Source organism: Diachasma alloeum, unplaced genomic scaffold, assembly GCF_001412515.2.
Source record: "Diachasma alloeum isolate Michigan unplaced genomic scaffold, Dall2.0 Dall_scaffold_00572, whole genome shotgun sequence".
Lineage (NCBI taxonomy): Eukaryota > Metazoa > Arthropoda > Insecta > Hymenoptera > Braconidae > Diachasma > Diachasma alloeum.
Genome location: NW_021680704.1, coordinates 66,521 through 123,450, shown reverse-complemented (window position 1 = coordinate 123,450; position 56,930 = coordinate 66,521). Strand labels below are relative to the sequence as shown.

General features: G+C 38.8%; 2 protein-coding genes, 1 long non-coding RNA gene and 1 pseudogene across 5 annotated transcripts; 1 reads left to right on the top strand and 3 right to left on the bottom strand.

Annotated features, from left to right (window-relative positions):
• Window positions 1-14,740: 14,740 nt before the first annotated feature.
• On the bottom strand, window positions 14,741-21,707 carry LOC107043429 (hyphally regulated cell wall protein 3). The gene is made up of 2 exons (XM_015264943.1): window positions 18,336-21,707; window positions 14,741-15,628 (listed from the first exon to the last, which is right to left on the bottom strand). Exons 1-2 carry the CDS (start codon window positions 21,705-21,707, stop codon window positions 15,164-15,166), a joined length of 3,837 nt encoding a protein of 1,278 aa, XP_015120429.1. The 3' UTR covers window positions 14,741-15,163.
• Window positions 21,708-31,309: 9,602 nt separating this feature from the next.
• Window positions 31,310-40,790, bottom strand: LOC107043435 (mucin-22). 3 transcript variants are annotated; one of them, XM_015264949.1, is made up of 4 exons: window positions 40,710-40,790; window positions 35,241-40,514; window positions 32,757-33,314; window positions 31,310-31,679 (listed from the first exon to the last, which is right to left on the bottom strand). In XM_015264949.1, exons 1-4 carry the CDS (start codon window positions 40,770-40,772, stop codon window positions 31,380-31,382), a joined length of 6,195 nt encoding a protein of 2,064 aa, XP_015120435.1. In that variant the 5' UTR covers window positions 40,773-40,790; the 3' UTR covers window positions 31,310-31,379. The 3 variants fall into 3 exon arrangements, with proteins under 3 accessions (XP_015120435.1, XP_015120436.1, XP_015120437.1); XM_015264950.1 differs by lacking the exon at window positions 32,757-33,314; XM_015264951.1 differs by lacking the exon at window positions 31,310-31,679 and having other exon boundaries at window positions 32,991-33,190.
• Window positions 40,791-45,882: 5,092 nt separating this feature from the next.
• LOC107043432 lies at window positions 45,883-53,735 on the bottom strand. The gene is made up of 3 exons (XR_003783134.1): window positions 53,621-53,735; window positions 53,261-53,526; window positions 45,883-46,579 (listed from the first exon to the last, which is right to left on the bottom strand). It is a non-coding gene; the product is annotated as an uncharacterized LOC107043432 (long non-coding RNA).
• A 991-nt stretch (window positions 53,736-54,726) lies between these two features.
• On the top strand, window positions 54,727-56,079 carry LOC114841486 (annotated as a pseudogene).
• The last annotated feature ends 851 nt before the right edge of the window (window positions 56,080-56,930 follow it).

Below are 56,930 nucleotides of genomic sequence, written 5' to 3'. Positions count from 1 at the left end.
CCAAGGAGTCTCAGTGGGCTGCCCTTTCGGGATAAGCTTGCAGTTTGTCTCGAAGGAGTCCATGATGGCCTGGTTTAGGGCAATCGAAGCCTCCTCCAGCTGCTTTTTGTTGTTAAATCTGAGGATGATATCCCTGAGATTGTCAGATAGACTCTCTCGGTAATTTCCCCAGTTTGTTCGTCTTGGGTTTCTCACCCATTCCGTTTCTTTCACTGTGTGGATGGACATTCTTATGGTTTGATGATCGGACGCTGAGAGGTCCTTTGAGACCCTCCAGTCCCCAATCATGTCTGCCACTCTATCCGTCCCCAGAGTGATATCTATGACCTCCTGTCGTCTCCGATCTATGAAGGTAGGTGCTGACCCCCTATTAAGGATATTTAGACCGGCCCCCATTATGAATTCCTGGAGGCTTTCCCCCTGCCGTTAATGCCGGTGCTCCCCCATGCTACATGGTGCGAGTTGGCATCACAAACTAGCAGGAGTTCAAGTCCCCTTTCCTTCACATGGTTGCATAGGTCCTTTACTTTTTTCGAAGGAGGTGGTTCAGCCGAGTCATAGGGCATGTAAACTAACCCTACAACCAAGCTCATTTCCTCGCCTTGTCCCAGGCCCAGATCCACTTGTGCCACAGCCAGGTCTCCCTCACTAGCCTGTAAACAGAAGAAAGAGTCTAGTCCTTTAATAACTATGCAAGATCTAATTTTCTCCTAAGTGTTTGCGTGATAGATTCGCGTTTTCACCTGGTGCATTGCCGCGATTGCCCATGGCTTGGTTTGTCTCGGGTGGGTTACACCCAAGACTACTCTCAGAGGTCGCCCAGGTTTCTGAGAGGCACCGTTAGCGACACAGTTCCCTCTGTGCCACGCATCCTCAGGCACGGTATGGCCGAGGCCATGGCTTACGCCGCCCACACACATGGATTGGGTGGACTCCTCTTAGCGACCGCGGGCAACGGTAGTCCTTAAGACCTCCACTACCCGCGACCGAGCCCCCTCACTACGACAAAGTGGGAACCCAGTAGAGGGGGTTCTAGTTCTAACTTGATGTTGATTCCTATATCACTGACTGATCACTATTTGAAAGATGGCACTGTCGTTACATTTTCGAGCAATCCAGTGTCATTGTTCCTGTAACTACGAACATCGGTCTAGTTGTTCCTGTAACTACGAACATCGGTCTAGTTGTTCCTGTAACTACGAACATCGGTCTCTGCTTTCAATTATTAACGATCTGAGTATTTTACGGGTTAAAATCGTGCAAAGTTTGAACTTTCTATCTCGATTATTTTTCAAGTTATCGTGGTAAGAAGCGATTTTGTCGAAAAAATGAAAAAAATGACAATAAAACTCAACTTTCAACACAACAAATATTTTGGAAAAAAAAATGAAATTGGTCCAGTCACTCCATAGATATTTGCAAAAAAAAAACATTTTTGAGAAATCGCTATATCTCAGGAACTACTTAATCAATTGGGCTAAAATTTAGCACAGATTTGTGTTTCATTAGTTCCAGCTATGAGCCAAAATTTGAGCTTTTTTGTAATTACTTTTCCGGATTTATTGGGTTTGTGAATATGACTCCGCCCTTTTTTGTTCAAATAAAGCACATTTACTTGTTTAGAAAATTAAAGAAAAGTTTATTGAAAGTATGCTCCATCTGCAGCTACAACCTTCGCTTATCTTTCAGGTAATCTACGTATTCCTTGCCTGAAGAAATCCTGGTCTTTTGAGCTGATCCAATTATCAAGCCAAATTTTGATACTTTCGTATGAAGTGAATCGTTCTCCCGTAAGATCTGACTGCAGTGTTTGGCATAAGTGGTAATGCGAAGGACTTATGTCTAGCGAATATGGCGGGTGGAGTAGCCTTCCCAGTCCTGTCCAGCTAAATATCTTTTCACAACTTGGGCGATATGCGGTTTAGCATCGTCATGTTGAAGAATCAATTTACTGTGCCTATTCACCCATTCTGGTCGTTTTTCTTCTATGGCTCGCTTCAAACGCATTAGTTGTCGTCGGTCAAGTTCTCCATTAATAGTTTGAGAGGGTTCGAGCAACTCATAATATACAACACCTCTCTGTTCCCACCAAATGCAGAGCATAAACTTGGCACTGTGAATATTTCTTTTTGGCTGGGATGGGCCGGGTTCACCTGAATTCATATAAGCTTTTTGGCGTTTAGGATTCTCATAATATATCCATTTTCATCTCCTGTGACTATTCGATGCAAAAATGCTTTTCTTTGTTGTCTTTGAACTAGCATTTCACAAATTGTTTTTCGACGTTCCATGTCTCTTTCTTTCAATTCATATGGAACCCAGTACACCAACTTTTTGAACCATTCCCATTTCTTTTAAACGCTTTGCAACAGTTGATCGTTCAACATTTAATGCTGCAGCCAATTCTGATTGAGTTTGGCAAGAATCCTGTGCCAATAATGCCTCCAATTCAGCATCTTCAAATTTTTTTGGTGGTTTTCTATGTTCTCTGTCCTCAGTGCCAAAATCATCATTTTGAAATCATCGAAACCATTCCTTGCAAGTTGTATTAGATGGAGCATGCTCACCGTATATCTTCACAAGCCAAAGATGAGTTTCCGCTACACTTTTCTTTGCAATATAATAGTGTAATAACACTTCCCGCAAATGTTTACTTGGAACGAAAACCGACATTGTCACGGAGGTAAAAACACTTGTTGCTTACATTTCAACCAAATGTCACGTAGTGCGTTTGACAGCTGACATAAAGTACTATCGAATACAAATGTTGCCATTTAATTAGTGCACGTAAGCAATACTAAAAACGACATCTGTTGGGAAAGGGCAGAGTCATTATTACACACCTAATATTCTAAACTCTTCGGTTTCCTGAATCGCACCCGTATATGATTATCGACAGATGCTCCACTTTGACCCCAAATCATGATTTTTCGAGTGATTTCTTGTAATCAAGAAATCATCTGAATTCACTAGAAATCATGGAAATCACGAAAAATCAAAAGAAATCATTATTTGTGATTCTTATTTAGAAATAAAAGAAATTCAAGAAATCACAGGAAATCATCTCATCCTGGAAATCACTGAGCCATCCGATTGAGGAGTGACCAGCCCCTCCCTATATCCTGAAAATTTTTACAAGAGAAAATCATACATAGCGAGTGCTGATAGGTTAACATTCTCCCGTGTTCATACTTCTGACGTAATATTCTATTCTGTATTCTTTGGCGAAAAGTATAGTTCAAAACAACAGAAATGACGGAAATATTGAGCATTGTTTTTTGCCACGCCTGAATATTAATGCAACTAAATAGTCCTAATTACTCAATGCATTAATAACAAATCCTCACTCTTATCACTATGTTTTTTGATGGACACATGCAATGTGCTCTTGAATCGGAGGTTGTTGATATAGAATTTTCTGTAGTTGTAAATATGCTTTCAGGAGTAGTCGTCCTTCTACTCGAAGATTCGGTTATCTCAATATCGATTGTTTCGTAATAGTTGTTGATAGTTGGAATTTAGTAGCACAAAGGGAGCTATCACTGCACATTTTGCTCACTGAATCGTAAGAAAGTCTTCAGCGCATGATAAAACCATTTTGAATAATTTAAATCCTATAGAAGTGCAGGTGCAATAAATACTGCAGCCAGTGCACAACTCCAAGTTTCTCAATCGTTCGTAGGGTTGTTAATTATGGCAATTTGGAATTGGAATTTTTCCTTGTCTGGTGAATTTTTGACGATACATCTTCCTAATTTTTTTAAAAACACCTGATCTCCTGCACATTCTGCGTGAATTAGTCTCGATAACCTGCAGATGGTGTAGCTTCTCATGTTGAATGGATCGGCTCTCAAGATTTCTTGGGTGCATGTGTTTTATTAATCTTGATGTGTAACTCTACTACGTCCGGAGACCATCACACAACGGCCTTCGCGATCGTCATATAGTATTGATTATAAACACAGTAGTGGATCTGTACGGCTTCGAAGCGAAGATGGTTCTTATAAAAGTGAAAATCACTACGGAAAAATATCGTTCACGATTAGTGCCGTGGGGTTTTATTTACTCGCGTGGAGTTGGCATCCGAGCCGAAGGCGAGGACTGGCCAACTCCACCCGAATAAAAACCCCCATGGCAATGGCCCTGAAATGTACTATTTTGTCACCATTTTTGGAAATACCATTTTTGTCACAATCTCTGAAGAACTGATGGATTGATAAATAGATAATAACTGATTGCCCCGATGAAGAATAATTTGCGTGTTCAAAACGTTAGCAAATAGTTTGAAATGTTGTCAGCTGTAATTGAATGACATTCATAGGATTGACCCTCATTTTTGCGAGTAATAATTATGTCAATGCCTCTCAAAGTTACTTCTCCATCATCGTTCTAACTAAATTTAAATTTTGACGATATACACGATATATACAATATATCAATATATGGTATTTACGAAGGTGTTAAAGTGACCTAACGATAACAATCACAACAAAACACTGGCTGGACACGGGAGTATTTTCCTTGTGCTCTCTATTATTAGACTGACCATACTTTTACTCCATATGATGTTCGTATAGTGAATTACCACCATACGCCCACCGCGGTTTTATCCCGAAAATTAGATGTACAAAAAAACTCTGTTGATTAAGACTAATTCAAAGACGTAGAACACGAATATCCCGGTTATTGGTATTGTTATAGATAAGTTAATTGTTTATGCGATCGTATCACATAAACGATTATAGATAGGAAGGAAAATTTCAAACAAAAGATGTCTGACATGCAGTGTAATACACATATTTTACCTTGTAATTTTTTTCTCTAATTAAAATAGATAAAGAGTTATCGGAGGTGAGAGCGAAGCGGATGGCGCGTTAGCACTTGTGCGAGGTGTCGGTGCGCTCCGATGCGTTGATCAACAAAGTCGATGGTGACAGAAATAAATCAAATAAAAAATGTTCCTCATCAGATTTGTCTTATAATTAGTTTTTCAAATTTGTTCCCTACACCTAGCCGTTGATGAGATATTAACGCTCTTAGGGTTCATGATAGTGCAAATTAGTCACAACGTTTTTGTTTATTATAGTTTTGCGAGTAAGCGGTCCAAAATACGGAAAAAATTCACATCAAAGTTATCGCCCCATAAAAAATGCATAGATTTGGTCGTGTTTTTTTTATCATATCTCTATTATTTACAGAGATATAGCTCGTTAAGTGAGAGCGCGGGAGGTCCACGCACCGCCTGCTTCGCTCCCACCTCCAATAACTCTTTATTTAGGATAGTTAGGTTGAAAAGTTATAGAACAAAACAATTGTATATTTACATGTCAAACATATGTTGCTCCAAACTTTGTGTTTGTGTTCTATCGTTCCTTTCTGAATAATTTCCCTTTCTTTCTCATTCAGCAGATTACCAATAGCAGCATATTATTCGATCTAGATATATGGTGTTGACGAATTTTGAATAAACTTCTTGGAAACTTTTATCGCATCATAACTTCACTCAAATTTGGGAGAATTTCGTCATTGAAAATTCAGAACTAGATGTAAAAAATAAACATAAATTAAAAATTGGGAGGTTTTAAATTTCCGTAATTGTCCAGCTTGCAGCAAATACTAGCCACAATCACCTGCAAAGAGATGAAAAAAAGGAAACAACAAAGCAAAAACGACGGTTGTTCCACTTTGCTTTACCTTTTCACTTTGCAGCATTCTCTCCCATTTCACCCCTTTTGAACCCGACCAACGCCATTATACAATACTTACTTCAATAATTATGTTCGCCCAAGAGGAAATCCAATGGTCGGCTGGTAATGAATTGATTTAAATTCGAGGGTCGTTTACCACCTACAAGCCTTTTTCCGGAAAAAGCAAAAACCCGTATTTCCTACGTTTTCTCGCTCTTTCGATAGCCATTTATACTATTGAAATACGAGCGTAATTTTTTTTCCGCAAGAATTTTGTGGATTTCAACCCCTAGCATTTTTTTGGAATTTACCCTATCCGAATAGAACCAACGCCATTTTTCACTATTTTTCTCATAGATTATCATGCATTTGGTTTCGTTCCAAACTTTTCAATGCCAATATATGAAACAGTCAAATGGTCAGGCCTGCAAACCTGTTAACTTTGAGGGTTGATTTCACCCCCTAAAAGTCTTTATCCGCAGAAACAAAAAAATACGTATACCTTAGATTTTGATGGGGAATAACATATTTCAAGCTCATCGAAATCGGTGAGGGACACTCGGGACGGTTTCCTTGTCAGACATATATCCCACATATATCTAACATGCAGATTAAGCTAGATTAGGCGGTAAAACAGTGCGATCAAATGACGATGGTAGATTACAATTCTGAATGTTTTGCGGTCAACTGAGAAAATACGAAAATCACGGTTAACAGCAAATGTGGCCACTTGACTGGTAAAGTGCCACCATTTCATTTTAGTACCAAATCCATTGTAATGCGCATGTGGTAATATGATAAAGATTCATCATAATAATTAGTTTCAATCCTCTGTGAGAACAGTAAAACTCGGGCGGATCGATCAATGGTGACTCGATAGGAGGTCGACTTGTTAACTCGGTCGATCGTTGGTTGATATCACTGAATGCATGGTTAGTCGATCATTGGTTGATTGCTAGTCGATGGTTAATCGATGGTCAATTGTTAGTCGATTGCTAGTCGATCGTTGCTCGATCGATGATCGATTGTTGGTTTATCGATGATCAATCAGTCGAACCGTAATCGACTAGCACTCGACTGAGCGAACAATTCGACCCCTCAATCGAGTGATCTGTCAGGGAATTAATGAGTTCAGCATTACGATCGCAAAAGTTACGCTAAAAAAACTCTGCATTTTGGGTTAATACGTATGAATTTACGTCATTCATCATTATTTATCTAAAAAAATGGCCGAGTTAAGAGAAAAAACTAGTGAATTAGATTGTTGGTCGCTCGCTGCGCTCGCTCTCATGACAGGTGGGTTGGAGTGGGTGTGACCCATTACGAATCGAACCAATAACTTCCCGGCCAATTGCCTTTCCTTCATTCATTTCAAAAATCGTTCAATTTTTGTTTGTTTGATTTTTTCAATGAAAAAGGTCGAAAAATAGAATGAAAAGAAATAAAAACAACGGTGAGCTTTGGCAAAGCTTATTAGTATCATAACTGTCATTTTTTTTTCATTTTCACGTACGAAATACAGGTTAAGAAGTGGAAATGATATGTTTTTCTCCTCGCTTCAAATTGTCTCCTCGAAGCATGATGAACAAAATACAAATGTTGATTACTAATTGCACTAAGCATTCGTATATATAGCACAACTACAGACGCAATTTTTTTTCCTTTTCATTTCCATTTTTTTTTTCGATTGTTAGTAATTTTAGTACATGTTCTCCGGTAGATATTCAATTGTCACAGGACGTAAAAAAATATTGCTCAATTATACTAACCATGCTGACGATTATAGTACTCTTTTTGTACTAAAAAATGAGATAAAATAGAGTTTTAATTGTTTTTATTTATTTTTTGAAATAGCTCCTTATCAAGATTTTTCATGAATTGACTTGAATTTCCTTTACCAAATGCATAATATAGTGACGAAAAAAAATGTGTGAACTTTTTCGAAAATTTCAATTTTTCATTTTTTTAAAGATTTTTTCGCTACGAATTGGTAGAGACAATAATATTGTAGTATGAAACAAACTGAAGGTCATGACACATAAAAAATAAACTACAATTTTTCAATTTTTGATCATTGATTTGACAAAGCTGCCATGTGAATGATCGAAAAAATAATAAATGAGCCAATAAATAACCTGGATTATCGACAATTGCAGAAACTTTCTAGATAATTACAATCATCCTTATGCAGTGCAAATTGTATCGCTATGAAGATAAAATTTCATCCGTAAACCAGCTTTCATTTTTGGTTTTTTATTTAGGCAGCTATGCTCTCGTCAAAGGCAGACGGAGAAAATGTGAATCACCTGGGCATGATGATAAGAAGCCCAAAAAGCCGAAGAGGCCAGGGACAGCCCCACCAGCCAAGACGACCGACCATCAGGCGAAAAACCTGGGATGAGAGACAGTGGGGGATAGGAGGAAAGCAAAGCAGACTCCTAAGACGCCTTTAAACACTCCCCAAAGTGGAAAGAAAAAGGGCAGTTCAGCACCCAGGCCTGATGCACTGAGCATTCGCCCAGAAGATAAGGTGAAGTACGCCGAAATACTAACCAAGGTGAAGAAGGACGTCCCCTCTGACCAGACGTTTGCATGCGTGGACAAGATACGCAGAACAGCTACATGGGACATGCTCATCGTCTTAACCAAAGACAGTGCCGGTGAAGGCCAAGTATTGCAAACGACCATAGCAAATCTCCTTGCAGAAGAGGCTGAAATCCTTAGCAAGGGGCCCCAGGAGGATATCGAGATCAAAGATCTCGATGACATGACAACGAAGGAGGAAATCCTCGAAGCCCTGTGTAAAACAGCTGGCAACGAGGTTCAGATCACGCTGAGTTCACAAATAAGCGATAATGAGGGTACTCAAGCTCCACCTCAATCATTGTGAGGCCGCACACGATCTGCTTATGCAGACGGTGCGAGAGCTGAAGCTGGACGTTGTATTGATCTCGGAACCGTACAGACACCTTGACTCTCAACCCTGGGCGCCGGACGCCAGTACCAAGGCCGTCATCTGGTCCTGTGGCTGGTATCCGTTTCAGAGCCTTGTCAATACTAAGGAGGCGGGCTTTGTAGTAGCTAAGCTGGAAGGAATTTATTTCTACAGCTGCTACGCTCCACCGAGCCTCACCATAGACGAGTTCACGACTTTCCTTGACCGACTGAGCGAGGACGCGAAGCAGCACATCCCTGTTGCAATCGCAGGGGACTTCAATACCTGGGCAGTTGACTGGAGCAGCGCTGAGACAAAGCCAAAGGGGTAATCAGTATTGGAGGCTATGTCGTCTCTGGACTTTGTACTGCTAAACAGTGGTAATGAACTAACATTCTCGAGAGGAGAGGTGAGTTCAAGTGTGGACCCCACTTTCATGAGCAGTAGTCTCGCGAGGGGGAACTGCTCCTGGAAAGTGATGAATGCCTACACCGCTAGTGACCATCTAGCAATCTACAGGGAGGTATCTGTTGAGGCAAAAAAAAATCATTACAGATGAAATTGCCGCACTTTGCAACAAGTGCACTAAAGCGAGAATCATATCACAGCGTAGGCGAAAGAAACCAAACCATGATGAACTGGTCAGAAAGTACAAGGGTGCACGCCGAAAGCTCAACGAAGTGATCAAGAGCAGCACGAAGGAATGTTCAAATGGACTCCTTGATGAAGTTGAACGTGATACGTGGGGCAGGCCGTACAAGGTGGTCATGACGCGGCTGAAAAGCCAGTTTATGCTATCCACGACATGCCGTGAGCTACTCGCGAGGATTGTGACGACATTATTCCCTCAACAACCAGAACTGAGTCATTCCATAGAAGTACGGAATGTTGCATTGATCCCACCAGTGACGGAAGATCAACAGCCGGGAAAATTCTCGAGCATATCGTCCACCAAAGGATAGAGGCAGCAGTAGATCCACTGCTAGCTAGCAACCAATATGGTTTCAGAAGAGGTCGCTCTGCAGTCGATGCCATTGACCTCGTCATCAGCACCGCCAAAGAGGCGATCTCGGGGAGTCGTTGGAGGGGAGGTACAAAGAAGTACTGTCTAGTGGCAACACTGGACATTAAGAAAGCCTTCAACTCGGCCAAGTGGGACTACATCATGGGGGCACTTGGGAGGATGAACGTTTCAGGGTACCTGCGGAAGATGGTGGAAAGCTACTTCACAGATAGAATCTTCATGTGTGATACCGGGAGGGGCCCCAAAAAGTACATTTACCGGGGAGATACCTCAGGGCTCTGTACTAGGCCCTCTTCTGTGAAACATCATGTATGATGGACTACTGAAGCTGCAACTGCCGGGAGAGGCGAGACTCGTGGCGTTTGCAGACGATGTAGTTGTAGTCATCGTAGAAAAATACCTGGAGGAGATCAACTTTATCTTCGACATGACTTTCAAGAAGATATGTGGTTGGATGCAATTAGTTGGCTTGCAACTAGCAGAGCATAAGATAGAAGCTGTGCTTATTACAAGCAGAAAGCGGGTAGAAACGATGAAGCTGCAAGTCGGCGAGTACGAGCTCACTTCTCAGCCGTTCATTCGGTACTTGGGAGTGATGATCGATGCTCGCCTCAACTTCAAGCAGCAAGCAGAGCATGCGGGTACCAAGGCGTCTGGAGTTAGAACTGCCCTATCTCGTCTCATGCCTAATATAGGAGGCCCAAAACAGAGGAGAAGAGCCCTATTGTCATCGGTGATCACATCGGTGATTACTTATGGCATCGCCATATAGGCTGACGCCCTGCTGATGCAAGAGTCGAGGCGGAAAGTGGCACCAATTCATCGGCTGAGCGCCCTCAGAATTGCCAGCGCATATCGCACCGTGTCCGAGGATGCAGTGTGTGTCATTACCGGGATGCTGCCCATTGAAGTACTTTCTGAAGAATGACGATCCATTTACCAGCAGAAGCAATCAAACACACTGATCCCAGCAGAGCTGAGGCTATAAAAAAGGCGCAATAGCATATGCCGATGGCACTTGCAGTGGAAGGCCTCGACCAAGGGGAGATGGACTCATCGGCTGACCTCGAAGGTAGACGTCTGGCTGAACCGACAACACAGGGAAGTCTATTACTACCTAACTCAGATGTTGTCAGGACACGGGTGATTTCGGAAATATCTTCATAGATTCAAACATGAAGATTCCCCGTAGTGTCCGGCCTGCCCAGGAGTCAGCGAAGACGCTGAGCACGTATTTTTGTGTGCCCGCGCTTCAGCGAGATCCGGCGTATTTGAGAATCCACCCTTGGAAGGGAAGTCTTACCTGAAAACATGGTGAAAGCTATGCTGTCATCGCAGGCAGCCTGGGACGCAACGAATAACTTTGCCGCGGCAGCCATCGAGGAACTCAGACAAGAAGAACGGGAGCGCAAAGCTGCAGCATAGGTAAGAAATCTAATGGAACTCCTTATTCACAGCCAACACCTTAGCGGGATCACGGGACGTACACTAGATAGGAAATGTGGAAGAGCAAATAGCTGAGACCTCCCTCGCAAAGTAATACTTCATGGTGGTTCCGCGAGAGGATGAAATGTTAGTGAATGTCTGACTGGAGTTTAGTGGGTATTGGCAGTCTATCTCGCACTTACTGTCCGAGTCCCACACTCAACTGACGGAGGGAAGCATCTATCCCCTCCCTCAGGTGGTCGTGCGTAAATGCATTCTCCCAACAGACAAAAAATACACACACCACACACATATATACAGACATTGACTTAAAAATTGTTAAAAAAATTCTGGATACCTTGAAACATGGAGATATGATTACAATAATTCCCCTACCCCGGGAAGTTGATTATAAGGACTCACCTTTCTTGAAAGGCTTTGCAGATTTAGAGAAAATTTCTCTCCCGTTGGAAATCGACATTTCATTTTTTTTTTGTTTAAACAAATTATTTAGAAAACATGATCAGTCTGGTGCTAATGAAGGAGATGTCTTCACGAAATATGCATTCATTCTATGGAAAACCTCAACAACTACGTGAAACACGAAGAAAATCATTTTTTCGTGCATTTTGGCGGTAATGAAACCGTTGCAAATATAACAAATATTTGAGCACTTAGCTNCTTAGCTCTCATCGCCCCCCCCCCCAGCTTACGAAGTAAATGAAAAAATGAATGAAGAGTCAACAATTTGAACGTTGATTGCTTGAGACCGACATCATTCTGAACTGAGAATGGTATTCTTTTTGTGTTTAACCAATTTCGATAAAAGAGTCAATTCGCTGATCATTTGAACGTCTTCAAGTTCTACAGTCTGATTGCAAAAGCGGATTTCCTACTTCAATCAACAAAGTATACCAAATGACATATATCGCAGTTGAATATCAATGCAACAAAAAATAGAAAAATAAAAAAACCCTGGAAAATACCCGCGGCATTCCCGCGGTGGGAATGGAAAAGGGTCCTTGATTTCGCAATTTTCTCCTTGAGTACGCGACGGACGTCAGTAACTTTTTCTCTTGCATCGGAAGTTGTTGACTTAGGATTACCTGCAGTTGTGAATATATTTTCGGGAGTATTCATCGTCGTATTCGAAGATTCGGTGGGAGAAACTGTCAAATTTTCTCGGTTGTTTTACGAATTATTTCTCTCGTGTAGACATGAAAATTGACGCTGTTGTAGCAACTTGACTAGGTGAATGAAATGCATGTTGAGAAATCGAATGAACATTAATATTTGTTACATCCTATGAAGAAATGTGAATTTTGTTTGTTTTTCCATTACACATTCAAGTTGATTCGTGTGGTTTGAAGGAATAAAAAATACAAATCATTGATAATTATATTTATTATTGTAGCACATTGTATTATACATTCCAGTATGTTTTGCTCAATGTAGTTGAACATGAATGCAACAAAAAGAGCGGTGAGATTGAGCTTTGCCCACTTCTCATCACTACAACGTATAGAATTAATAAGTGGTATTGACATCTAGTAGTCAATACCCATATTTGCCGCAGCAGCCGAGCGGTATTACTGGCCCTACTCAGATTGCACGCAATTACCAATACATTTGCTCATAAATTGGGCTCAAATGGCGCAAGAAATATCAGGAATCGGATAACAGCAGTTTTATAGCACAATTTGGGGGCTAAAACTAGAAAAAATTATCCACTGGTCGAGCAATTGAACATCGCAAGGACCTCAAAACTTCATTTTGTGTTGCTAAATAGTTAAAATGGTAGATGAAGTGAAAATTTTTGGAAAATTATAACATTCCATCAAAATCAGGTGAGCGATATTGCCTACTCAGCGGTACAGACACACCATCGCCTACAGGAATCGACATAATTATAAATTATAATTAATATTGTTTGATTACTTGGATGATCCATAATTCAAGGGCTTAATTTATCAATTAATTGAGCAATGAATAATCTGGACCAAGAATTACCAATTATTTTACTAATCGACACTTGGTATCCATCCTGACCCATTTTTTTATAAATGAAGCCCACCAACGATTATCTATTAATTAGTGAATTGTCAATCAAATCAGAATAATATATTAACCGATTAATGTATCAACTGTTAATCCCGTTTGATTTTTTCTCAATTATTCAGAGAGGAATTTATTGAATCTGGAAATTTTTGGTGATGATAATTAGGGTTCAGAAAAAAAAATTATTTAGTCAATGAGTGATTTTTATGAAGAAATTTTTAATTATTTACCCAATCATCAATTGGAATGCATAATTATCCAATATTCCGATCAATTGTCAATCATACCGAGACAACTTTCGCTACTTGAATCAATTCGTGATCGAAACGAAATAATAAATGGGTAATTATCGTTGTATATTATTCAATTATTCAAGGAATCTCCAAAATTATCCGATCATTAAATCAGTGTAAGAACTCATCAAAATTCTAATACATGATCGTGAGAAAACCACTGGAGCGATTCATTCCAGTGATATTCTAATATCGTTAATTCAATCACGTATGAAAAAATCCTATAGGAAATCCTACAGGAATATGGATTTTTAGATTTAGGATCCTATGGAGATTTTGAACATTTTCTATAGGATTTTTCTGGTAGGATTTACTATAGGATTTCCTATAGAATTCACTTAGGGTTTTCTATAGAAAGTAACACACAAAATTGAGACTCGAAACCAATCGGTTACAAGGATCAGGATTAGGGTCATAAATCTGATAGGAAACTCTATAGGGAATCCTATAGGAAATTCTGTGGGAAATCTGATAGAAAATCCTATCAGAAAAATCCTATAGGAAATGTTCGAATTCCCCATAGGATTTCCTATAGGAAATCTTATAGCATTTTTTCATACGTGCAATTATCTAATTTTTTTTTATTTAGGGCATTTTAAACCCTGTGGTTTACTCCTTCATCTACCCACTGTACCGCATTTGCTCCCGCGAGAAACGGAGGAAACCACAGCAAACCTCTGTCGGTACAGTCGATTCCTCTATTAGGAACCTCCAACTCGTTCAGAGCCAAGGTGAGACGGACCCCACCAGAATTCGCCCCAGGCAAGCCCCTTAACCCCGTTTACCGGAAGTTAAGGGTCCCCCCCAGTCGGGATCCGAAGCCCAGCCATCCTTTCGAGCCCCCAACCCCTGTTTCCAGAAGTTGAAAAACCCGATCGGACTGGGATTCGAACCCACGACCTCCCAGTGGCCAAGCCGAAGTACCGATTTAGTCACCGCGACCATTGGACGCCGTTAATTACATAATTTATTCATGAAAAATCCTGGTCTTAGCACTTTTCAAATTCTTTTCAAGGATTTTTCGGAAAAACCACTGGCGCGATTCGCTTCAAAATGTAATCAGGTCTAAATGACATGAAGACCTTCCGATTGCGTCATCTATCATCTTGATCACACGATTCATTCGAAAGAAATCGTCACACCCACACACAGAGATTTTTTTTCAGATGTGTTCAAAAAGTTTTAAACACCTTAAAACATGTAGAAATGGGGAAAAAAACCAATGATTCATCTTCGCGGTGATAACTTTAACTACCCGATAGATCGGAAAGTTGAAAATGGTTGATTTTAATGGACGAATAAGTGGATAATAAAATAATCAATGGTTTAAATAATTTATTGATCAAGATAATTATCTATTGATCAGACAATTGCCCATTCTCATTAATGATTATTCGATCAACGAATTAATTTGCGGCTGTTATTCATGATTGCAATGATAATCAATCTCTTAGTGATGCCGATTACTGATGATTTTAGTAATCGGTCATACGTCAATGCTGATTGTCGATTAAGTATTTAATGCATAATTTTTTGTTGTGATTCCCGACTAATGGAATAATCGGAAAAATGAAACTACCAATTGACGATTCCGGGTGATAGTTGGAATTATTTTGAAAAAATTTGGGAAATTAATTATTATTGATGATCTCTGCTCCCCTGGTATGTAGGTTTTGCTGTGAATGTTGTCATCGTAGTTGCGGTTGATGATAGAGGTTTACCAGAAGCATATTGTGAACAACTACGGCATATATTCAACAGGTGGAAAAATCTCTTTGAATATTCTAAATCCTTTAGAATTGCAGGTGTAATAAATACAACGGTTTCCAGACAACTTGAGCTCCCTCATTTTTTTATCACACAATTTATCACTATGATCGGAAATCGGAGATTTTTCATTGGCTGAAGGATTATCAAGGACACATCTTTTCAATCTATCCGAAAAAACCTCATTCTTTGCGCATTCTGCGTACATAATTTTTGATGATGTACAAATGGAGTAGCTGCTCTTGTTCAATGAATTGACTCTTGGGACTTCTTGGGTGCATGTTTGATTGGTCTCGACTCGTTTAACTCTACCACCGCCGGGTGCCATGAGACAGCGGCCTTCGCGATTATCGTAGTATTGCTCATGGACACAGTGTCGGACCGGTGAGCGACCGGGACGAGGATTGTTGTAATGCTGCACTTGATTTGGTCTGGTTACCTTTCAGAGAAGATTAAAATTCGATTACGAAGTGGAAAATGAAAAAAAAAATTACATAGGAATTCTTATTCAATAAGTTCATTACTTTGCTATTTTTCCGTAATAATAATAACTCAACCGCGTTTAAATCATCGGGGATTTCCCAATGGTCCCATTATAAACAAAGAAAGTGTCAAGATTTGCAGGTTAAAAAGTTTTCCTGCAAAACTGAACACGATCATTTGTGTGCAAGGAAGCTTGAGGGAAACACTCGATAATTATGAAGCTCGAGGGATATTTATCGAATTATTCCAATGCAGCATGACCTCACAGGATGGAGAGTTTGAAATTACACTTTTAAGGACAAATGAAGAGCTAGTGTACAATATGGAAAATCTACCGTGCAATATTCAAAACAAAGCTTCTAGCCCCCTACGTGACGGCAAATATGCACTCTGATTGGTCGTGATCTATTCTCGGGGAATAGGCAGTAAAAAAATCGTATTTTTCTTTGGATGGGAATTATTTCATTTTGCAGTACTTATTATATGCAAGGTGTCCCATTTAAAACAGGATGGTTGAATAACTTTTTGGAGAATCATTAGACAGTAAAAAAGCTCAAATGAAAGTTGCATTGTTCGAAGAAAGAAACTCAGTGTTAATCGCATCTGAACTTCCATTTCTTATGTTTCTATGCTACGAGTATTAAGTCAGTTTTTTCAAAGGGGATCATTCTTTTCATCCCTACAAAAACTGTTCCTCTTGCCGAAAAACATTCAACCATGTCATATTTTCTCATGACGTCATCAATTTTCTATGAAATATCGTACAAAAGTCGGACATAATAGGAAGATCTTTATTTCGACGTTAGTACAGGTAGTGCTCAACATTTTACCTATGGATATTCACATAGGTGTAGTTAATAGTCATGCCACGAGATGGTCAATGTTTCCGCCACTAACATGAAAGCATAATTCCAGCCGCTGTCGAGAGTTTCGCACGACAGATCGAAGGAAGCTAGGTGGAATACTTGCAATCGTATTTCTGATGCGCCTTTGAAGATCTGCAGGTAATTTTTACAACATGAACTAGCAGTGCTTAAGGAAAATGAGAATTTCGCTGTGAGACCAAGGAATTGGTTTCTACATGTTGGTGCACCACACTTGGTTTGATCTGTTAGAGATTATTCAAACATTTTTTTCCCAACCGATGCATTGATTGTGATAGTCTCGTCCAATGGCCTCCTTGATCTCCTGATCTTACGATTCTTGATTTTCATCTATCGAGTTACGTTAAAGGATCAGGCAAATCGACCAACAATAAAAATACGATCGTGAACATTCCACCTGACGTCCTTCCATCCGTTCAGAGGAACTTTGAACGTCAGCTTGAATTGTGCATTCATGTTGATGGCGGGATCATTGACCAGTTTCTAGGATAACTATTGACCACGCTGATATAAAAGGTGGAATGGTTTAATTGCTGTTAAGGAGGCGTCTTAACTATTACCACCATTAATTAAGTATTAACGAATCGTCGTAATAGTTAAGAAGCCTCGTTAACGGCAACTGAATTCTTCTGTTAGTGCACAACTATGTGACCATCCATAAGTGAAATATGTATAAAGCAGAACCTGAAATACAGTCTGAATAACGATATTTCGATTATTCCCGATTTTTGTACGATATTGCATAGAAAATCGATGACGTCATCATAAAATCTAGTGCGGTTGAATTTTTTTTCGGCAAGATGAACAACTTTTTTGAGGGTGAAGAATATTGTTCACATTTAGAATGCCTTTATGCTCGGAGCATAGAAACATGAGCTATAAAGGCCTAGATTTTATTGGCGCTGAGCTTCTAATTTTGAACAGTACAACTTTCATTTTACCTTTTTTACTGTTACATGTTTCCTCAAAAAATTATGCAACCTTCCTGCATCGAATGGGATTCCCTGTACAGTAAATTTGGGTGCGAAGAAGTGAAACGGTTCAAATCGACTTCTTTGCAAATATCTTCATTCTAATCCAGACCGATGATGACTATAATAAGTTTTTCGGTCCTCCTGACAAATAGCATATTTCGATACTATTCATTATTGAGAATTTTCACGAGTGTGATTGGCAGTCCTCGACTTCGCCTCAGGTCGCCAACTTCACACGTGTGAAAATTCTCATCTCACATGTGTCGAACAATAGTTTTTGACAGTAGTGTTACGTTCAGCAAGTGCCAAACTGTGCCTTTTTTTATTTATAAGTAAACGAAAAGGAAAATTTCGATACGAGGTAAACGTAGCAGCAGTGCCGAAATAGTACATTTTGTCATCAGGCGATAAAACTATTATCTGATTATGTGACTCGCCTTCAGCTCGGATGATAAAGTCACGTGTGTAACACATAATATCGCCGTATAACATACAATATTTTATGTCATTGGGCCCGAAAACCGCGACTTAACCGAACGACGCGAGGAGAAAATTAGTGTTTAATAGTATCTTATGTCATAAGGCGATATCCTCGCCTTCGGCTCGAATTATAAACTCACATTCGCCAGATAATGCTTTTATCGCCGTGTGACATGCGATATTTTATGTCAGTGAGCCCGAAAACCGCGATCTAACCAAGCGAAGCTCGGTTAGAATCGCGGTTTATCGGGCCTAATGACATAAAATGTATTTCCCGTCTTGAGTTGTTTTTACTTCTTCGCTATTATATTAATATTGCTATTACTTGATGATGACTTCTAGGTGATCCATCATATCTCAGTGTAGTTGTCTCAGTTGTCGCACTATTGGAAATTGTTATCATGTCAGTTTGATTAATCACTGTCTTGGTCTCAATTGTTATTTTTTTCACATCCTTTACGGTTTTCGTTACATTAGTGTCTGATTTGTTCGTCTCAATTTTCGTTCCATTTGCAGTTGGTATAGTCTGAGATCCGTTATTTGATGGTGTCATTGTCTTAATTCCATTATCCAGCAATGTCGTTGTCTCATTTGTCGTTCCGTTTAGAAATTTTATTGTATCAGTTTGATTAATCAATGTCTTTGTCCCAATTGTCGTTTCATTCACAAGCTTTGCGGTTTTCGTTTTATTAGTGACTAATTTTTTCGTCTGAATTTTCGTTTCATTTGCAGGTGGTGGAGATTGAGATCCATTATTTGATGATGTCGTTGTCTTATTTCTCGTTCCGTTCGCAACTTTCATTGTATCAGCTTCATTATTCACTGTCTTTGTTTCAATTGTCGTTTCATTCACAAGCTTTGTGGTTTTCGTTTGATTAGTGACTGATTTTTTCGTCTCAATATTCGTTTCGTTTGCGGGTGGTGTAGCCTGAGATCCGCTATTTGATGATATCGTTTTCTCAATCCCATTATCCATTAACGTCGTTCCATTTGCAAGTTTTAAGGTATCAGTTTCATTATTCAATGTCTTTGTCTCAACTGTCATTTCATTCACAAGCTTTGTAGTTTTCGTTTTATTAGTGACTAATTTTTTCGTCTCAATATTCGTTTCATTTGCGGGTGGTGGAGATTGAGATCCATTATTTGATGATGTCGTTGTCTTATTTGTCGTTCCGTTCGCAACTTTTATTGTGTCAGTTTCATTATTCACTGTTTTTATCTCAATTGTCGTTTCATTCACAAGCTTTGTGGTTTTCGTTTCATTAGTGACTGATTTTTCCATCTCAATTTTCGTTTCATTTGCAGGTGGTGTAGCCTGAGATCCGTTATTTGATGATGTCGTTGTCTCAATCCCATTATCCAGTAATATCGTTGTCTCATTTATCGTTCCATTCGCAACTTTTATTTTATCAGTTTCATTATTCACTGTCCTTGTCTCAATTGTCGTTTTATTCACAAGTTTTGTAGTTTTCGTTTCATTACTGACTGATTTTTTCGTCACAATATTCATTTCATTTGCGGGTGGTGTAGCCTGAGATCCGTTATTCGATGATGTTGTTGTCTCAATCCCATTATCCAGTAATGTCGTTGTCTCATTTGTCGTTCCATTCGCAACTTTTATTGTATCAGTTTCATTATTCACTGTCTTTCTCTCAATTGTCGTTTTATTCCCAAGCTTTGTGGTTTTCGTTTCTATAGTGACTGATTCTTTCGTCTCAATATTCGTTTCATTTGCGAGCGTTGCAGCCTGAGATCCGTTATTTGATGATGTCATCTCAATCCCACTATCCAGTAATATTGTTGTCTCATTTATCGTTCTATTCGCAACTTTTATTTTATCAGTTTCATTATTCACTGTCTTTGTCTCAATTATCGTTTCATTCATAAGCTTTGTGGTTTTCGTTTCATTAGTGACTAATTTTTTCGTCTCAATATTCGTTTCTTTTGCGGGTGGTGCAGCCTGAGATCCGTTATTTGATGATGTCGTTGTCTCAATCCCATTATCCATTAACATCATTCCATTCGCAACTTTTAATGTATCAGTTTCATTATTCAATGTCTTTGTCTCAACTGTCGTTCCATTCACAAGCTTTGTAGTTTTCGTTTTATTAGTGACTAATTTTTCCGTCTCAATATTCGTTTCATTTGCGGGTGGTGCAGCCTGAGATCCGTCATTTGATAATGTTGTTGTCTCAATACCACGATCCAGTAATGTCGTTGTCTCATTTGTCGTTCCATTCGCAACTTTTATTGTATCAGTTTCATTATTCACTTTCTTTGTCTGAATTGTCGTTTCTTTCACAAGCTTTGTGGTTTTCGTTTCGTTAGTGACTGATTTTTTCGTCTCAATTTGCGTTCCATTTGCGGGTGGTGGTGCCTGAGATTCCCTATTTGACGATGTTGTTGTCTCAATCCCATTATCCATTAATGTCATTGTCTCATTTGTTGTTCCATTCACAACTTTTATTGTATCAGTTTCATTATTCAATGTCTTTGTCTTAATTGTCGTTTCATTCACGAGCTTTGTGATTTTCGTTCCATTAGAGACTGATTTTTTCGTCTCAATTTGCGTTCCATTTGCGGATGGTGGTGCCTGAGATTCCCTATTTGACGATGTCGTTGTCTCAATCTCATTATCCATTAATGTCATTGTCTCATTTGTCGTTCCATTAACAACTTTTATTGTATCAGTTTCATTATTCAATGTCTTTGTCTTAATTGTCGTTTCATTCACGAGCTTTGTGATTTCCGTTTCATTAGTGACTGATTTTTTCGTCTCAATTTTCGTTCCATTTGCGGGTGGTGGTGCCTGAGATTCCCTATTTGACGATGTCGTTGTCTCAATCACATCATCAATTAATGTCGTTGTCTCATTTGTCGTTCCATTTGCAACTTTCATTGTATCAGTTTCATTATTCAATGTCTTTGTCTCAATTGTCGTTTTATTCACAAGTTTTGTGGTTTTCGTTTCATTATTGACTGATTTTTTCGTCACAATTTTCATTTCATTTGCAGGTGGTGTAGCCTGAGATCCGTTATTTGATGATGTCGTTGTCTCAATCCCATTATCCAGTAATGTTGTCTCATTTGTCGTTCCATTCGCAAATTTTATTGTATTAGTTTTATTATTCACTTTCTTTGTCTGAATTGTCGTTTCTTTCACAAGCTTTGTGGTTTTCGTTTCATTAGTGGCTGATTTTTTCGTCTCAATTTGCGTTCCATTTACGGGTGGTGGTGTCTGAGATTCCCTATTTGACGATGTCGTTGTCATATTCCCATTATCCATTAATGTCATTGTCTCATTTGTCGTTCCATTCACAACTTTTATTGTATCAGTTTCATTATTCAATGTCTTTGTCTTAATTGTCGTTTCATTCACGAGCTTTGTGATTTTCGTTTCATTAGTGACTGATTTTTTCGTCTCAATTTTCGTTCCATTTGCGAGTGGTGGTGCCTGAGATTCCCTATTTGATGATGTCGTTGTCTCAATCACATCATCAATTAATGTCGTTGTTTCATTTGTCGTTCCGTTCGCAACTTTCATTGTATCAGTTTCATTATTCAATGTCTTTGTCTCAATTGTCGTTTCATTCACCAGCTTTGTGGTTTTCGTTTCATTAGTGACTGATTTTTTCGTCTCAATTTTCGTTTTATTTGCAGGTGGTGCAGCCTGAAATCCATTATTTGATAATGCCATTGTCTCATTTGTCGTTCCGTTAGCAACTTTTACTGTATCAGTTTGATCAATCAATGTCTTTGTCTCAGTTGTCGTTTCATTCACATATGCAGCTGTATCGTTGTTAACCGACACCTGTCAACCAAAAAATCTATATTGCAAACATGCACTCATTTGTGAGAAAACAATTAAAGAAGAAATCTTATTCCATTGTTTTGCTCGTGCGGAGTAATTGTGACACTTGCACTGCAAATCAAGATGAAATCCAGTGACTTCTTCATTGAACCACATTTTTTATCGAATCGGAATCATTTTATCAAATCACTCTGATTATATATATAGACGTCCGCATGAGAATGACTCATTTTGTCACCAGAAAATTTTCACTGAGTGACGTTTGCACAGAAGTGTCGGAACTTTTTCTTCCATTAAGCCCCTTCCCCTTCTTTATAGTCTACGCTCTATACAGGAGTCAGCTCAGAATTTTGATTTTCATTTTTTGAGATTTTTCTTGTCTTGAATGTAATTTTTAAGATTTTCCTGTCTTGTCAGTTTAGCAAAACCGACTGAATTCTTCCTTATAGAGCCATCGTTAGTTTTTCATGTTTCAGGGAAATCCACCGAAGCGCTGTGAAACACAATGGCTAACACATCGTGGAACCACTGAAATATAGTCAATTTCAATAGGACGCATTTAACAATAGCACAATTTGATGTGAGAAACCCTGCAGTTGGTTCCTAAACAATATATATTCAAAAATAGACAAATCTGAACTGTCCTTCGAAAACTGCAATTATCACGGAAACTAAATTGGAGTGAGTGTTTTTCATGCAGACGTCCACATACTCTTAATCAGTATTGTTAAGGATAATCGGGCGAGGAGGAAATGTAGGAGGTGAGGCGGAGGGGTTTCTATTGTTTTCCTGCAGAAAACCAATCGCTGAACAAAAAAAATTTTCCCATTCGGATTCAACATTCAGGCAATATTAGGGAGTATCTCCGGTTAAAAATTATTTTTGGAGCTAATCAAATTTATTTGTATCTGTTCCACGCATTGAATGGTTTTCAGATTGTTTTTCTTTTTTATAAATGAAAAAATATTAATCCATGCGAAAAAGTGGGAACATCGGCGGTAGTTTTTTTTCACCAGGAGCTGGTACCACCGGCTCGAGGGAGCTCCAATCACAACGCTTCATCGCTCTCTCTCAAGAGACGTTTAAATTGACTGCGCTACCACCACCCGATCGGTACGTGGGACGTTGCTGTTCGTTTGGTTTTTTGGTGATTCCCATAAGATCACGGGTTAAATGACCACTTTTTCAAAAATTCATAATAAATTAACCATGCTTCCCAGCAGTCTGAAACCTTGCACATGCCTTTTCCATCATTTAAAGAATACGTAAAAAAACAAAAAAATGGCTGCTTTTTTTCTAACCCTCCGGGCTCGCCCGATTATCCTTAGGGAGAGACTCCTTAACCCGTGAGTTTTGAACCTCACGGGTTATTAAAGTGCAAATTTCCATATGCTTCCCCTACATTCCATAAATCTAAAGAATGATCATTACTGTGATAAAACTCATTGTTTAGTGACCGTTTGCCGTATAGAATTCTAAAATGATATAAACAAAAAAAAGGGTTCGGTGTACCCAATTTTTGAAATAAACAATTTTCTCCTCCAAAATTTACCAAGAAATGTCTAAAAAACAATTGCTAAGCACTTTTTTCATGTTTGACTCCTAAATAGCATATTTTATATTTTCGTTTCATATGAAAAAATTTCTTGATCATGCATAATCATTCGAAATCAAAGTAGCGGAATATTGACACTGACTAAGATTTCGAATGTCGAAAAAGTGTTTCCTGATATTTTTTTCTGCACATGTTTTGTAATATTTTGAGAAAAACAGTTATCTGTCTCAAAAATTTAATACACTGGCTTTTTTCCATTATATTATTTTGGGCTTCCACGCAACTAATGCACAATTAATAATGACTTTTTTTTACATTAATGATCAGTTTTTCTAAGAATGAAATATAGAGGAAACATGGTGATAATCAGTTCAATAATTAGTGGACTTCAAAACTCACCGGAAGAATCCCCTGTGGTTTTGCTATCACTTGATAGTTACTTACCAATGCATCCGAAAGTCCTAGACTCAGTGAGTGGATTAAAATAATTAAGAATATTTGTTTCATCCCGACAATGGTATCTGCTTCACAGTCGTTTACGAAATGACAACAAAAGCATTTTTTTCTCATGATTCAAATGTGAATTATCGAGGAACGTGCTAAAAATGACCAACATAGATTACGCATTTCTCATTTCAGCAAAGCTGAGATAAAATCATCGCTTCTCAGCTGATTAACACGTAACATAAATGCATGTGAAATCTTCTTGGAGAGGATATGCCACATTATGGGAATCACGCAAAACTCAAATGGGTTGTTCCATTGTTATATGCATACTTTATCTGTACATCGATGACGAAATTCGATGCAGGAAAATATGCCATTTATTCTACATGTGCGGGAAAAACATGAAATTCGGAAAAAAGGATCGAATGTATTTAAGCTATCAAGATTGCTTTTCTTCAAAATTCCTGGCAAGATGTATAGAACAATAATTTTGCAAGATGGGACTCAATTGTTTCAGCATGAAACAATATGTTCTAAAAGTGTTTTGGATGGCAAGGAGTTTGTTTTTCCACCTGGTATTTCAATTTCCGTACGGAACATAGCTATTTTCGTCAAAAGGCCGAAAAAAACTTTGCGGACGAGTGCGAGGGTTGCAGACCGAGGCGAAGCCGAGGAATGCAATCACACGCGTCAGAAAAGTTATTTTCAGCCGAGTGACGAACTAGTATATTTCGATATGAGTGAGATGGAATTTCCACGAATGTGAAGTTGGCGGCCCGAGACGAAACCGAAGGCTGTCAATCACACGAGCTGAAAATTCCCGTCTCACATATGTCAAACAATATTTTTTGTGATACCTGCCTGAAGAGTTCATTTTTTGAAACCATCTTGCGTAAAGTATTATTAGATGTACAAATTAATGTGCTTTTTTTCATGCAAATCAGAGTTTATTATAAAAAAAACAAAAAGACATTTAACGGTCGAAATATTTCCCATTATTTTCGAAGACTTTACTCCACCTCACTGGCAACTGACGAATTCCTTCGCGAAAGAAACTTGGCGGTTTTGACTCAATAAATTCATCGATGCTTTTTCCGACGTCGTCGATTGTTTTGAAGTGCTCATCAGCTAGGTGGTGTTGAAGAGACCGAAATAGGTGGTAGTCGGATGGGGCGAGATCAGGCGAGTAAGCCGCGTGAGGTAGAACCTTCCATCCTAATTCACCGATAATATCCTCAGTCGCTTTGGCGACATGCGGTCGAGCGGTGTCATGTTGGAGAATCACTTGTCTACTTCCACTGCCAGTATATGGCCTCTTTTGCTCCAATGCATCATTCAAATGAATAAGTTGTTGATAAACCTTCGCAGTAACAATTTGGCCAGGTTTAAGTAGCTCATAATATATCACACCCTTCATATCCCACCAGATACCCAGCATCACTTTTCTCGCATAGACATTGGGTTTCGGAGTCGACGTCGATGGTTCGCCGGGATTCACCCACAATTTTTTGCGTTTAGGGCTGTCGTATAACACCCACTTTTCATCGCCCGTAATGATTTTGTATAAGAAATCTTTTCTTTCAAATCGAGTGAATAGAGATAGCGCCGTCTCCAGTCGTCGTCTCCAGTCGTCCTTATTTTCGGGGCTCAGATCATGAGGAACCCATCTACCCTCCTTTTGAATTTTGCCAAGTTGGTGGAGACGATGAGAAATGCATTGTTGAGTCACTCCGAGTTGTAGTGCAAACTCTGTTTGGCTTTGAGCAGAATTTTAAGCCCTAGAGGTGTTCGAGTTCTTCATCGCCGAATTTTTGCGGTTGACCCGGCGGTTCTCGAACCGAAAGATCGAAATCTCCGTCTCTAAACCTCTGGTACCACTTTTTACACGTTTTATGTGTTACAGCGTTTTTTCCAAGAGCACTACAAATTATTTGAGTAGCCTCGGCAGCATTTTTCTTTAATTGAAATGCAAAAAGAATGCAGTGCCTCAAGAGTTTCTTATCGACAGACATCGTGTTTACTACTATTTTTTCAGGTTATGTAAGAAGTATTTACTGTTTCGGCAACTGAATACTATCAACATACAAAATATTGAAATATTAAGTTTTTGAACGCAATTATAAACCGCGAAATATAGGGGCTTCTTATCAATTTGTACACCTAATAAATTCTCGTGCGTAAAGCTTCGCTTTACGCACAGCTTTGCACTTTACGTACTTCGTGTACAAAAACAACCACTTTACTCCCACTATCGTTCTGAACAGTGAACTTGGCTGGTATCCCACAAAATAGGATAACTACGCGTGCGTGCGAAAAGTGGTTGTGTACACACCTGTAACACAATATACTATTTTGAAACACGTGCTTGGAAAAGTTCCTTCTTGTTTACAGATTTTTGTGCATAAAATGGCACTTCTCTTAACTTTTACGATAGTAAACGAAAAGTGACTTTTCATTTACGGAATTCACTTGTCGATTATAACAGCTGACTTTTTAGTTACAAGTTGTGTTTCGTTCCTATGTCACTGTTGGAATGATGGCGCTGTATTACATTTTCGACCAATCTGGTGTCGTTATTCTTGTAACTACGGGCAGAGCTGAAACCATCGGTTTAGTCCTGTTAACTGAATTGCATCAGCCATACAGTAGCCATTACGCGCTGGAGTCATCTGCTTGTAATTGTTAATGATCTGAACATTTCAAGGGCTAAATGTGTGTATGTCATGCCGGCACATACGAATAAATTACATAGAGAAATCCTATGAATTCGCTAGAAAATTCAAATTGACTTCAATTGAACTTGCTATTAGTTTTTGGCCGATTCTACTAATCCTCTGAATGGAACGCTCACTACTGCACAAAACGCCTACATAAGCACAGTTGCCCGTTCCATCTCACCCCTTACACCGACAGGGTTCGTAGGATTTTCTGTTCAGTAGTTTCCGTCTAGTAGTAAAAAAAAATTATGTAGGCCTTTTCTAAACACTAATTTCAAAAAATAGTGTACGCTGCATGTGTAAAAATTAATATTAGGTGTATAACTTGATTTTGGTCCTTTTTGTCAAAAAAAATTTATATTATAAAATATATAAATACTAGGTCAATCCTCGAAATATCGTCCATCGTTTTTGATGACCTTGAGCCATCGATCAGGCAACATACGAATGCCATCGCGAAAAAAACTTGCAGGCTTTGAGGCGATGAAGTCATCAACGAATTTTCAGAGTTAGGAAGCGGGTTTCCTCCAAGGCGTGCTGCGTGGACCGGAACAGATGGTAATTGGAAGGGGCCAAGTCTGGTGAATAAGCCGCGTGTAGAACAATCTCCCAGCCCAAGCTTAAAATCGTTTTCTGATTCGCGCGAGCAATATGAGGTCGAGCGTTATCATGGAGCAACATGACTCTGCGGCTCCCTTGCCCAGTAAATGGCCTCTGCTCATCAAGTACCTCGCTCAATTTGTTCAATTGTCAACTGTAGCGTTCTGCAGCAACTGCCTGACCTGTTTCCAAAAGTTCGTAATAGAGTATATCCTTCATATCCCACTAGATCCAGAGATCTTTCTTCATGTGAATTTTTTGTTGGGGAGTGGATGTCGATGGTTGTTCGGGCTCCACCCATGACTTTTTCTTTTTGGGATTAGCAAAAAAATATATTTTTCATCTTCCGTCACAATTTTGGACAAAAAATCGTTTTTTGACACTTGGGGAGCAGCGAAAGACAAGTGCTAATGGGTTGACCGAGGGTGGATTCAGTCAATTCGTGTGGAACCCATCTTCCTACCTTTTGTATTTTTCCCATTGCGTGTAATCGTTTACAGACTGCTGCTCGAGTAACTCCTAGCTGAGCTGCAAGCTCTTTTTGGGTTTGCGTTGAGTCTTTGTCGAGTAACTCTTGCAATTCAGCATCTTCAAATTTCAGAGGCTGTCCAGGACGCTCCCAATCGCTGAGATCGAAATCCCTTTCTTTAAGGCGTCTATACCAATATTTACACGTATTATTAGACACAATATCCTTTTCGTGACACGGGACCTGAAAATTAATATACACACCTCGCCACGGAAAATATATCACCCTCCCCCACGTGCAAGATTGCCTTCTGAGCCGAAGGCGAGGATGGCAAGCACGTGCAAGATTGCCTTCTGAGCCGACGGCGAGGATGGCAAGCACGTGGGGAACGGTGATTTGTTTTCCAAGGCTCGGGCATGTAATGTATTATTTCGAGAGTAGAACAAATCGATTCGTGGGCTGCAGTTGCATTTTTTCCTTGTTGAAACTCCTACAGAATACAGTATACAGTGCCGAATGTGCTGCGTATCGGTCGCCATCGTATATACTACTCTTTTGTGAAGTTATGCAGCTCTTCCAGACATAATATGTATTGTATTAAAAACTGCAAGTAAATATTTAAATTTTAAATAAGATAACCCACTCAATGAAAAAAAAAGCTCAAGATTAAGTTATACACCTAATATTTTCAAGGACAGTCGTAGGAGACGGGCAACCTCAAGATACACAGAGAGAAATGTACGAGAAAAATTACCGTGCTCGCACAGTAAAGTGGGTTCAGATGGTCTTTCCAGGCGAAATGTACCGCAAAGAGTAGGAAAAAGTACTGTTGCACGAGTCATTTTTCGGATAAATGCGGGGAAAAATTCTTGCGCAGCACGGTAAAATCGAAGCGACAGTGAATTTTTACGAGAAATACGGAAAAAATTATGACACTGGCTGGCAAATTTTTCCGGTGCTTTACCAGAATCCTAGGATCCGATCGCGCATTCGTAAGACTTCGGCACTCTTCGTCCCCCCTCCGCAACCACGAACATCAGCTCAACGTGATCAGATGACTTATTCCGTCGCCTCTTCTAGCCTCCTCTCTCACATATCTCCTTACTGAAACCCCAGGTTAATGTTTTTCATGATATCGATTCAGTGAAATATTAATTAGTGTTGTGATAAAACGGTTAAGAAATAAATTAAGTGCCTTTTATTTTCTCTTCATGAGGTGTATAACGCTGTAGAGATACATTAGCCTGTCAAACGTTCCACATACGTTTGCCGCGCATTCCGCTTTTAATATAGGGGAGAGGATATGGAGGAGAGGTTAAAATAAAATTAATAGGATGATATGCTGAATGACAATGTTTACTCATTTTTAACTATTGAATGTAATTTATCATGTAATAGAAAACAGGTCAGGAATCAAGCTTTTATTGTGCGCTACCGGAATTTTTACTATGCAGCACCGGAATTTTTCTGGTACTAGACAATTGAACCCACTGTATCAGACGACGCGGTAATTTTTGCCTGAATTTCTCCCGAAAAATTCTGGATTTTTTTTCTCCGTGTAGACTCGACAAACCAAGCCAGTGATGCCAGACGCAAGTCCCACAGGTCCTCCACTCCTCACTCAAGTACCACTGCCCAGCCTTTAGACAACGGCATGACTTATTATTCCACTTGCTGCGGTATCCATTGAGAAGGAATAAGTATTTAAAATAAAGTTAATAAGTGTTGGACGATATAATGATCGGATTTCACATGATCGATAGAGCAGAGGTTACATGTCACAAGCGTCAAATTTCGCAACGGTTTAATGTCACAAGGGTCACAAGGCGATAGTTGAATTTTACGAGAGGCAAATGTCACGAGGGTCACAAGGGCGTGGTCAAATTTCACGAGTCGCACGTCACGAGGGTCACAAGGGAATAGTGACATTTCACAAGGGTCACAAAAGGATGGTCAAATTTCGCGAGAATCAAACGTCACGAGGGTCACAAGGGGATAGTCAAATTTCACAAGGTTTATAACAGGATGGTCAAATTTCACGAGAGTCAAACGTCACGAGGGTAACAAGGGGATAGTCGAATTTCACAAGGGTCACAAGAGTCACAAAAAGATGGTCAAATTTCACGGGAGTCAAATGTCACGAAGGTCACAAAGGGGTGGTCGAATTTCACGAGAGTCACAAGGAGGTGATCAAATTTCATGAGGATCAAACGTCACGAGGGTTACAAGGGAACAATTAAATTTCACAAGGGGTGAATGTCACAATGGCCCTTTTCCACGATAGTCGAACGTCACAAGAAAATGAAATAATTGCACTGGGCTCAAACATCGCGAGGGTCACAAGCAAAGATAATGCTCAAGGCCGTAAAAATCTGCAAAAGTCACCTGGAACATCTTAAACTGTCAATTGTAAGAAGGATTATGGTTGTTAAGCTTTGCTCAATTTTTTATGTTATCATTTGGTACCCTGAAAAATTGTTGGCTAGTTTGTGTTCCGATCAACATGGAATTTCAATTATCTCGTTAAATATTGTGGTTAGGAAAAACTATTGACTAATCTACTTTGTGCATTATGAAACATTCACAAATTTTTGTCTTATAACTTTTTTCCATGTCTCTATTATTTACGGAGATATAGTATTTTTGATTAGAGTGTAAGGGCTTCACACGCTCAATCAATTACCATTGCCGCCTGGGCTCAGCATATGGAATGCCCACATTCCCACCAAACGGACTATATCTCTGTAAATAATAGAGATATGGAAACAAGTCAAAAGACAAAAATTCCCGAATATTTCATAATGCACAATGTAAGTTAGTCAATATTTTTTCCTAACTACAATATTTAACGAGATAATTGAAATTTAATGTTGATCGGAACACAAATTGGCTAACAATCTTTCAGGGTACCAAATAATAACATGGAAAATTGAACAAAGCTTAGCAACCATAATCCTTCTTACAATTGACTTTTGCGGATTTTAACAGCCTTGAGCATTATATTCGCTTGTGACTCTCGCGATGTTTGACCCTAGTGCAATTATCTCATTTGCTTATTCCCTTGTGACGTTCGACTTTTCTGGAAAATGGTCATTGTGACATCCACCCATTGTGAAATTTACTTATCCCCTTGTGACCCTCGTGAAGCTTGACTCTAGTGAAATTTGACCACCCCCTTGTGACCCTTCCGAAGCGCGCTCGGAACACCCTCGCATCACCCGTTTCGCTGCCGCACCCCCTCATATCTAATCTATTATAATTAGGAAAAAATTGTTGTAAGAAAAAATTTTTTTCCAAAGAAAACATTTTAATTCGAAGTTTTTTTCCGAAAATTTGAAAAGTTATATGGGTTGGTGCTCTCAGGAAAAGTTCAAAATTAAATGGATTGTGGAAGGGGAATTCGCCTCTCCTTGTTACGGAAAAGGGGCACCCGCTACAAGCGCCATTCTGTTTGAAATTCAAACCATGTTGCGCGTGATATCTTGTAGCGAAACAGTTGCGAGGAGATAGCAGGAAGGATAGGTTCAATTATAATAATAGCTTTATTAAATTTGCTACGTTTGTATCATTTGGGGCCCTGAAAAGAGCCAACCGGCCATAGAAAGTGATATCTATTCTATCACTGCTCACTCCATAGAAAAAACATTTATTTATATTTAGAGGACTATTTGTTTGATGTGAATAAAGATGCAAATAAAAATCAACTCTAAATTCGGCTGAAGGCTTTATTGTATAAGATATTTGAATTTTTCTTAATTATCATTGCGAATTTATCCTGTCAGTGTACATCTCTTCAATTTATCAGAAAACACTCGATCCTCCACACATTCTGCATGAATTATTCTTGATAATCTCCAGACGGTGTATCTTCGCTTATTGGATGGATAGGCTCTCGAAACTTCTTGAGTATATGTTGTTCTAGTCTCGATGAGTATGCCGCTACCACCTCCGGGTAACATTAGACAACGGTCTTCGTGAGTGTCATAGTACTGATTATGAATGCAGTATTTGACAGATGGGCGTCCGCGACGAGGAGTGTTGTAATACTGCATTTGATTTGGACGGATTACCTTTCGGAAAAAATACCAGTCATATTACTAACATGCAGTTTCGTTACTGAAATTAGATTGTATAGAGAAATTAATTCTGTAAGTCCATTGCTCTGCCCGTACGAAAGAAAAGTAACATTCACTAAAGTGATAGATTTTTTCAGCTAAAAACCCGAGTCGAATATCTGGACCTTATTCCCCCCTATTACCTCCTCGAGTCGAATATCTGGACCTTATTCTCCCCTATTATCTCCTCGAGTCGTATATCTACCTTATTCGCCCCTATTACCTCCTTGAAATATTTTTTCCTTCTTTCTTCATCCTATACATCCTGAATAACTCCTTATATGAACCTGCGTCATCCTAAAGGCGTAAAAACCCTTCTCAACTGATACTTTTTTCCCCCTTCTCCTTCTGTCGAATGAAAAGGAATCATAAATCCCCTGAATTAACCCTGATAGCCAGGATGATCTGTTTGTAGGTTCTTTCCAGGGGGGATGGAGTGGAAAACATTTTAGGCGGTGCAGGCGATAAATAGTTTTAACACACCTTCTGCTTTCCTCCTGAATTCAGGCGGAAACCAGGGGGTCTTTCTGAATGTAAATACACCCTAACCTCATCCTGGTCCTCCTACTCATGATGGGTGTTCAAGGGGGAATTCAGGTCCTAATATTCGACTCGGGAAAATTAACTCGAATTTGAACTCCATATTTTATTCCATAATGATGATGGTGTGGGTGTTGACGCCAATTATTGGTATATTTTTCTACCTTTAAAATTTACATTTTGTTGGGGTTTCATTAATGGTTTTCTCAACATTTGAAAGGTCTGAATAATTTGTTTCCAAATTTTGTTCAATTTTATTCTGAAAAGTAATTCTTTTTAATATCTGCCTGAAAAGTTCCCTTTTTGGAGTGTTTTTGCAGGCGTAGAGTGTTCGCTACCCGCACGACGCATCGAAAGTTCAGAGGTCGTGCGTGAAGTAAATTCTTGTGCGGAAATGTTCGCTTTAAAAACTAAACAATTTCCTCCATTGCACCTCCAAAAAATGGACTCAGCAGGGATTACAAAAAATCAAATCAAATGATAATGACTTACAGTATATGCGAGTGTCGTTGTCTCAATTACATTATTCGATGATGTCCTGGTCTCAACTTTAGTTCCATTTACAAGTTCCGTAGTCTCAGTTCCATTAATTAATAATGTCGTCGTCTCAGTTGTCATTTCATTAGCCGCAACTGTTGTAGATTCAGTTTCATTATTCAAAAATGTCGTGGTGTCAATTGTCGTTTCATTTACAAGTTCAGTGGTTTCAGTTCCATTAATTAATAATGTCGAGGTTTCAACTGTTATTCCATTCATAAGTTCTGTGCATCTCTTCAATGTATCGGAAAACACTCGATCCTTCGCACATTCTGCATGAATTAATCTCGATAATCGCCAGACGGTGTAGCTTCGCTTGTTGGGCGCATCGGCTCTTGCAGCTTCTTGAGTGTATGTAGTTTTGGTCTCGCTGAATACGACTGTACCACCTCCGGGTAACATTAAACAACGGCCTTCGTGAGTGTCATAGTATTGATTACGGATACAGTATTTGACAGGTGGGCGTCCATGACGAGGAATATTGTAATACTGCATTTGATTTGGACGGGTTACCTTTCGGAAAAGATTCGAGTCATATTTCAAACATGGCATTGTATTTTTTGACATAGTGACGGAGCATATTTTTTGTTACGACGTTTACAAGCGGTTTTAGAGCATACGCATCGTGCGTGAAACGAGGCTTCACGAACGGAGTGTCAAAATAGTATATTTCAGCACGTGTGGGGCAATTTCGTCTTTAACGTGTGTGGGGTTTACAGCATGAGCCGAAGGCGAGTGATGTAACCACACACGTTAAGGACGAAATTTCCCAACAAGTACTGAACAAAATTTTATGTCACGAAGCCTGAAACCGGCTGAATTAGACACGAGACGCGAAGCGTCGAGTGTAATCCAGCCGGTTTCAGGCATGAGTGGCATAAAATAAATTTATGCCACTCATGTACTGAAATATACTATACTGAAATTAAACTTCATGAAGAGATTAAGGGGTCTCCGCAGTTGCGATGGGCGCGCGGGTGAGTGGAGTGTGAAATAGTCAAGTTAGTGAGGTTAGTTTCGAGAGAGACGGGACATCAAACATGGCATATGTTGGATAATGACAGATATCGCCATAGTTTTTTTATCATTAATTTATTGAACAAATCAACGATAAAACTCAATGGGACTTCTTGCCCATATTGTTTAGGGCTTAATATAGAACAATTTAGCTTCTTTTTCTGGCTAGCACATTGTCAACAGTGTGAAGGATATGGGACAATATGGTGCTACTTTAAAGTAGCGTCCATAAAGGTTCTGTATAAGGCGCAATTTGAATAATTAATTAAACACGAACGAAACCATACAAGTACTTAGAACTGCTTTTACAAATACCTTTTTAACATTTTTGATTAACGTATGATATATTTAATTCGCAAGCACATTGTCATATTTTACCCAAAATTACTGCGAAGACCCCTTAATTGAATAATTCAACTGCTTTATCCGTACGAACGAAAAGAAACATTCACAATGGAAATCGAGGAGGAATTGATAGATTTTTCTAACTGAAGAAAAATTTACTTGAATTGGAACTACTCATTTGATTTCATAATGGTGACGGTATGTGTGTTTACTGGAGTTATTAATATGGTGTTCCACCTTCAAAATTTCTATTTTGCTGAGGTTTCTTTCATGGATTTCTCAATATTTGAAACGTCAGAATAATTTGGTTCCAAATTTGTTTTAAAGTTTATTCTGAAAAAAATATTTTTCAACACCTGCCTGAAAAGTTGAGGAAAGAAGCAAACACTCTGCTAGACGTACAGTGTTTGCTTCCCGCACGATGTGCGCAAAGTTCAGAAGTCGTGCGTGAAGTAAATTTATGCCACTCATGCCTGAAACCGGCTGGATTACACACTCGACGCTTCGCGTCACGTGTCTAATTCAGCCGGTATCAGGCTTCGTGACATAAAATTTTGTTCAGTACTTGTTGGGAAATTTCGTCCTTAACGTGTGTGGTTACATCACTCGCCTTCGGCTCATGCTGTAAACCCCACACACGTTAAAGACGATATTGCCCCACACGTGCTGAAATATACTATTTTGTACGTACAGCTTCACTGTAAAAACCAAACGCTCTACCCCGACAGCACCCCTGAAAAGTGAACTTGGCAGGTATTATAAAAAATAGGATGTACTACACGTGCGTCAGAAAAAGTAACACTTTACGCACTCGTAACACAATATACTATCTTTATATTTTTCAAGTTTTGACAAAATTTTGCGTTTTATTAGAGGTCGATAAATATTTTTGAATTTTTAAACGGTTTTTCCGTATCGACAAGGCGACAATCGTACCAATTACAACTGTAACAACGGGATAATACTACCAAAATTAGTTCTATCCGAAAACTTACCCCGTGACGAATCTGCCCGAGGAAAGATAATCTAAATCCTTAAAAACAATGATATAACTACAATCAGTTGATAATGACTTACAGTATATGCGAGTGTCGTTGTCTCAATTACATTATTCGACGATGTCCTGGTCTCAACTTTAGTTCCATTTACAAGTTCCCTAGTCTCAGTTCCATCAATTAATAATGTCGTCATTTCAGTTGTCATTTCATTAGCCGCAACTGTTGTAGATTCAGTTTCATTATTCAAAAATGTCGTGGTGTCAATTGTCATTTCATTTATAAGTTCAGTGGTTTCAGTTTCATTTTGTACCGATGTCGTGGTCACAACTGTTGTTCCATTTGCGAGTTCCGTAGTCTCAGTTCCATTATTCGATAACGTCCTGGGCTCAGTTGTCATTTCATTTGCAACAAATATTGTAGATTCAGTTTGATTATTCAAAAATGTCGTGGTCTGAATTGTCGTTTCATTTACAAGGTCAGTGGTTGCAGTATTATTTTTTACTAATGTTGTGGTCTCAACTGTCCTTCCATTTACAAGTTCCGTAGTCTCCGTTCCATTATTCGATGAAGTCGTGGGCTCAGTTAACATTTCATTTGGAACAAGTGTTGTAGATTCAGTTTGATTATTCAAAAATGTCGTGGTCTCAATTGTTGTTTCATTAACAAGGCCAGTGGTTGCAGTTTCATTTTTTACTAATGTTGTAGTATCAACTGTCGTTCCATTTACAAGTTCCGTAGTCTCAGTTCCATTATTTGATAATGTTGTTGTCTCAGTTATCGTTTCATTCACAACAAGTGTTGTAGATTCAGTTTCATTATTCGATAATGTCGTGGTCTCAGTTGTCGTTTCATTAGCAACAAGTGTTGTAGGTTCAGTTTCATTATTCAAAAATGTCGTGGTGTCAATTGTCGTTTCATTTACAAGTTCCGTAGTCTCAGTTCCATTAATTAATAATGTCGTTGTCTCAATTGTCATTTCATTAGCCGCAACTGTTGTAGATTCAGTTTCATTATTCAAAAATGTCGAAGTGTCAGTTGTCGTTTTATTTACAAGTTCAGTGGTTTCAGTTTCATTTTTTGATAATGTTGTGGTCTCAACTGTTGTTCCATTTGCAAGTTCCGTAGTTTCAGTTCCATTTTTCGATAATGCCGTGGGCTTAGTTGTCATTTCATTTGCAACAAGTGTTGTAGATTCAGTTTGATTATTCAAAAATGTCGTGGTCTGAATTGTCGTTTCATTTACAAGGTCAGTGGTTGCAGTTTCATTTTTTACTAATGTTGTGGTATCAACTGTCGTTCCATTTGCAAGTTCCGTAGTCTTAGTTCCATTATTTAATAATGTTATTGTCTCAGTTGTCGTTTCATTCACAACAAGTGTTGTAGATTCAGTTTCATTGTTCAACACTGTTGTGGTCTCAATTGTCATTTCATTTACACGTTCCGTAGTCTCAGTTCCATTATTTAATAATGTCGTTGCCTTCCCAACAACTGTTGTAGATTCAGTTTCATTATTCGATAATGTCGTGGTCTCAGTTGTCATTTCATTAGCCGCAAGTATTGGAGATTCAGTTTCAGTATTTAAAAATGTCGGGATATCAATTGTCGTTTCATTTACAAGTTCTGTGGTTTCAATTTCATTTTTTACTAATGTCGTGGTCTCAATTGTCGTTCCATTTGCAAGTTCCGTAGTCTCAGTTCCATTATTTAATAATGTTGTTGTCTCAATTGTCGTTTCATTCACAACAAGTGTTATAGATTCAGATTCATTATTCGATAATGTCGTGGTCTCAGTTATCGTTTCATTAGCAACAAGTGTTGTAGATTCAGTGTCATTATTCAAAAATGTCGTGGTGTCAATTGTCGTTTCATTCGCAATAGGTATTGTAGATTCAGTTTCATTATTCGATAATGTCGTGGGATCAGTTGTCGTTTCAGTAGCAACAAGTGTCGTAGGTTCAGTGTCATTATTCAAAAATGTCGTGGTGTCAATTGTCGTTTCATTCGCAATAGGTATTGTAGATTCAGTTTCATTATTCGATAATGTCGTGGGATCAGTTGTCGTTTCAGTAGCAACAAGTGTCGTAGGTTCAGTGTCATTATTCAAAAATGTCGTGGTGTCAATTGTCGTTTCATTCGCAATAGGTATTGTAGATTCAGTTTCATTATTCGATAATGTCGTGGGATCAGTTGTCGTTTCAGTAGCAACAAGTGTCGTAGGTTCAGTGTCATTATTCAAAAATGTCGTGGTGTCAATTGTCGTTTCATTCGCAATAAGTATTGTAGATTCAGTATCATTATTCGATAATGTGGTGGGATCAGTTGTCGTTTCAGTAGCAACAAGTGTTGTAGATTCAGTTTCATTATTCAATACTGTTGTGGTCTCAATTGTCATTTCATTAGCCGCAAGTGTTGTCAGGGCAGTGGTTGCAATTTCATTTTTTACTAATGTTGTGGTCTCAACTGTCGTTCCATTTGCAAGTTCCGTAGTCTCAGTTCCATTATTTAATAATGTTGTTGTCTCAGTTGTCGTTTCAGTAGCAACAAGTGTTGTAGTCTCAGCTTCATTATTCAATACTGTTGTAGTCTCAATTGTCGTTTCATTTACAAGTTCCGTAGTCTCAGTTCCATTATTTAATAATGTTGTTGTCTCAGTTGTCGTTTCAGTAGCAACAAGTGTTGTAGTCTCAGCTTCATTATTCAATACTGTTGTAGTCTCAATTGTCGTTTCATTTACAAGTTCCGTAGTCTCAGTTCCATTATTTAATAATGTCGTTGTCTCAGTTGTCGTTGCCTTCCCAACAACTGTTGTAGATTCAGTTTCATTATTCGATAATGTCGTAGTCCCAGTTGTCATTCCATTTGCAACAAGTGTCATAGATTCAGTTTGATTATTCAAAAATGTCGTGGTCTCAATTGTCGTTTTATTTACAAGGTCAGTGGTTGCAGTTTCATTTTTTACTAATGTCGTGGTCTCAATTGTCGTTACATTTGCAAGCTCCGTAGTCTCAGTTACATTATTTAATAATGTTGTTGTCTCAGTTGTCGTTTCATTCGTAAGTAGTGTAGTATCAGTTTCATTGTTCAATACTGTTGTGGTCTCAATTGTCGTTTCATTTACAAGTTCCGTAGTCTCAGTTCCATTAGTTAATAATGTCGTTGTCTCAGTTGTCGTTGCCTTCCCAACAACTGTTGTAGATTCAGTTTCATTATTCGATAATGTCGTGGTCTCAGTTGTCATTTCATTAGCCGCAACTGTTGTAGATTCAGTTTCATTATTCAAAAATATCGTGGTTTCAACTGTCGTTTCATTAATAAGGCCAGTGGTCGCAGTTTCATTTTTTACTAATGTTGTGGTCTCAACTGTCGTTCCATTCGCAAGTTCCGTAGTCTCAGTTCCATTATTTAATAATGTTGTTGTCTCAGTTGTCGTTTCATTCACAACAAGTGTTGTAGATTCAATTTCATTATTCGATAATGTCGTGGTCTCAGTTGTCATTTCATTAGCCGCAACTGTTGTAGATTCAATTTGATTATTCAAAAATGTCGTGGTTTCAACTGTCGTTCTATTCACAACTACTGTAGTCTCAGTTTCATTGTTCAATACTATTGTGGTCTCAATTGTCGTTTCATTCACAAGTTCCGTAGTCTCAGTTCCATTATTTAATAATGTCGTTGTCTCAGTTGTCGTTGCCTTCCCAACAACTGTTTTAGATTCAGTTCCATTATTCGATAATGTCGTGGTCTCAGTTGTCTTTTGATTAGCCGCAAGTGTTGTAGATTCAGTTTCATTATCAAAAAATATCGTGGTGTCAATTGTCGTTCCATTTGCAAGCTCCGTAGTCTCAGTTACATTATTTAATAATGTTGTCTCAGTTGTCGTTTCATTCACAGTAAGTGTTGTAGATTCAGTTTCATTATTAAAAAATGTTGTGGTTTCAACTGTCGTTTCATTCGGAAGTAGTGTAGTATCAGTTTCATTGTTCAATACTGTTGTGGTCTCAATTGTCGTTTCATTTACAAGTTCCGCAGTCTCAGTTCCATTAATTAATAATGTCGTTGTCTTAGTTGTCGTGGCCTTCCCAACAACTGTTGTAGATTCAATTTCATTATTCGATAATGTCGTGGTCTCAGTTGTCATTTCATTAGCCGCAACTGTTGTACATTCAGTTTCATTATTCAAAAATATCGTGGTTTCAACTGTCGTTTCATTAATAAGGCCAGTGGTTGCAGTTTCATTTTTTACTAATGTTGTGGTCTCAACTGTCGTTCCATTCGCAAGTTCCGTAGTCTCAGTTCCATTATTTAATAATGTTGTTGTCTCAGTTATCGTTTCATTCACAACAAGTGTTGTAGATTCAATTTCATTATTCGATAATGTCGTGGTCTCAGTTGTCATTTCATTAGCCGCAACTGTTGTAGATTCAGTTTGATTATTCGAAAATGTCGTGGTTTCAACTGTCGTTCTATTCACAACTACTGTAGTCTCAGTTTCATTGTTCAATACTGTTGTGGTCTCAATTGTCGTTCCATTCACAAGTTCCGCATTCTCAGTTCCATTATTTAATAATGTCGTTGTCTCAGTTGTCGTTGCCTTCCCAACTGTTTTAGATTCAGTTCCATTATTCGATAATGTCATGGTCTCAGTTGTCATTTCATTAGCCGCAAGTGTTGTAGATTCAGTTTCATTATTAAAAAATATCGTGGTGTCAATTGTCGTTCCATTTGCAAGTTCCGTAGTCCCAGTTACATTATTTAATAATGTTGTTGTCTCAGTTGTCGTTTTATTCACAACAAGTGTTGTAGATTTAGTTTCATTATTTAATAATGTTGTTGTCTCATTTGTCGTTTCATTCGCAAGTAGTGTAGTATCAGTTTCATTGTTCAATACTGTTGCGGTCTCAATTGTCGTTTCCTTCCCAACAACTGTTGTAGATCCAGTTTTATTATTCGATAATTTCGGGGTCTCAGTTGTTATTTCATTAGGAACAAGTTTTGTAGATTTAGTTTCATTATTCAAAAATGGGGTGGTGTCAATTGGTGTTTCATTTACACGTTCGGTCGTTTCAATTTCATTTTTTACTAATGTCGTGGTCTCAATTGTCGTTCCATTCGCAAGTTCCGCAGTCTCAGTTCCATTATTTAATAATGTCGTGATCTCAATGGTTATTTCATTTGCACGTTGTGCTGTCTCAGTTTCATTATTCACCAATGTCGTGGTCTCAATTGTTGATCCGTTTACAAGATCTATGGCTTCAGTTTCATTATTTAATATTGTCGTGGTTTCAATTGTCGTTCCATTCGCAACTGCTGTTGTCTCATTTGCATCATTAGTTAAAGTCCCGTTCACATTCGACTATATAATAAATTCAGTTTAGTGGGTGATTGTATTTGTTTGCCTCTGCAGGCTAATTGTGATATTCGCAATGGAACTGAAAATCGAAATCGATTGGATGTGCAACAAAAAAAACTAAATTTATCATTGAATCGAAATGATTTTGTTCAATACTTGCAATTATATATTATTAACTATGACTTAACGTTTACTCACCTCTCCATTTAGAAGTCCTAGGCTCAATAGGTGAATGAAAATAATTAGGATGATTTTCATCATTGTGCTAGAGACACCTTTCTCGCGGCAGTTTGCAGAATAACGATCATCGCATTCTCTCCTTCGGATTTGAATTCTAATTATCGTGGAGCGTGCTCGAAATAGCCAACATCTTCAAGAATACGCATTCTTCATTCTCTCAAAACTTAGATAACGCCATCATTTCTGAATTGTTCGACACGTTATATTGAAGGTTGTGAAACCATTATGGAAGGGTATTCTGAATTTTTCGATCACGGAACATTCTATTGCAGAGTTTTATATATTATATACATATTTTATGTATGTTAAGATGTGCATTCCAACACAGGAAACAGGTTCTCTTATTGCTTGTAACGACAGCCTGACAAGATCGTCACCCGATTTTACGAATTTTGCAATTTTCGTCACAAGTTCATGGAAAAGTGAGAAAGAATCGATAATACACTTTCGGATAAAACCATTCTGGCCTTTGTGTTTAGGTAAGAAGGCGAAAAGAAAGCGATAAGACGGCCGCACCTGGGGGTAGCGTTCGAGTACTCGAGAAAGAGAATAGGGGAAAGCGTTGCAACTATACCGTGATGGGATAGAAAGAAACGAAAGAAAGAGGGAAGAAATTTAATGAAATTTGTTGCAAGTTCCAAGGAACTTGCAACTGGACATCGTTCGGGGGCCTTTCAGCCAAGTACTCACATTTTTACTTTGTGGACCTAACGATGAAATCCACTATCTTGGGATTTTTCAATGCAAAAAATCTCGAATTCTAGTTGACTGGATTTCTAATTTATCAACATTAGTAGAACGTAAAACAACCGAAAAAAATAGATGAATGTTAGTATCACCTGTTATAACAGTTGATACTGAAAAAAATAGATGAATGTTAGTACCAACTGTTATGACAGTTGATACTAACATTCATCTATTTTTCTCGGTTGTTTTACATTCTACTAATGTTGATAAATGAGAAATCCATTCAACTAGAATTCGAGATTTTTTGCATTGAAAAATCCCAAGATAATGGATTTCATCGTTAGATCCACAAAGTATTTCCTGACAAAAGTGATATAGTCTTCTCATTTTTATGCGCAAATTCCCATTTTCATGATGGAACAAGCCACCAGGCATCATATTGGCGTTAAGTAAATTACACTTAGCAAAGCGTCATTTACGTTTAGAGTTTTCGTGTATATGATATAAACTATTTTATATTACGCTTCCGAAACCCTCTCTTCACGCGGTTCGATCGCGGTCCACCAATTGAACAGTACATAACATTTACAGCCTGCAAATTTTCAACGTAATTTGGCATACGAAGCTTGAGCCTTATATTTACATTTGATATACAGAAAGTCCTACTAGTTTGGACTAACGACAAAAAAACTAGGAAAACGACAACCTCCAGTTAGACGTTAATATCATATAGCTCAAATAGAACAAGGAATTAAATGTTTCGCATTGCGAATAATAATGAGAGTGAAACTATTCAAAGGATACGATGAAAATAGATCAAGTACAAAGCTATTAGAGTTAACCATCTTACCTGACTAAGCTTTTTCTCACGGTCCCCGTGTAGCGTGGGATTCGGCTCTCCCCACTCCCACGACGAGAAAACAAGTAGAAACAATAATCAGATTAGAGTGTTAAATCTCTGCAACTGGCATTTCCACATGTTTTTCCACGGATATGGTTATCAGATTTTCCAGAATGGTGGGCGTATTTGGATCGTGCCTTGATATTTCTCGATTCAGTCTGTGATGGGTGTCATTTGAGTGTGAAGTGGGTTATTCAAGGGTTTTTTTCAACTTTCATGATACAAATTTTATGTTTTTGTTTTTTATTGGTGAATACCAACATTGATTCTTGTTGGGTTACTTACAATAAACTTTATGTGACTACGCCAAAAAACCTTGTTTTTTGAACGTCGAAACATAAAATCGTGTGGAGTACTCGGTGTGGAATTACGTTTTCTACACATGCGACACCTTGCCATTAGTTTAGCCTGTAACATTTGTCGCAAACGGAATTTCGCATTTCGCACTTTTGTATGTGTCGTACGGAAAAAAATATTCCCGAATGGGGCATATTTTATACTGGATTCTGGTATATTATTCTTGGCTAGAGTATATACCATTCTTTAATCAGGTATATTTTATAATCGAATCAAGAATATTTTATACCGACGTCGGTGGCCGAAGCGGCTAGGTGCAAGCCTAGTGTGCGAAAGGTTGTGGGTTCGATTCCCCGTGGAACCGAGTTTTTCAACCGGAGGCTCCGGCGAGCGGGAGGTCGCTAATATAGTGACCGCTTGTACCGGCATGGGTTTCCTGTGGTTTCCCATGCTACTCCTATGTTCTATAGGAGTGCGAATACGGTGCAGTGTAGAATCCACAGCCGCATGCATAGGGTTGGATAGGGCCGATTAGCCAATCAGAAGGCAGAAAGGGCCGAAATATAAAAAAAAAAAAAAAAGAATATTTTATACTCGGTTTACGATCATGCATGAGGTATTCCATGTCAAATGAGTCAATGGCTGACCCTCACCCTCTTGGAAAATTATCTCGATTTTTTCTACAATTGGGGGACTAGAAAAAATATCTCAATTTTTTTTAGATTTTTTTAACAGGTCATTTCGAAGATATGATTTTTTTGTCCCTTTATCATTTTTTTTAATAACTCCAATTCAATTCATCCGATTTTGATTTATTACACGTCAAAATTTTAGATTTTGTACCATCTATAAGAATATTTTGAGTAATTTTTTTTCAACTCCTAAGTATAAAACTTGAATTTTCAAAATTATGTCACGTTTTATTTTTCTCATCTTTTTTCAGTAACTCTTATAATCAGAACAAGTATTTTGAGCCATCATCCAAGTTGGGTTTCGTCCTAGATCTATTTTATTTTCAATTTTTTCTTCCCGAAGTTCCACGAATTTGGTCAAAATACGCCGAAATGGCGTTGATTGACTCCGATTATAAACAGTATAAAGTGGATTTAAATGTATACTTATATGTTACATATTTTTTGGATACATAATCGAAGTCGTTTTGGGGTGTTTTGACCAAATTTGTGGAATTTCGAGAAGAACAAAATAAAAATAAGATAGATCCTGGACGAAACCCAACTTGTATGACGGCTCAGAATACTCATTTTGATTATCAGATTTACAGAAAAAAAAGATGAGAAAAATGCAAGATGACATAATTTTTAAAATTCAAGTTTTTAAATTTTTTTCTTCAATTCGGTATTATGAGCACCTAGGGATTGAAAAAAAAATTACCCGAAATCTTCTTATAGATGGTAGAAAATGGAAAATTGTGAGCCGTCATAAATTAAAATCAGCTGAACTCGAGTTATTGAAAAAAAAAATGAAAAAACAATTTAAAAAATCATATCTCCGAAATGGGCTGTCGAAAAAATCTGGAAAAATTGAGAGATGGTTTTTCTAGCCCCCCAATCGTAGAAAAAATCGAGATCAATTCCCAAAAGGGTGAGGGTGAGCCGTTGACTCATTTGGTATGGAATACCTCATCTACATTATGCTGGTGTAAAATATATCGCATTCGTGTATATTTTTTTCACTGTATGGCAGCGGGTTTCAACAAAAGTTGAACTTTACATTGGTTCAATTTTTGTTTTCATCATCTAACTTCAGATTTTTGTTCTTTTATTAGATTATAATTTGATTTCGTTTGACCTACTCATTGATTATTCTTCGGGATGTAACTTTTCAAAAGCCAGGAATACATTTATTTTGAACGATTTGGAACATCGACGTTATATCAATATATTTATCATGGTGCCTTTCACTCCAGAATCAAGCGAATAATACGATAGGACGTGATCTATATTCTACGTTTCAACGAATTATGAATTCCGAGCTGCTTCGTGGACTTGTGAAGTCGGTTCTCAAGGTTGGGTAGTTTCTTCAGTTCAGTTCCATTATTAGATAGCGTCGCGGTGCCATTGGACTCATCTTTGGAGACTATTTCATTTTTTGATATCAGACGGTATGTCCGAGCAAACTAGTATGCCTCATACAATCTCTGCCCATACCGTCTATACTCTTTTAACCCCCTGGAATCTCGTCTGCGATCGCATCCAAGGGCGAAATCGCATCCAAACCCCTGAACTATCCGCACTGCCTCGTTTAGACATCCCAATTTTGAGACGCTTTGAAATAATTACTTATTTGACCCTTATGGTCAGAGGTCCATTTTGCCCTGCGTGCTTTTCCCATTTGTTTTTCATTTACGGCGTAGTAAAGCGTTTTTTACGTTTTCATTCGAAATGTAAATTTTATTTTCTGAGGTTTGAGTAGCTCAGACGGCGTGATCGCGCTTCTGTGTGAAACCGTCTGTACTCATCCAAATTCCTGGAATGCCATCTGCGAGAACGCACTGGGTCTATACCGTTTATATACATACAAAATTTGCTGGATACCAGGTCATCACGTATGAAAAAATATAATAGAAAATTCTAGCGCATTCGCTATAGGAAATTCTATTGGCATTCTATTACAATTCTATTGGAAACTCGATTTTTTTTCGCATATTCTATTGCCAAGATAGCCAAGTATGTGAGCTCAGACGGCATACCTGAAAAGCATGAAAGATAACCAATATACCGAATGATAGGACAACTTCACACGCGTTTTTTTATCGTCTGTGTTCTGTTCAGTTCACGTATGCCGTCTGTAGATTTACCATATGCGAAAAAAACACGGGAAAGCACAGACGGCATGGCGTCTACGCTCACTAACGTAATGCCGTCTACACTTTTGTGATTATGTGATCTTGTTGTATGCTGTCTGCGAAATTGCATTGAGAACATGTCGTCTGTGCCAAAATCGCACGCATGGACCAGAATACGAGATTCACTCGTTTGAATTCAATAGCTATTAATCTAGGAACAATTAAAACTACCAACAAAGCTATTGAAATTGGGCAAAAAAATATTTTGAGACGAACGTGTGGAAAATATACAAAAATCAAACAAACAGGTCTATGGTGAAGCTCGATACATATTTATCTTAAAAGGAGATGAAAATGGAGTTGAGAAACAAATATCAAATGTCACACAATTCAGCTATCGTCCTGAGATCTGCACACTTTACAAAAGTAATCTCCAGCTGGTATATTTGATGTGTTTATGTCCTGACACTCATAGTGGTGGCAAAATAAACACGCCTCGCACAATATTGCCTCCATATTAAGCATGCTCATAAAACAGTCATCGCAAAAATAGCCGTTTGTCTGTAGTGGAGATTTTAAAGCTTTCTGCAAAGATTTGAATGCGTTCTGGTAACAGTACGGCTATAACAGTTCAATTTCGGCGGTCATCAGTGGTTGAGGCAGCTGATCAGGATCCCATTCCAGTTCGCAAATTCATAATTTCCGCCCTGTCGATAACTCGGAGAGCAATATTTCACGAACTTTTTCTCTTTTCAGCACCCAATACAAGAGTATCTCTAATTGTTCCTTGAGTGATTTGTCAGTGAATGCATTTGATTGCATTCTCCTCCTTTTTGCCTTCGGAGAACAATCATCATCATCACCATCATCTTCATGGCCTTTCTGTTCCTCATTTGGATTTAGGATCTACGCATCGTCATCACTGTTGGTCATGCCAGTATGTTCACTCGAGGTCCTTCTATTGCTGCTACTACTACTATTATTATTAGTGCTACAGCTTCTACTAACAGAAGATTAGTCAGGTACTATATCCACTACTTCCTCGTTCTGATGAGTTGCAGATGACTCGAAATTACAATCATTTTTTAACATATCGCTAAGAGTTCTGGAGCTATATTCATCATCGAAAAGAGAAATCTGTAACAGAGTAATAATTTGTAAAATTGTAAATTTATCATTGTTGTTATAAATAAAGTAGATATACTGAATAATTGTTTATTATAAGACTGTTTTACAAATGAATCTTTCTCTTTACGTCTACTCTCGACTATTCTATGATCGCGACTATTCTCTCCATGTCATCAGCCTTGCTTACTCCGGGCAGCACTCTCCGGACTAGTACAAATGTATTTCCTAATCATCATAAACGAATGAATAGCAGGAATAAGAAGACTATGGGCATCACAAAATATTGTTGCAGATTTAATAATTGAGAAAGTGAATAATGCTTTGTTTTAGTAGTATTAACGATTTATTTCAAAGAACAATATAAAGATGACTGCTCTTGTCTGCAGTCTAGACTCAACTAACTCAACTCTGTACCTTCTAGTTGATACAACAGCGCTGAGCACTCTCTCTCCCCTACAGACCATAGGTAACACGCGCTAAACCACCTCAATACTTCCACCATTTAAGCGTGTTGCATACTCCGTAACACCCAGACTGGCACACATCATTCCGAAACGATCCTTTTTCAACGCTTTGGTAAAAATCAGCCTTTTGTGTCTCAGAAGATACATATTTAACAATTATCTCTTTAGCTTCAACTTTCTCTCGAATATAATGGTTGCGGATATCGATGTGTTTAGTGCGTTTGTGGAATTCTGCATTTTTAGCCAATCTTATTGCACTTTGATTATCAATAAAAATCACAGTGGGCTCAACACATGAATATCCCATATCACTCAACAATTTTCTTAGCCAAACTGCCTCTCGGGCCGCTGCTGATGCTGCTACATACTCGGACTCAGTAGTACTTAGTGTAACTAATTTTTGTCTTTGACTAGACCAAGTAACGGGATCGTTCGCGAGCTCAAACAAATACACTGTCGTTGACCTTCTCGTCCCCATGTCACCTGCGTAATCAGCATCAGAATAACCAACTAACTCAGACTTTCTTCCACCACCACAATACTCAATACCGTGTTTACTCGTACCAATCAAGTATGCAAATATTCGCTTTACTACTTGCCAGTGATCATCATTGTGATTATTGAGATATTTGCTAACAGAATTTACCGCAAATGCAATGTCGGGCCGCGACACGACAGCAAGAAACATTAATGACCCCACTGCTTCCCTGCACGGTACACTTTCAGACTTTTCTTCACCCTCAACTACAGGATACAATATCGTATGAGGGTCTGAAGGTACACTAACCGATTTTGCACTACTCATCCCAAATTTGTCAATCACTCTTCGTACATAGGCATTCTGATGCAAGAACACAGACTTTCTTGCTCTGTCACGCTCAATTTGCATACCCACAAACATACTTGAATCGCCAATAGTAATATTGAATGCGCTGTTCAGATGTTTGATTACAATTTCAATTATTTCTTGAGACTTTGATGCAATTAATCCGTCATCTACAAACAAGGCTAGATATACAACTGAACCATTGACTCTTCCTACAAAGATACATTTGTCTGCTTCGGTTTCTTTAAAATTAAACTCTTTCAGAAACTCACTGAACTTTTTGTTCCAACACCTTGGAGCTTGCTTAAGTCCATACAAGGATTTTTCTAGACAACACACGACATTTTTCTGCACACTTTCACTTGAACCATTGACACTGAGACCTTCAGGCACTTCCATGAAGATTTCCTCCTCCAGTCTACCATGCAGGAATGCCGTCTGTACGTCAAACTGAGCCAGCTCGAGATCCTCTGCAGCAACAATCGCAAGTAGTATCCTCAAGGAGTCGTGTCTCACGACTGGTGCGAAAGTTACCATGAAGTCCATTCCTTGCTTTTGCAAAAATCCACGAGCACACAGTCGTGCCTTGTACCTGTACACATTGCCTTGTGTGTCTCTCATCAACTTGAACACCCATTTAGAATCTATAACTCTCATATTAGGTTGCCGTTCAACTATTGACCAAGTTCCATTCTCTTGATGTGCTTTTAACTCATTTTCTATTGCCTCAATCCAATTACTAGCATCAGTGCTTCCCATAGCTTCTTCAAACGTGAGAGGTACACTGTATTCTGCTACATTGGATTCATAATGAGCAGGTCTTTGCAAGTTTTGACGATTCCTCTAGTTATGTCTGTCAACAACAGGTTGCGCCTGAACGACCAGTTCTTCCGGTACCTCTCCTCCTTGATCAACAGCCGGCTGCAGAACATCGTCCACGTTTGCTCCAACATCATTGTTCTCATTCACTGGTTCCTCTCGTCTGACCTTTGGTAGCAATAACTCGTCCTCTTCATCGTTTTCAATGTTGTCAACTGAAGTTGTCATTTTTCCGACTGTCTCATTGAACACCACGTTGCGTGTGACCGATACTTTCTTCGTCACTGGATCATAGACACGATAATTCGTCGAGTCACCATCGTATCCTACAAGCAGCAGCTTCTTATCTCTCGGGTCAAACTTTGCTGTGAACTGCTACGGTACATTAGCATACGCTTCAGACCCAAAGATACGCAAATGAGTCAAGTCAGGTTTCTTGCCCACCCAAAGCTCATAGGGTGTCACGTCGCCTCGTGCACTCGATGATCCCAATCTATTCATTAGATACACTGCTGTATTCGAAGCTTCAGCCCACAGAGTTAATGGAAGACTCTTTGCATGTATCATAGTCCTTGCGCTCTCGACAATCGTTCTGTTGTCACCCTCGGCTATGCCGTTTTGTTCTGGCGTGTACGATGCTGAGTACTCCCGCTGTATTCCTCGCGATTCAAGATAACTGTCCATGGCTTTGTTTCGAAACTCTCGTCCATTATCGGACCTCAACACTTTCATTGGTCTTCCAAATTTATTCTCAACCAATTTGTCAAACACTTTAAACTTTTCGTACACATCACTTTTGTGTTTCAGAAAATATATAGACCGAAAGCTGGTTGCATCGTCTTTGAATGTCAAGAAAAATCGTGAACCTCCTGAAGTTTCTACAGACATTGGTCCGCACACATCGGTGTGGAACACTTCACCAGGTGCTGTGGATGCTCGTGTACGCTCTTTCTCAAATTTAAGCCTGTGTGACTTATCAATTTGACAGGGCTCACAAAACACACTACGCTTGTCCGACAACTCAATTCCATCCACAAGACCTCTTTCCACCAGCTCATGCAATTTACGATCATTCACATGTCCGAGTCTTTCATGCCACTTTTGTAAATTTTCTTCTAACACATTTACTTGGACATCAACACGTATATTTCTCACTCTGAACAATAATCGGTAAATTTCATTCTCTTGCTTTAATGCACATGCTAACACTTTGTCACCATCACTCATTGTCACATGATTTTCCCGAAAAACAACTTCATAACCACGTGACGTGCATACTCCAACCGAAAAAAGATTTTTTTTTCATTTGTGGTACATAAAGAACATTCTCGATTCGTGATTGATTCCAAGCGCCATCAACGTATTTCTCAATCAAAACAGTTCCTTCACCAACAATTTGACACTGTTTGTTATCACCCAGAGAAATTGTCCCGCCATCTGTTGACTCTCGATAATCTGTAAGCCATTCACGATGATGTGTAATGCGTCTCGATGGTCCGCTGTCAGTAATCTAGACATGCGCTTTACCAGCGTTGAGCACTTCTTGTTTAACCGTGACCGGTGGTTCAGCTAGATTCCTTTTACCGACCTTGTCGGGTTCTCTCTTTGGCTTCTCAGCAATGAACGCACAATCAGACGACCACTGTGTTCCACTCTTGAAGGAATTTCGTTTGCTTTGGCCGTTCGTTTCCTGCTTCTTTGAACAATCTCTGACATAATGTCCCTTCTCTTTACACTTAAAACACTTGATGTTCCTGGCATCTCTTGGCTTTTCCGATTCATGTGATGTTTTCTTCTTTGCTTGCTCATTTTTCTTAAATGCTGCAAAAGCTCCAGGAACCTCATCATCCTGTGTTAATCGGGCCTCCTCACGAATAAGTCTTTCTTGTAAATTCTCAATTGTCTGTCGGGTTGGATCAACACTATCCCACGCTGTCTGGAACGTTGCGTACTTCGACGACAAACTCGCAAGCACTTTTGCCATTATTGTCGTGTCCGACACAGTGTCACCCACATCCAGCAAACCTGTAGCCATATTCTGTACTTTTGCAATATGTTGTACTATCGAGTCTCCAGGAGACATTCGATACTCGTGAAACTTCTGTGTTAACATTAATTTATTAGACGCAGACTTTTGTTCGTGAATTCGAGATAACTTGTCCCACATGTCCTTTGCTGTTACACACACTAATAACGATTCCAACTGCTCGTACTCGATGGACGAGGAAATCAGAAACATTGCACGTGCATTCTTTTATCCATAGTTTCTTTGCTTCACTACTCTCATTATCACCCGGCATTCTTCTTTCACCGATTAATATGTCCTGTATACCATGAGCGACCAACAAAGTATTTAGTTGGAACTTCCACCCTTGGAAATTCGTTCCATTGAATTTCTTGATGTTTCTCGCCGATATCTCGTCACCCGCCATTTTTAACGACTCTAACTGACTCTTGGAACAATGGCTGCCGCAGGATACAATAGGGTCACACGTGACGACCAGGATTTTTATTTCGATAAAAACCTCCTTACTTTCTCACAATGTTGCTCAGCTAGGGTACCTGGGCCCATAACCTATTGTTGCAGATTTAATAATTGAGAAAGTGAATAATGCTTTGTTTTAGTAGTATTAACGATTTATTTCAAAGAACAATATAAAGATGACTGCTCTTGTCTGCAGTCTAGACTCAACTAACTTAACTCTGTACCTCCTAGTTGATACAATAGCGCTGAGCGCTCTCTCTCCCCTACCGACCATAGGTAACACATGCTAAACCACCTCAATACAAAATGATGATGAAGATGAATGTTTTCAACATACCGGAAGTTGATACAGCTCGAGAAACTCACCAATTTCTCAAAAAGTTTCAATCTCAGATGTTGTTTACTCATTACCCTGCTTTGAAGACAAGGAAACATCTGGGGCTACTAATGTAGTAGATGGTGACATAATAGGTGATGGTGGTGATGTCGATGGAGCTGGTGTAGCTGGGGCCACGAACACTGATAGGGTGGATGACAGCATACGCTCCGTGGTGGGCACACTGTGTTCGTCATCCTCTGTCCTTTGGCTCTCTCCCTGCTTTGCCAAAGTAGCAGATGGCGACAGAATAGGTGGTGGTGGTGTTGATGGGTCTGATGTAGCTGGGGCCATGAGCACTGATGGGGTGGATGACACCTTACCCTCCGTGGTGGGCACACTGAGCTCGTCGTCATCTGCTGTCTGGCTCTCTCTCTCTCTCTGCTTTGCAGGAGAGGAAACATTTGAGGCTACCAATGTAGTAGATGACGACGGGGTAGGTGCTGGTGGATATTGGGCTGGTGAAGATTGGGCTGGTGGAGCTGGGGCCATGAGCACTGTTAGGGTGGATGACACCTTACCCTCTGTGGTGGGCACACTGAGCTCGTCGTCATCTGCCGTTTGGCTCTCTCTCTCTCTCTGCTTTGCAGGAGAGGAAACATTTGAGGCTACCAGTGTAGCAGATGACGACGGGGTAGGTGCTGGTGGATATTGGGGTGGTGAAGATCGGGCCGCTGGAGCTAGTGACGAATATCTCAGAATCTAAAACAGAAAGAAAAATTTTTGTCACCACCTTTTTTGTAGAGCCAATTGAGGGTTATAAAATGATGGGAAAAATTTTACAATCTCTCTTAGATTCCGAGATATGGATCAAAAACTGGCCAAAAGTCAAAATCGACTTAACCCGGTTTACCACTTCACTACTGAATTATTTCAATAATGAGCAACTTTACAAAAAATGTCAAAACACCTTCTTCGAGGGGAATTTTTGCAGCACAAAAAATGTATGTTTGAAACGCATCAATTTTACATGAAATGTTACACGACAGTTAATGCTGATTCCCTTCGGCAATCCACGAGACAATTCGAGGCCCTTCGGTCAACGGTCAGGACAACGCAAAGACGCTCAATACCCCCCAAAATTCAGTATCCATTCGTATTCCAACGAGTTCACATCAACTAACTAGTAGTCTCTCAACTAGTCCACAAGTATCAAGTAGAACTCAACGAGTAATTCAACGTGTAGTAATTCACCGAATAGTTATATTAACGAGTATTAATCAACATTATTAAGGTTCTATCGAGTTATAGTCAATTAGAGTTCAATATCGCAGTTAGAAAGCAGTGTATAATCACCGATGTGTTCTAGTAAATCAACGTACAGTAATCGTATTAATTCATCAAGTATATTCATCAATTAAATCCGAGAAGTTTAACAGCTTAGATTCAGTAAAATCACCGTTTATTAATTATCATTTATTAATCCAAAGACAATCAGTAATTCGATTTAAGTCATCTATCAACGTGTAAATATTGTATAATACGTTCAAGACGCGCGGTTAAAACCCGTGAATAAACGACAGTGAAATTTTAAGAAACTCTCCAATTTTATTAAGTGTTTTCCCGACATCAACTTAATCACACCTCCCACAACCACGGTAGAATCCAGATCCTCACCATACAATGCATTTTGACATTTTGTCGGAAAATGACTGGCTCTCCAGTTCAATGCTTCATTTCCAAACACGTGAAACTTTAATCACGAAGGTCTTACACTTACTGTGTAGAAGGAAAACGTCTTGGGTCTGTCTTTTTCTGGTGCTTTACACTGTAGACGCACACGAACTCCGCTTGGTACCAGTGAAGATCGCGACCGTACCCCTTAACATTGCGGTCAATCTTCACTCCATTTTGGACATTGTTGTCCAATGTTTTGGATACTCCAACTACAAAATTTTGCGCTGTGGCTTGCTTATAGTGCGCGATTTTAGCCAGCATTGTTTGGTGGTTTGAGCATTTATACCCTTCGAAGAGTATATTCGACATCTGGAAAAAATGGGAGTCGATTTATTTATCTGAAGTTGCAACCAGTTTAACTTCTCATAGCATTGCTACAATTCACTTTTCAATTATGTCTTACCTTCGCATCAAAATTGGAAGCACTAATTCTGATAGTCGAAAATAAGATAAGGGGCTTTAAAGACAACGAAAATGTAGATTTTTAGGTCCGAATTGCAACAACATATGCACACAAAATGCGATCGAGTAATTGAATGAAAATGATCGTCACTGGGGGCTACCACCGTGAGATTTTGTCACGATATAAAATTCCTGTAGAGGTCACGACATTCTATGGCCGCTAACGCTGTGTATTATACCACCGTATACTTGGCGAACAAATTACATATTTTTCAAAAATAATGAATGTAATAATTAGGAAATGATTTGGAAAAATTTAGAAACGCTTTTTCATAATTTGGAAACAAATAGTTATTCAGTAATTATTGAAAAACTGTAGAACCATATACTTGGCAAACATTGACCGAAAATAATGAAATTTCATTTTAATTGATGTAGAACAATTTGGAAATAATAGTGAGAATGTTTTTTTCATTTGGAAATGTAATATTGCATCGAAAATGAATAAAAAAGGAATAAAGGTATTATTGTTCAGGAATCACGTGACCGAGTCTTCCCCTTCCCCTCACTTGCCTCATTTACATATAAAAAAAGTGAGGTTATATCCCTCTTTTGAACCTGAATGTCCTCCTGTCACGTACCTTTCAACAATCTCCTGAAAATTATGAGTAAGCGGTTGAATGAAAAATTGACCACATTGAAAAACAAAATCACTGGACCCCTGATAAAACATGAAAGGATTTATAGAGAGGCAGACAGTGTCGGAGTGTTTCGTTGCTGAAATCTCTAAGCATCAGAAGCCCAAAGCCACCAGGAAACGAAAATCCATGGAGATGAAATACTAAAAAAAACCCTCTCAATTCCCTAAAATCAAAACTAAAAAAGCTGGCGAAATCTCCGAAAAATGAAGAGGAGGAAAATAATCAGCTGGGCAACAACAAATGGGTTCCAGATAACTGCCAGGAGACGTTCAAGCTCTCCAGTGGACGAAATGGGCTGCCACAAAAGTGCTCAGACAAAAAAGCCAGTCTTTCAGATTTTCGATTCCAGTTGCTCCTAGATCTTGTGTTGATCAGTCAAACAAAGGATTAGGTGACATACGCAACTATGGAGAGACTCCAAAATTATGGGTGCACTCCGGATTTTCTGATCATGACTCCTGACAATGTTCTTAGGAAATTAATTCATCCTGTTAGTTTTTATGAGGTGAAGAAAATTATTCAAACCTTCAGAAAAGTTTANATCAGCTGGGCAACAACAAATGGGTTCCAGATAACTGCCAGGAGACGTTCAAGCTCTCCAGTGGACGAAATGGGCTGCCACAAAAGTGCTCAGACAAAAAAGCCAGTCTTTCAGATTTTCGATTCCAGTTGCTCCTAGATCTTGTGTTGATCAGTCAAACAAAGGATTAGGTGACATACGCAACTATGGAGAGACTCCAAAATTATGGGTGCACTCCGGATTTTCTGATCATGACTCCTGACAATGTTCTTAGGAAATTAATTCATCCTGTTAGTTTTTATGAGGTGAAGAAAATTATTCAAACCTTCAGAAAAGTTTAGAAAAGTAATGAGCTATTTGATCATTGTGAATAGTTTTCTGAAACTGTTGGTTTTAAAGGGAAATGTTAAAAAAACCTTTTTTAAAGACGTGAAATTCTATACAAAAAATGTCACTTCTTGGTTTTGTTTTTAAGCTGTGTCTTTCATATATTTTAACAAAAGGAATGAAACACTAGCTTAGAACTCCTAAACCTATTTCTAATCCTGTTTAGATTTAACCTGTTAATTTTTATAAGATGAGGATTTTTTTTCAATAATTATTCTACAAATATTTCTGAAACTATTGGGTTTGAAGGAAAATGTAAAAAAAACATTATTTGAAATATTGACAAAAGGAAATATCGTCCTGTTTGGAAATGTTTTTGTTAACAAGATTTGATCCTAATTTTTTTCCAATTTTTTTCAGCCCGAAGTCCAGTATATTAAGAAAAAGTCCTCCTTTGAGACCGCAAAGGCGACATTCCAGACACAATCCGAGGACTTTGCTCTCTTCGAAAAGTCACCCTGATCGATCAAACCCAGAGTTAAGTTCGAGTCAACTCTTGGTTTATAGGGAAAACCCAGTGAAGGACGAAAAAAAGTCTGCGAAAGTTTCATGAACCCATAATGAACCCAGTGTTAACTCTGGGTTTAATTCATCAGGGCGGTCTCAAGGTGGGACACACCTGCATGCAAGTCCCCTGCATCTGCAATCGTTTGAATTTGGTGGAGAGACAGGCGAAGACACCAGAGGGAATAAGGACGCAATTGGTGGAGTGGCCCCCCTAAGGGTCGCTGGACTGAGATCAATTACCTGCTGGTTGGTTTCGGTTAGGAGATCTGTCTCCTTGAGCATCCTCAATGTGGACAGCGTCCCAGAAAAAATCTTTTGCTCTTTTCCCCTGATAACACAAAATAATTGGGACGACGCTAGGAAAAAATGTCGAACGCACAAATTGTCGAATGAGAATGCGAAGGTGCCGCCATCTGGCGGCGATGCACTGAAATGTTGTAGGATGGTAAAAAAGGGTTTTAAAGTAAAACAAGCAGAGGTAGAAGCCTATTCTACCGAAGCTTTTTTACTGTCGCTTTTTGTGATACTACTTTCTCTCGTTTTTAATTTCTACCAATTCCATTGGTAGTATGCTTCCGAATGGATCCGTAGTTATTCCATTCCAAAATCCAATTCCACTTCTGTGATGGATCGAACTCCCTTGAACACATTACATTTTCAATTAGGACCGTATAAGTTAACTCAGCATGGACCTGATGTAGTTCCCCGGATCAGGTCGGAGCTAGGATCTCCGTATAAGATCCCACACGGGTGTCCGGTTCAGGGCCTGTCTTGACCACGCGTTACATTCATGATCAGGATCATATAATTCAATAACCAGACACCAACCTGATATGAATGATGAATTTGACAGCGTTAATAGAAGTCTAAACCACTTCACAGTCGAAAATAGGAATCTGATCTCAAAAAAAGAGAAAAATTGAAATATCTCGAAAACTTTCAATTGAATGGTACCTATATTTTGATTTGCATCGATAGCCACCACTCAGACGAAAATTTTGAGAGCAAGCAGAATGCATTTGGTCCAGTAGTTTTTGAGATATTAAAGGAAGAATTTTCGATTATAAAGTTAAATATCTCATGAACTACTGGGCCGATTTCGCCCACCGACAATACCAGCCTTCGTTACCAACGGCGCTATAATCATACAAAGTTTGAAGTTTTTATCTCAATTATTTTTTGAGTTATCGTGGATA

Coding starts and splice junctions, on each gene's coding strand:
- LOC107043429 (XM_015264943.1), bottom strand. CDS start 21,707: ATGGCATTATCAAATAATGGATTTCAGGCTGCACCACCTGCAAATAAA. Junction 15,629..18,335: donor CACCTAGAAGTCATCATCAA/GTAATAGCAATA, acceptor CTTCTCTGAAAG/GTAACCAGACCAAATCAAGT.
- LOC107043435 (XM_015264949.1), bottom strand. CDS start 40,772: ATGATGAAAATCATCCTAATTATTTTCATTCACCTATTGAGCCTAGGA. Junction 33,315..35,240: donor CAACGACACTCGCATATACT/GTAAGTCATTAT, acceptor CTTTTCCGAAAG/GTAACCCGTCCAAATCAAAT. Junction 31,680..32,756: donor CAACGACACTCGCATATACT/GTAAGTCATTAT, acceptor TTTTTCCGAAAG/GTAATCCGTCCAAATCAAAT.